A 60948-nucleotide genomic window follows, 5' to 3' on the forward strand; every position below is an offset into this window, starting at 1 on the left:
ACTTACTAGCTGTGTGACCCTGGGCAAGTCACTTAACCCTCATTGCACCCCCGTCCAGAAAAAAAAAGGGGGAAAAAAAAGAATAGGGATGAATTAAAGTATAGTAAATGACTATAATAATCTAGCACATGATAAACCTAAAGATCCAAGATTTTGGAACAAAAACTCATTATTTGACATACACTGCTAAGAAAACTGGAAGAGCATAGAAGAACCTAGGTATAGACCAACATCTCACATTGTACACTAAAATAAGTTCAAAATGGGTACATGATTTACACATAAAGAATGATACCATAAGCGAATTCAGAGTATGGGATCGTGTATCTGTCAAATTTATGGACAGATGAAGAATTTAGGACTAAAGAAGATAGAGCGTTACAAAATATAAAATGTACAATTTTGATTATATAAAATGAAAAGGCTTTTGCACAAACAAAACCAATGTAACCAAAATTATAAGGAAAGAAGAAAACTGGGAATAGAAGAAAAACTGGGAGAGAATTGTTGCAACAAGTATCTCAGATAAAGGCCTCATTTCTCAAATATATAGAAAACTGAGTCAAATTTATAAAAACATAAGTCATTCCCCAATTGATAAATGGTAACAGATATGAACAGATAGTTTTCAGACAAAGAAATCAAAGTGATCTATAATCATAAGAAAAAATGCTCTATATCACTGTTGATCAGGGAAATGCAAATTCAAACAACTCTGAGGTATCACCTCACACCTATCAGAGGGGCAAATATAACAAAAACAGAAAATATTGGATGTTGGAGGAGATGTGGGAAAATTGGGATGCTAATCCACTATTGGTGGGGTTTTGAACTGATTGTTCTGGAGAACAATTTGAAACTATGCCCAAAGGGCTACAGAACTATGCATACCCTTTGATCCAGCAATACCACTGCTAGGTTTATATCCCAAAGACATCCCCAAAAAGAGAAAAATATCTATTAGTACAAAAATATTGATAACAGCTCTTTTTGTGGTAACTAAAAATTGGAAATCAGAAGAATGCCCATCAGTTGGGGAATGGCTAAACAAGCTGTGGCATATGATGGTGATAGAATATTATTGTGCTCTAAGAAATGACAAGCAGGATGTGTTCAGAAAGGCCTGGAAAGACTTTTTTGAACTGTTGTATAGTGAAGTGAGCAGAACCAAGAGAACATTGTGCACAGAAACAGCCATATTGTTGGATGAAGAACTGGGAATGACTTAGTTATTCTCAACAATACAATGATCCAAGACAACTCCAATGGACTAATGATGAAGCAGACTATCTACCTCCAAAGAAAGAGCTGACATTGATGGGACACAGACTGAAGCAGGCTGTTTGTCACTTTCTTTCTTTCATGTTTTTCTTTTATTTGAGTCTTCTTATACAAGATGACTAATCTGGAGATGTTTTACATAACTGCACATGTATAACCTATGTCTGATTGCTTACTGCCTCAGGGAGCAGGGAGGGGAGGAGGAATAGAATTTGGAATTCAAAATTTGAAATAAAAATGTTTAGTATTAAAAAATGAATGGGAAAAGAAAAGCAGACAAGGCTGGTGTGAGTCTGAGGCTCGGGCCAGTGTGGGAACAGGGTTTGGACAAGATGCAGCAACTGCCCACTCTTCCAGCCAGCCTAGAGGAAGCCCAGGAGACTTCCTGTAAATAAGGCACTAGAGGTCCTTGGCTCCATTAGTGCCCCTTCCCCGACACCCCCCCCCCCCCGCCAAGTTCAGCTTCCTCTTCCTATGTTTGGTTATAAATCAAACAAGTTTCCACTGTCCTTCCAGACCCAGGGGCCTTTGTTGGCCTCAGAAAGAGGCTGACCTGACATCTGCGAGTGCACATGCACTTGGTGGGCTGGGGGGCCACTAGGACCTCCAGCTCCTGAGACCAGAGGAGCAGTGATGGTGGGACCTTTAGAGGTCCCATCTGAAGAGGCAAGGCACCGTCGCGTCTGTCTCCAGAAGACACAAAACCCCTCCTAGTAGAGAAGGCCGAGGGCTGCCCCACCCCCAGCCTGCCAGATCCACCCTTCATGGCAGGAAGAAGCCTCATTCCTAAATGAGGACAAGGAGAGGTCCTGGGGAGCCACAGCCTGGGAGGGAGAGGGTTCTGAAGCCTCTCCAGCCAAACGCCAGTTACCATCCACCAACAACCTGCCCCTCATGCTCATTCCATCTCCCCTTTCTATCTGCCGAGCAGCCTTGAAGGCCTCGGGCCACAGGGAGCATCGGCATGCAGACTCTCCCTGCTCAGGCCCTGCTCACACTTTCCCCAAGCATGCTCAAAACCTGTCTCTGCTGCTTAGTGTTCATGTGACCTCGGGCAAGTCACTTAACCTCTCTGGGCCTCAGGGTAGAGCCACCACTGCAGTGTGTTTCTGCCTGCCCTGGGCCACTCTCTTCCTATGTCTCAAAGGTGAAGAAAAGGTGGCCATGACCACAGTGGGAATGAGCTAGGAGCCCGAAGGACCCTCAAGAGCCAGTCCAAGCCCTTGGCTTACGGTGAGGGAGGCAGAGGGAGATGGAGCAAAGGTTGGGTTAGTGCCCCCCGCCCCCCAGGGAGTTCCCCATCAGTCACCCAGAGAGGCGGCCTCACAGGGGAAATGACAGTGCTGATCCAGGCAGACTAGGCTCTTGTGGAGAGCCAGGGGGTTGCTGAGCACACAGTAGGTGCCTCATAAATGCTTATGCCCTTCCCCACCTGGGAAATGTTCCCATTCTCACTCCACTAGTAAAGGTTAACTACTTTAGGCAAGGCAGCAGGAGCGGGGTGGGGGAGGAGGGAGAGACAGAGAGACAGACAGAGAGAGGAAGGGAGAGCAGGGAAGAGGGGGGAAGAGAGAGAGAGAGACAAAGATAGAGAGAGAGGGAGGGAGAGACAGAGAGATAGAGAGACAGAAACAGACAGACAGATGCAGGCTGAGGAGGACTGCATGCGTGAACCTGGGCCACTGCTCTAAGGGGTGGTGTCCTCCACTCCAAAGAGGGGCCTTTGGAGGCAGGAGAGGGAAGAGACCATGGGATCCATTTTGGCTGCTGTGGCTTCAAGACGCTTGGAGGGTACCAGAGGGAAATGCCCAGCAGGCAGCAGGATCTTCGAAGAGAGCCAGAGCTGCCAGGACTGAAGAGGCACTGATCTGGGAGGTGGTCAGCACAGACACGGTCACTGGACCCCCAGGAGCCCACGAGGTCACCGAGAGAGAATTGAGGAAGGACAGAAGGGGCCAAGGACAGGCCTTAGGGGATGCCCGAGATTTGTGGCCAGGATGTGGGCAAACATCCTGCAAAGGACACTGGGAGGAGAACTAGGGAAGAGCCACAGTCAAGGCAGCCCAAGTGTCCAGAAGAGGGGAGGGTTAGTGGTGTCAAAGGCTGCAGCCCTGCAGTGGAGACCTGAGAGGGAAGGGGACTTAACCCCCCCTTGCACTGGGCAACAAAGAGTCTTTTAGCATATATTCTGTCTGTCCGTCTGTCTCTCTGTCTCTCCCTCCCCTTCTCTCCATCTGCCCCCCCCACCATTTCCATGCAGGTCCCAGAGCAGCTCAAGACACCCCCAGGGACAGGTGGCTTATTTAGCCAAAGAGAAGACCTGGCAAAGGTTGGTTTGGTGCCCACCTCCCAGGTCACTCCCTATGTGGCAGGTGGCAGATGGCCCCAGTGTAGCTGCTTTCAGAGCCCTGTTGCCAGCAGTAGAACTCGGGGGGGGGGGGGGCCTCAGGGAACATCAGGACCAGAAATCCCACGTCTGGCATCTCCAACAAGTGGGAGGCCTCGGGCCCACGTGAAGACCTTCCTCCTCCAGCTATTGCAACATTAAGACACTATAGTCAGGGCAGCTAGGTAGCGCAGTGGATAGAGCACTGGCCCTGGAGTCAGGAGGACCTGAGTTCAAATCCGGCCTCAGACACTTAACACTTACTAGCTGTGTGACCCTGGGCAAGTCACTTAACCCCAATTACCTCACTAAAAAAAAAAACACAAAAAATTAAAAAAAAAAAAGACACTATAGTCAATCCTTCTAGTAACCCTCCCCTCCCCGCCTCCCCCTACCCCACCCCAACCCCCACTCCCTCTGTCCTGGGGCCGAGCAGAAGAGTCTGACGCCCTTCCCGCAGGACAGCAGCCTTCCTAAAGTTAGACTGGTGGGCAGATAGCGGCTGAACAAGATGGTGTCTGAGGTCCCTTGCAATGCTTAGAATCTTTGGTGCTGGGACACGCGGTGGCCTCCTGTAAGGTCCGCCAAGGGATTTCTAAATCTCCTTTGCATGGTACCTCATGTCTACCTTTCCACGCTTCTGCCCTGGACTTTGCTGCCTGGAAACAGATGAGGAAAAGAGACAACCAAGAGGGGCGGAGCCAATTGCACGGTGTTGCATCTGGAACTCATCACGCATCTCTTCCTTCTGCACAGGTGGCCTCTAGCCTAACCTAGCCCAGTTCCTGCCGCTTGATCCAGAGCCCTTATCCTAATCAATCAAACTTCTGTTTACAGAGTGTTGATGTCCAGCCTGACAAGAATGATCTCTGACCCTCACAACGACTCTGAAAGGTAGTTGCTATTATCATCGCTATGTTACCAATGAGGAAACTGAGGCAGACTTTGGTTACTTGGCTTGTTCGTCTCTCGGCCAATAAATGTCTGAGGCCAGATTTGAACTCGGGTCCTCCTGATCCAGTTGCCCCAAAGGCTTCCTATGAGACCTCCTGTATAGAGCTCCCCACCCCCATCCAAACGTCCTGTGTTGCTCCCCCCTTGCCAGTTCCCAAGCCTTCCTGCCTTCTTAATGGATAACGGCTTTAATCTAATCTGTCCCTTCTAGTCGGGAGTCATGCTGGGTGAGGCTCCGTGACGCCAGGAGCCAAATTATTTCCTCCCATGGAAAAGGCCGATTGCCGCTCTCTGCCCAGACGCTGAGGCTACAACTGCCTTCCCTCCTGCCCACCTTGAGCATCTTCTGACAGGAAGCCGGGCCACCCCACCCCCACCCCCAAGCAGATTTGGGGGTGGGAGACCTCAAGGGCCCTCTCCTTTATAGATGACAAGGGGAGGCCCCAGGGGCCAGGTCTCGGCCAAGGTCATGCCAGGGGGAAGTGATGGAGCTGGGATCCGGACCAGATGCCACCCTCCAGACCCATCACCTTCTCAGGTAGACATTTCTTCCTTTGCCGTGCATGCTGTTCTCGGCGGGATTCCCCCTCCTCTTACCTCACCAGGTTAAAGCCACCTTGGGCAGATTCACCAGCAAAGTATCCGCGGTAGCTTGTGAGGACACGTCCTCCACGTGGTCCAGAAACTGGACACTGGCCTCAGATGCCCTCTCCTTCAGCAGAGTGCCCCCATCAGAGCAGAGGGAGGGGGGCTGCTCCCCACTACGAGGGACAAGTCTCCCCTCTCTGGGCCCAGACACCCCTGAGGAGCCTTCCAGCTCTTTCTCTGAAGACCCCCCTGGGCCCCAGGGGCATGGGTCTCTTGCCAAGGGCCGAATAATTCCCAGAAGCAGCTTTGCCGGGGCCTTTGCTTGGGACCGTGTGTCCTCCTCACAAGGGGAGGGGGAAGTAGACCACAAAGCACCAAGGACAGCCCCACCCAGAGCCATGCTCAGACCCTAGCTGTCCTCTGGTCTTGATCTGCCCGACAAAGGCCCTGGGAGCTGAGGGTTTGGGCTGTTGTAGCTCATTTTAGTAAGACTTGGCACACAGCAGTCATGTGGGGGGAGAGGGAATATGCATTTATTAAGCACCAATATTATCTCATTTGTTTACAGTTCTTTCCTTTAACTTCCATTATTTTTACATCTTGGGAGTGGGGAAGCAGGGCTAAACTGAATGTCTTTGGCTCTGGACTAAGGGCACTTTTCAAAAGCAATCAGCCAGGTACAGTATGCAGGTGGCAGGGGGCAGGGGGCCTGGCCAGAGGGAGGCTGGGGGCCACAGGGTCAGCTCCAAAGAAATGGCCTGTCCTGTAATCAGGCAGAGACAGCCCCAGAGCAGCTGTTGCCCCAACATCCCAATACCCCAACCCTGCAGATCGCTGGGGATCAAAGGCAATGCGCTAGTGACTGCCAACAACTCCCCGAGTGTGGCCCCCCCCACCCCAGGATGGGCAGAGGCCCCAGAGAGACCATGTCTCCACATGTATGTGGGCCCCGGCATGTTACAGGCATGTGGTGTGTGCGTAGCCTCACTGCAGATTCAGGCCTGAGGCCCCACATTTTCTGACAAGCCCCTGGTTCTTCTCTCCTCAATCCTCCAGACCATTATCCAAGGCACCTCTCAGAGGCCCCCTGTGGAGGGGAGCCCCCTCTTCTCCCCATCTCCACATCCCTCAGACATGACTTCTTTCCCCATGCCCCATCTACATTGGGGTCAGCCCCAGCTCAAGGACCCCTCCTCCTCAAGTGAGAACTGGACCAAGGACCCAAAGGCTCCTCCCCCTTTGACAACATTCCCTCCAAACATGTCAGTGAGGACCAAAGCAAAGAAGGAAGAGACCCCACCCAGCAGCGCCCCCCTCCCGCCCCCCCCCCCCCCGCCAGGACTCCTGCAGCCCTCACCCTCTACAGCTGCCCCACAATTGGGTACAGGGTCCTTTTGGGCATGAACCGTTTTATTCTAGTCCTTGTACCCCCAGGATTTGGTGCAGGCAGGGCTTAGGACCTCCATGGGGTGCACGGTAAAGGACTGTGGGCAGACAGCAAATAGCTACTCATCTGTCCACATGGGTCCTTGAGGGCAGGGTCCCTGCCCCTGGCCAGAGGGCGTGTTCTCCGGGCTTGTTGGTGGACTTCCTGAACCATTTTCTGGAGCTAGGAGGGGAGCAGGCCTCGAGCAGGAGCCCCTGACAACCTTCACAGGGCCCTGGGGGGGACATGTCTTGGTGCCCGAGCAAAGCAAGAGCTCAGCATCACAGAGAAAAGCCAAAGAACAAAGCCCAGCCCAGGAGGGGGCTGAGTCACTCTGGGAAGAGGAGCCTGGGGAGGGGGATCCCGGAGCTGGATCAGAGGCTGGGAGGGGCTGATTCCCACCAGGAGACCCCTCCTTTCCCTGTTTCTCTCCTCTCCCTCTCCACCAGATTGGCGATCCTAACACGCAGTGCTGGCGGCTCCGCTCCTCTGTTCAGAAATCTTCAGTGATTCCTCGTTGTTTACCACATAAAGGCTGAGCTTCTTGTCCTGGCATTCGATGCCCTCATGTCTGGCTCCCACTTACCTCTCCTGCCTTATCTCTGCCTATTTCCCTCCCTAGGCCTCAGCCCCCCCTTTCCCCCCCTTCCTGCCCCTGGACCTCTCACATTGTTCTCTAGGCCCAGAATAGTTCTCTCCTCCACCCGTTTCCTCCCATTGAAACCCTCCCTATGCCCTGATTCTGTGAATGGGCCATAACACCTTCAAGGTCACCAGATCGCTAATTTGTCACATCCCCCTTCAGCTCCTTACTCCTGCCCGTTTCTCCCGACTTCAGCGATCTCTCTCGGGACTCTCCTCCATCCAGGTGGTCATGACCTCTTATATGCCAAGCAGGGGTCCCCCAAAGCTCTATCCTGGACCCCCCTCCCTTCCCAGTGGTCCCTCCTGGCATGGGACAGAAGCAGAGCTCAGCACACTGATCTCTGGGAGACTTCCCAGGCCTGTTTCCTCATCTGCAGAGTGGGAACAAGCCTTGACTAGCCCAGGGCCTCTCAGAGCGGGCCGGGAGCTCAGCAGGGCAGCCCCCCAGGATGCCCCTGGCCAGGGACCCCAGGTTTTGCCTGAATCCCTCCGGTGAAGGGGTGCCTGCTGCCTCCTGGGGCAGCTCCTTCCACTCTAGGATAACCCTGACTGCCGTCCCAGAAAGCCATTCTCAAATCTTACTTGAAACTTTAAGCCCAGTATGAGCTTGGAGAGCAGCATCCGCAGTCGGCCCAGCAGTGTCACACAAAGCGGGAAAGATGAGCATTATGGAATTCAATTAATAACCAAGGTTGGCCCCGATGAAACCATAGAAAACTCAACTCCTCTTCTTTGCAGAGGCGGAGACCTGTGGGTGTGGAGCACTGCATATGCTGTGTCAAGCTCTGTTAATGTGTTGGCTAGTTTTGCTGACCTGCTTTTCCCATCTTGCTTTTAATTCTTTGTTATGAGGAGGAGGAGATGGGGGGAAGGGCACTGCTGAGTGGAGAGGGAAGAAGGGAAGGATATGATTGGAAATGAAATATAGAGACAACACTGAATTGTAAAATTGACAACGAAACTGGGTCTCCTAGAGGCTGAGTGGCCTGGGTGTGTGTCTCTCCCCCTTGACCCTGGTCCAAGTCAACCTGCCCATTTGTACCTTCGAGGGACAGATGATAGAGGGAACCAGCCAATAGAGGCCTCACCCTGTCTCCTTGCTGCAGACCAGACCAGCCTAGCATGGAACGGGGCAGTACTAGGAGAACCCCAGGCCTCAGAACAAAACAAACTGATGTTTGATATAATTCTGGAAATGCTAGCAACAGGAATAATTAATAGTCAATAAACCTATTACGTGCCAGGCACTGTGCTAAGCAATAAGACAAGAGAAAGGAACGAAAGGTTAAAAAATAGGTAGAGAGGAGATTAAAACTGCCCCTGTTTGCTGATATAATAGTTTATTTAGAAAACCCCAGGGAGTCAGCAAAGATTCTACAAGGCCATTAAGAGCTTCGGCAAAGTTGCAGATTTACAGAATAAACCTCCAGGAAACAGGATCATTTCATCTTTAAAATAACAAGACACAAGACACAAGAAACAATAATGAAAAGAGAAAGCCCATTCCAAATCATTAAAAAATGGGTAACATGGGGGCAGCTGGATGGCACAGTGGATAGAGCACCAGCCCTGGATTCAGGAGGACCTGAGTTCAAATCTAGCCTCAGACACTTGACACTTACTAGCTGTGTGACCCTGGGCAAGTCACTTAACCCCCACTGCCCTGCAAAAAAAAAAAATGTGTAACACATCTGGAGACACAAAAGACTTGCACAGATTGTTACAAAGCATCCCCTAAAGCTGAAGGAGGATTCAGTACTCATGGGTAGGAGGTGCCAACACAATAACAGTGACAACACTACCAAAATTCATGTATCCTTGTAATGAAATGCCAAGCAAAATACCAAAGGGACACCTTACAGAACTTGACCAAAAAGCCACAAAATTCATTTGGAAAAACAAGAGTGCGAGACTATCATGGGAAAGGTAGGAAAACCAGGGATGAGCAGGACATAGCACTTCCAGAGCTCAGGCATCAAAACTATCTAGAATTGGTTAAAGAACAAGAGGCCAGATCTAGAACAGACTAGACATGGGAGACTCAGAAATGGAACTCAACAGCCAGTGTTTGTTTGGTACAGTTATATGAATTACTAAGAACCAAAAGAATACTCTACACAGAGACAGCCATATTGTCTGATGAAGAACTGTGAATGACTTGACTGTTCTCAGCAATGCAATGATCCAAGACAATCCCAAAGGACTATTGATGAAACACACTTTCCACCTCCAAAGAAAGAACTGATATTGATGGAACAGACTGGGGCATGCTATTTTTCACATTCTTTCATTAAGTAATAAATATGGTGGTGTTTTCCATATCATACATATATAACCCATATTGGATTATTTACTGTCTTGGGGAGGGGGAAAGGGAGGAATAAAGATTGGAACAGAAAAATATAAATACAAAAAACAATTTAGGGGGCAGCTAGGTGGCACAGTGGATAGAGCATCGACCCTGGAGTCAGGAGGACCCGAGTTCAAATCCAGCCTCAGACACTGGACACTTACTAGCTGTGTGACCTTGGGCAAGTCACTTAACCCTAATTGCCTCATGTTCCCCCCCAAATATATATATATATATATATATATATATATATATATATATATATGTTTAATCTGGAAAGGTTGGGGAGGGGTATGCTGGAAAGGGTACAGGAGGTATATACATATATATATATATATTTACATACACACACATATTTATGAATTATTTAGGTATTATTTATATAGTAATTATATTTAAACAAATTTGTCATAAATCATTTATATAAATTGATATGTGTTTGTTATTTATAAAAGTTATTTAAGGAATTAAAATACTAAGTTATATGTATTAGAATATTTCTAGGTATATCTAAATGAAATGATGTAGAAAATTTACATTATACATGTCATATGTATGTGTCTTTGTGTATATTATATCTGTTTGATATAGGGATAAAATATAATTATATATCACAAATAAAATATTTTTTAAAAAAGAAAACATGAATTACTGAAGAAAGAACTCCTTATATGCTGACAACTGGTGGGAAAACTGGAAAGGAGTCTGGCAGGAACTAGACTTCAGCCAAGGCCTTATACCATATCCCACAATGCCTTCTAAATGGAAACATGGCCTAAATATTAAAGATCATACTGGAAAAACAATTAGAAGAGAAACAGACCATGGGCCTTTCACTGCTATGGGTAGATGTATTATATGGGGGGGGGGGGACAATGAGGGTCAAGTGATTTGCCCAGGGTCACACAGCTAGTAAGTGTCAAGTGTCTGAGGCAGGATTTGAACTCAGGTACTCCTGAATCCAGGGCTGGTTCTTTATCCACTGCACCACCTAGCTGTATTCTTTTTTTGTTTGGTTTGGTTTTGGTTTTGGTGAGGCAATTGGGGTTAAGTGACTTGCCCAGGGTCACACAGCTAGTAAGTGTCAAGTGTCTGAGACCGGATTTGAACTCAGGTCCTCCTGATTCCAGAGCCGGTGCTCTTTCCACTGTGCCACCTAGCTGCATTCTTAACAAAACAAAGGATGGAGGAAGTTACAAAAGATAAAGTAGATAACTTTAATTACTTCAAAATGTGTCTACATAGACAACATTAATGCACCTAGGAAAAGAAGGGAAACAACTGAATAGAATTTTTTTCTTTGATAAGGGTTTGATAGCCAAGTTATATAAACAAACATAGATATTTCTCAAAAGAATTGGATTTTTTTTTTTTTTGGTAAGGCAGTTGGGGTTAGGTGACTTGCCCAGGGTCACATAGCTAGTGTCAAGTGTCTGAGGCCAGGTTTGAACTCAGGTCTGAGAGAAAAGTCTATGTTTGGACTCTTCTCAGAGCCCTAAAGGCAGAGAGTGAGTGCGGGTTCAGGCCCAACAGCTTTGTGGCCCCCAACCTCCCAGCAGGGGGCCACTGGGCACATGAGGCTTCAAGCCAAGGCTCCTGACCTTTAGGCCCAAGCAGGCCCTGAAGAAGGGCCTGGGTTTTGTGGGAGTCGGGCTGGGAGTTCACCTTGAGGCGCTCGAAGTGATCCCCACATGACTCGGAGCTCAAGCCCTCACTTGAGTTTTGTTTTGAACAGTTGTTTACACAAGCACTGTTTAGTGGGGAATGGGGACATTCTTACTCCAGCACAGGCTTGGGGCCTAAGGCCACAATCTGATTGGTGGATAAATGGAGCAATCTGATTGGTCAAACCCCAAGAGTTATGTATGTTAACACAGTCACTCTTGCCCAGAATAGGTTAAGGCCTGGTATCGTAGTTTGTAAAATCTGATTGGTTAACTGGTACCACCTGATGGGTTCTTAGGCTGTTACTGTTATTCTGTATAAATAGCAACTGTATTAACTAAAATGTAAATGAGGGGTATCAAAAGGCCTTAATGTGATTGGTTGGAGGGGACCCCTTGAGGAGTATAAATAGGGGTGAGGGACCTCACTTCAGTGCATTCTCCGGCACATTCAGAAGAGTGCCCATCTTCGTGAAGATGAATAAAGCCTTCACTCCCCAACTGCTGCTTGCTCGGGATTTTTGAACAGCGACCTGCTAGCAACCCTAGGGCTGCCAATACTTGAGCTGTGCGACAGGAAGAGTGGTTAGCTGTGTTTCTAACAGGTCCTCCTGACTCCAGGGCCGGTGCTCTATCTACTGCACCACCTAGCTGCCCCTAGAATTGGAAAATATTTACCCTGCAAATAGCAAAGAAACAAAAAGATGACAACAGTCAGCAGTGGAGGAAGGGGCTGTGGTAAGATAAGCACACTAGTACATTGTTAGTGGAGCTGTGAATAACCATTTTGAAATTATTCAAATAAAGTCACCAAAATTATTGTGCTCTTTGCCCCCAAAAGTTAGGGAATAGGGTTTGATTGTTGACAGCCACTGGGATGGGGAGGGGGTGGAGTCCTCTCTGGGCATCAGGGGCCCAGCTGATGGAAGAAGTCAAGGGAAGAGGGAGCAGAATCAGTGTTTCACAGGAGTGCTGGCCAGCGCTCTGGGTGAGTAGAGTAAGAGAGAGGCAAAGAGTGAGCAGGAGTGAGCTGCACATGCTTCCCTTGCTAAGTGAAAGAGCTAGTGTGAAGGATTGGGCGCAGGAAATGATGCATGGAAGAGGAAGTGAGTGAACAACAGAGACAGCAGCATCACACATGGTGTGATAGGACAACAGCTTCACAGTTCAGGTATTAGACCTTTATTCAAATAGATCAGAGGTTTACAAAGAGAGAACAAGTGTCTCTGAAAGAATAGGAAAACTCCTTCCAGGAGCGATCAGAGCTCACCAATTCAGGAAACCAACTGCCTCCCACACAGCTTCAAGCCTATTGGCTGAGTGTGGTCTCATGTTGATGTGAGGTCACTTCAGGACACTGAACCTTAGAAAGGTCAACCCAAGCTCTCACAGCTGGGGGCCCCTGCTAATAATATTCTCACAATGGCCAAACTTCAGACAAACTCCAGTGCTTGGCACGTAGTAGGCGCTTAATAAATGTTTACCGACCCTGACTAATGCATTTGATTGGAGGCAGCTGCGTGGTGCAAAAGATAGAGAGCTGGACCTTAAGTCACAAAAACAATTTCAAATTCAACCTGACAGGTCCTAACTGTGTGACCCTGGACAAGTCACTTAACCACTGCCTGCCACAGTTTCCTCATCTGTAAACTGGGGAATAATAGCACCCACCTCCCATGGTGGTTGTGAGGCTCAAAGTGTTAGCCATTGTCATATGGCTTTTTGCAAACCACAGAATGCTGGAAAGATGGTAGCCACCAGTCACTGTGGGTTCAAGGTCAGACACTGTGCTACAGAGCCACTGGGTGATGGCTAAGAAGCAGAGATCCTGTCAAAATCGAGCAAGCACAGGAGAGATCGAAGCTCCTAGGGCAACAAAAACTGTAGGGAAAAACTGGAGAGCAAATCTGGCAGAAACTAGGTCTAGACCAGCATCTCATGCTCCCTGCAGAGGTAAACTCCAAAGGTGCCCTTGACTTAGACAGAAGGGGGCTCATCATTAACAAATGTGTTTGTTTTGTTGTTTGACCTTTGTTCTTGACGAGGACCATGACATCAGGGTGATGTCAGGACTTGCACTGAATTGTTCAATCCGAGTGAGGCAGGGCTACGCAAGGTCACCAACCTCACTCTCTCCTCCAGAGCCATCGGGTCTAGTGGCAAGATGTAGATCAGGACAACTGGAGATGGCCCTGGATGTTTGAGGCAATTAGGGTTAAATGACTTGCCCAAGGTCACACAGCTACTAAGTGCCCGAGGTGAGAATTGAACTCGGGTCCTCTTGACTCCAGGGCCCGTGATCTATCCACCTTGCGATCAACAAATCAGAGCCACAAAGAAGGAATTCGTCATCTTTCGGCTCCATGGAGAGGGAAGGTTTCACTGCCGAACGACGGATCGAGAGGACCGTAGAATAGAAGCGGATGCTTTGGACTACGTGAGATCAAAAAGGTTCAAACAAAATACAACTAAAATCAGAAGAGAGGCAGCTAACTACAAACAAAAGCAATCTGCACAGTAAGTTTCTCTGATTAAGACCTCGACTCTCCCGTTGGTACGTGGCCACATAAACAGCTAGTTTTCTAAGGCAGAAATCCAAGCAACCAACAACCAAATGAAGAAATGCTCCAAATCACTAAGTACACTGGTACATTGCTGGTGGACTTGTGATCTAATCCAGTCATTCTGGAGAGCGGTTTGGATCTATTCCCCCAAAACTATTAGACATGCATGCCTTTTGACCCAGTGAGACCACCATTAGGAGTCATACTCCAAAAAACAGCTCTTTGTATGGTGGCAAAGAGCTGGAAATTGAGGGGATGCCCATCAGTGGAGAATGGCTGGTGGTGTATGATTGTGAGAGAATTCTATTGTGCTGTAAGAAATGACACAAGGGATGCAAAATGAACAGAACCAGAAGCATTCACACAATGACAACAGTGTGACTGAAAGACTTAAGAACTCCGATTGATGCGTGACACCCAGAGTCCCAGAGGACTCCCGCTGACATGTGCTGCTCACCTTCTGACAGAAGGGATGGACTTGGGGGCATATGGAGACCCCTGACCTTTGGGACATGGCCCATGTTTTTCTTTCTTTTTGAATTGGGGGCAGGGGAAGCTGGATTTTTTATTCATCAAAAATAATTAAACTTAAAAAATAAAAACCCAAAAGTTCACATACTTACATCATATGTCCCTCCCACCCCCAGCCCCGCTAAGTCCCACACCCAAGGCTGACCTACAAAGCTCCTTCCCTCTGGTAGAAGCACATTGGATGGGGCCATGCCCACAGGCAGTGCCCCTAAGTGCTCCCCCGACTCTTTTCTCTGAGTTTAGAAAGGGCAGTGAGGAAGCTGACCCATTTCTAGAGCTCGAGGTTTAAACCCTTCCCTCAGTCACACATCAACCTTCCCCGGGGGTTGGGGGGGCACCCTATGGGGTGTCACTGTGCAGAGGCTGGGCCTGGAGTCGGGAGGACTCAAGTCGAGCTCTGAGATCCTGGCCAAGTCACTTACCAGCCTGCCTGTTTCCTCATCTGTCAAATGGAGATGTGAGGATCAAACAAGGAAAGACTTAGACAATTCCCAGGACCTGGCCCTGCACACAGTGGTGCTTATCAGTGTTGGCTACATCATCGCCACACACCCTCCTAAGAGCCCCAAGTGGAGGACAGTGCACGACCTACCGGCCCCATTTCAGAGCCCAGCAGAGTGAGGTGCAGAGCAGTCCAGTGACGGGCCGCTCATCCCCTTCCTCTCACTGTCCCTAAGTCGGCAGCAAGAGAAGCCCATCCGTACACTCCGCCGTAGTACCTGGGTCTGACACCCGGCCCAGACATTGACTGTGTGTGACCACAAGCTCCCTGAGGGTGGGCTCTACTTTGGTCTTTGTCTTGGGTCTCCTAACATACAGCAGGCACTTAATAAGTGCCTGCCTATGGACTGGCCAGTGGCTTGGTCTCTCTGGAAAATGGGAGAGACGGCACAGATGACTCAGGCCAGCTCTCACAACCACCACACCCTCAGGAGCAGTGGCCGGCCTGCACTTCCCCAATGCTACCAGGCCCGGTGCAGGGTGGTGCTCCCTAGGAAGGTCTCATTGGCAATGGGGGGCAGCTGCACCTTGGCCTGGGGGATGGGGGGTGGGCAGAGCCCCACAGCTGGGAGCCAATTCCCGGGGACTGACGTCCCCAAGTTGAGCATGCGGCATTTCTGAAGGCCTCTGGGGTCGCTTTATTAGTCACCCCTCACAACATCCCTGTGAGGTAGGTGGAGACTAGGCTACCACTTCTGGCCTCCCAAAAATGGAGGATCACAGTCACAAGGACCCCAAGCCCTTCTGGAACTAGGTGCTGCCTCCTCCTGTGGACACAAAAGTCTGGTCTCCACTGCCATCTTCGGCCTCCGCCGCTGTCCTGGCCTCTGCCGCCGTCTCCAGCCTCTGCTCCTGTTCGGACCTAGAGCCCCCCACCTTCCTCCTGTCTCAGCCTCTTAGAGAGATGCTCGCCGATGGCACTCAGAGGATTGGCCTGATAAGAAGGGCTGGCGACCACCGCTTGAAACCGGGCCATCTCGTCATCTCTGAAAGAAGCAAACCGGACTGGTCAGTGTGTCTGCCAAGGGGCTGGAGGCCTCTCTGTGCCAGGCACTAGGCTAAGCACTGAATTTACAACGATCTCGCTGGAGCCTCTAAACAACAGCCCTGTGAGGGAGGAGCTGGTATGGTCCCCACTCCATAGAGGAGGAAACCAAGGCAGACAGAGCAGGAGTAACCTGATCAGAGCCATACAGTTAGGCAGATTTGAACTCAGGTCTTCCTGACTCCAGGCCTCAGTCTCTATGCCCTGCAGCACCTCCTCCCTCCCCACTGGGGAAGTGCAAGTAGTTGAACAGAACAGAAGCAAAGCTACCCCAGAGTAGGGGCCGAAAAGAGCTCCCAACACCGTCCAGAAGCAGACTGACAAGTGTCAGACGCGCACTTTGCACCAAGGTCCCCGGGGCACTTTCTACACCAAGATGAACTGTGGTGCAGCCCTGACCTGGGCTCCCCTGAGCCACAGGCCCTGCCATGTCCCCGGGGCTTCTGGGAGCAGAGGGGGCTGGGATGGACCTCCCTGAGGGCCTCCGCAGGCTCTGGTAGATGCTGACCCCAAGCCTCAGCATGCACGGAGAGATGCATCAGGGACCCAGGCAGGGCTTCTGGTCCCCTGATGCACACTGGAGTTGGGGAGGGGGCCTAGGGAATCAAACCTGACTCTGAAGCAAATAAGCAAACAGATCTGAGTGGGCTCCAGCAGGCTCTTGGTGGCTCCAAGGGCCGGTCCTGCTGCTAGGTTTGTGTCCAGAATTCCAGGGAGGAAATCCTCGAGCCCAGGCCAGCATGAGTGCACATGCGCATGCGCACGTACACACACACACACACACACACACACACACACACACACACACACACACACACACACACACACACACACACACACGGGGCATCATGCTCCTGGCCGCCGTCCCATGAGCAGGGAGCACTGGCACCAGGGCATCCCTGAGGAAGACTGTCTCCCACAGGATGAGGGCACAACAGGGCATGCTGGGAAGGCCCTGCCCTGAGACAGAGGGTCTGAGTTCACATCCCACCTGTAACGGGGACCACCAAGGTGACCTGGGGCACATTACAAGACTCTCCGGCCCCCATGGCCTCTGAGGCCCATGCACACCTGTCTGTGACCATGTGTTCCTTCCCTTCCTGGGCCTCTGGAAAATGCCAGGAACACAGCCCGCCCTGAGCCTGCTACCAGAACCTAAAGACTCCCTCGCCGCTCAGGAAGGGACAGGCCCGCCTCTGCATGGCGACAGGCTCCACAAAAGGTCACCCTGCAGGAAGCCCGCAGGCCTCGGCCCCAACCATACTTACAGGAGTTTGCGCTTCTGGGCCTGGGTCATCCGGCTGAAATCTGTGGGCTCGGCTTTCTGCCTCGGTGCACTGTGGGAGGAAAGAGGAGAGATTCCTTGAGTGGTGGCCCACAGTGCCACCTGCCCAGCAGGGCTCTGGGGCCAGGGTGGCCCCCCATTCCTTCCACTCCCTGAAAGCAGATGAGATAGAAAGGAGCAAGAAGAACTGCCCCATCCTGTTGTCCAGCAGGTGCTTCTGGTGCCCGCCTGCCCGCTGGCACTAACAAGTAAACAGAGCTGAGCAGGGGCAGAACCTACACAAAGACCAGCCTCGGGCCTGCCCTCAGGGCAGAATCAGAAGCTGCCTGAGGGCAGGGACCAGCTGATCTTTGTAGGCCCAGAGCTCTGCACTTTCTGATAAATGTTTGCAGCTTTAGACCAGACAGGCCCTGAGCCTCATGGTGAATCCCCAGGCCAGCCGCCTCCTCCAGGCTGCCCTCCTGGTCCTCTCTACCTTGCCGGCCACCTTCCTCCTCACACCGGAAGTGCCCCGGGTCCAGGCAGCTTCTTCCTCCCATGATGCCCAGGCCAGCTCTACTCTCCTTATCCTCGGGACCCTGCCCCAAATTCAGCTGCCTTTCAGGTGCTGCCAGTCCCCATTAGAATGGAAGTTCTGGGGGTAGAAACTGCTTCCTTCTGTCTGGGTGCCAAGCACACAGTAGGCTCTTCACAGCAGTCTTCCCTCCTGGCCTGTGCTTGTGGGGCTGTGTGAGCAGAGGCGCCCCGACAACTACTCACTCAGGAGAGATGGAAGGAGCATCCAGAGGCCACCACTCCATTCTCCTGCCTGCCTGCACTTGCACTCACTACTGAAGGACATCAGCTCAGATATGGGAGGGGCTGAGAAACCACAGTCAAAACCTCCTCCCAACAGCTTCATTTGAAAACTCTCAGGCACAGGGAGTTCACTACCTGAAGGCCATCTAATTCCATCCAACTTCCTTTTTCCAATTCAAGGGGAAAAACCCAACCCAACATTCCTTCACTGAAACCTTTCTGGATTCCCAAGAGTAAATGGATGTTCCTGAAGGCCTTGAGGCCTCCCCACAAAGAAGACCCCAGACATCCCCCGACCTACCCCTCTGTGGAGAGGGGACCCACACCCCAAAGAGGCTGCTGGCCTGGGGTCACAAAAGCCACCCTTCCTGCGATCCTACATGGCTGCTCCCTGGAGCCAGTCCGTCTGCTTAACACCACGATGGCCGCCAGCTACAGAACATCCCCAGCTACCCTTACGGCCACGGGTGAGGGGCCCGAGGGAGCCGGCCCACCAGGGCTCAGGTAGCCAGCCAGGCGGGCTGGGGGGCTCCCCAGAGTCAGGGTCCAAGCAGGGGCCGGCCTTCTGTTGTATAATGGTTCTAGCCTCAGAAAACCCCATTGATCTTACAGAAATAGAAGCAGGCCCATCAGTGCTCATCCTGTCACCCTCAGATGAATAAGCAAGAAGAGCCCCATGGGCCAAGGCAGCCGTCAGAGGGAGACACTACAGAACAGTGGGGGACACATCTGCCCCAGGAGCTTCCTGTCCCCTGGGGGGCGGGGACATGGACCTGAAACTGAATGCTGCCTCCCACGGCGTCCGTACACACATGTACACAGAGGCACCCCCCACACACAACGAACACATGCACATGCACAACACAACGTGCACATACTGCACATGCAATGTGCACACACACTATGCATACACACCACACACAACTACATATACATAACACTCATGTGTGTCTACACATGCAAACACCACACTAACATATGCTTGTGCACACAGAGGCACACAGATGCATGTGTGCCGCACACTCACGTGTATCTACACACACAACACGTATGCACCCCCCCCGCACACATATATATACAAACTAAATATGCAAGCATATACACACTCACACACACACAAATACATACCTAATACCCGGCCCCACACACTCACACACACAAACCCCGCTGCTCACAACATATTCAGAGAACAAGAGAAAGGCCTCTGGGGCACTGAGTCTCTTCTTTGTGGGGGTTAAGGAAAGGCAGGGCAAAAACCCAGCCCCACATGAGGATGGGTGGTGATCAGCTCCAGCAGAGAGCATTAAACACACTGGAAGATCAGGGCTTCTAGACAGCAAAGGTCAAGTGATCTTTCTTCTAGGAGCCAAGCCCACACTTGGCGGCAGCTCTGCTGGTCTTGCCACAGTCACTCAGGTCTCTTCTCCCTTTCCCCACCTGCACATAAGCTCACTCTTCTGCTCCCCAGGCATCAAGCACACTCTTGAGTATCCACCTAGGGTTTTGTTAATCCCTTCCTCCTTGCCAAGGGACACCCATAACCAGTGGCATTTGGTCCAGGCCACTGTCTGTTGAGTGCCAAGGTTTCCAAAAAAGCCCCTAAGGATGATTTCCCTGTGAAGACACTTAAATGAGGCTGTCATCAGAGCATGTCCCCAAGAGACTGGTGGGAGAAGCCGACGGATGGTCCCTGGGGTTGTGTGGACAGATCCTGGGGGGATCTGGGCCATGGCACCACGTATCTGCCACTCCTCCCTGGGAGGGGCAGCATCTCCCAGAAGCCCCAGGGAGATAGAAGTAGGGGTGGGGGGGTGAGCATTGCTGGCAGTAGAGAAACAGATAACAACAAGGCAGGAAGACTCCCATTTGCATGCAAATGACCTGCCTTCCTGCCTTAATAGGAGCCAACACTTGCAGAATGTGATTTCTCAGGGCCATTTTCCAGGTTCTCTGCAGGCTGACCTTGAGGGGTGGGGGTGGAGGGTGGGGTGCTACCACCAGCTCTTCCACCCAAGCCATCCTCACACCTGGCAGCCAATGAATGCTTGGTGAGTGAGAAAACATGCCAGATGGACGCAGAGGAGGAAGCCATTCCTCTCTGTCCACCAAAGTCCAGGCTCCTCGAGGTTAGAGCTGGGGCAGGGCCAGAGCCAGCACTTCGCTCGGAGGCTTCACCGTGTCCAAAACAGAACTCCTCCTCTTTCTCTTCGAACACTCCCCCTACCCCCTTCCCTACCACCACAGGGGGCACCCCCATCTTCCCAGGCCACAACCTAGGAGTCATCCTGGACTCCTCACTCTCCCTAATCTCCCAGATCCAATATGGTACCAAGGCCTATCAAGGTCATCTCTGCAGCATCTGTCACCTCTGCGGCATCTCTCATAGATGTCACCTCTGTGGCATCTCTCATCAGTGTCACCTCTGCAGCATCTCTCATCAGTGTCACCTCTGCGGCATCTCTCATAGATGTCACCTCTGCGGCATCTCTCATCAGTGTCACCTCTGCAGCATCTCTCATCAGTGTCACCTCTGCGGCATCTCTCATCAGTGTCACCTCTGCAGCATCTCTCATCAGTGTCACCTCTGCGGCATCTCTCGTAGATGTCACCTCTGCGGCATCTCTCATCAGTGTCACCTCTGCGGCATCTCTCATCAGTGTCACCTCTGCAGCATCTCTCATCAGTGTCACCTCTGCGGCATCTCTCGTAGATGTCACCTCTGCGGCATCTCTCATCAGTGTCACCTCTGCGGCATCTCTCATCAGTGTCACCTCTGCAGCATCTCTCATCAGTGTCACCTCTGCAGCATCTCTCATCAGTGTCACCTCTGCGGCATCTTTCGTAGATGTCACCTCTGCGGCATCTCTCATCAGTGTCACCTCTGCGGCGTCTCTCGTAGATGTCACCTCTGCAGCATCTCTCATCAGTGTCACCTCTGCGGCATCTCTCATCAGTGTCACCTCTGCGGGGCATCTCTCGTAGATGTCACCTCTGCGGCATCTCTCATCAGTGTCACCTCTGCGGGGCGTCTCTCATCAGTGTCACCTCTGCGGCATCTCTCGTAGATGTCACCTCTGCGGCATCTCTCATCAGTGTCACCTCTGCGGCATCTCTCGTCAGTGTCACCTCTGCGGCATCTCTCGTAGATGTCACCTCTGCGGCATCTCTCATCAGTGTCACCTCTGCGGCATCTCTCGTCAGTGTCACCTCTGCGGCATCTCTCATCAGTGTCACCTCTGCGGCATCTCTCATCAGTGTCACCTCTGCAGCATCTTTACAGTATCTCTCATGAATGTCTCCTCTGTGGCATCTTTATTTCACTTCCGCAGGATCTCTACAGCATTTCTTGTCCATGCCACCTCTATGGCATCTCTCCTTAATTTTACCTGTGCATCATTTCTCCTCTGACCCTGCTCCCACCCTGAGGCAGACTCTCATCACTTCACACCTAGACTATTGCCATAGCTACTGAGGGGATGGGAGTAGGGGTGGTCTGCCTGCTTCAAGTCTCTCCCCACTCCAGCCCGTCTTTCAGCTGTCAAACTGATCTTCCTAAAGTACAAATCCAACTCTGTCACTCCCTTCTCAATAAACTCCAGAGACTCCCCATTGGCTCCAGAAGTAAACACGAAGCCCTCTCTTTGGCTTTCCAAACCCTTCATAACCTGCCCCCTCCTCCCTTTCCAGTCTCCTTACACTTCACTCTCCAACCCTAGACCTCCTGACTGTTCTACAAAGACAACCCTCCATCTCTCAGCTGCAGGCATTGTCTCTGGCCACCATCCCCCAGGTCTTGAACACTCTTCCTCCTCAATTCTTTTGTCTTTCTTTGGTATGGCCAGCATTTAGCAGGAGTGGCACATGGAAGGCTTAATTACTAAATGCTTATTGACTAGCTGGGCTTCTGTTTCTGCAAACTGGGATGATAACAACAGCAGCTAGCATTTACATAGCACTTTGTTTGCAAAGCCATTTATACACATTATTTAATGTTTTTATTACCTCCATGACTGAAGGAACTGAGGCAGACTACAGTCAAGTGGCTTGCCCAAGGCCACACATCCATGAAGGGTCTATGGCGAAATTTGAATTCTATGTACTCTAGCACCTTCCAGCTGATACGACAACCTCTTCTAACAAGGAAAGCTGTTCTGCAGTGGAACACGTGGCCCCCTGACCACACCCTGAGGTGGGCAGGGCATGTGAAACATTCACCAAATGGGCATGATGGGAAACTGCTTGAGGGTATGGTCCTGGACAGCTCTAGGGGCAACTGACTCTCCAACTCTCCCCAGCTATAGATAAGCAAACTGAGGCTCAGAGAGGAAAGTAAACTGATCCCAGTGGCCAGGATGAGCTCCTCAGTCCAGTGCCCCTCCCATTGTGCCACACAGCCACGAAGACCAGGGGTGCAGCCAATGGCCTCAGGCTCCAGCACTGCCCAGGCAGTTACTGGGAGGGCGCGCACGCACGCACGCGCGCGCGTGCACACACACACACACACACACTCACATATACATTCTCTCTCACACACCCATCTACACACCTGTACACACACCTCTTGAGCTTCCTCCTAGGCCGGCTGGCTGTCACCAGCTCCGAAAGCTCAGGCAAGGCCTCCATGAGTGGGTGCAGGTCTCCCACAACAGCTGTGGCCTTCCGTCTTGCCTCCGCCTTACGAGCCTCTTCAGCCGCCTTGATGGTGTCTATTTCTGAAGGGGAGAGGAGCAGAAAGAGAACAGGAATGAACTGGGGCCTGTGTGGTGTCCACTCCACCACCACCAGAAATCTGAAGCCCATTCCTCAAATACTGACCAAGTCAGCGGGGGGCTGGATGCCAATCCCTCTCCCGCCTGGCTCTGCTGCTGCCAAGAGAAGCCCTGAGAAGCTCTGAGTGCCCTTCTGTTTCTACTTTCTGTCATGTTCCCTGAGCTCTGGGACCCTGAGAAAGAGGGAGGAGTGGGGAGGAGAAAGAGTGGAAAGGCGAGAAGAGAGAGAGGAGGGAGGAGGGAGGAGAAGATGGAAGAGGGGAGGGAGGAGGGAAGAGCAAAGGAAAGGAGGAGGGAAGAGAAAGGGGAGGGAGGAGGGAAGAGCAAGGGGAGGGAGGAGGGAAGAGCAAAAGGAGAGAGAAAAGAGAAAGGAGGAGGAAGAGCAAAGGGAGGGCAGATCTCTTTGGAGGTTCTTTTCTCCCCTTAATCACAGATGTGCACTTTTTAATTATAGGCCTGATCAGGAGACCGGAGTCGCTGGCAGAGAAAGCTCCTTTTTCTACATTCCCCTCTAGAAATGGTGCCGGCGCCACCCCCCCTCCCCCCGACCCGTGTCAAAGGATTCTGAAGCAGGGCCTGGAATGTTAAGGTGAGTCATGTGAGGAAGGAAGGCTCCACCTCCTCTTCCTCATCACCATGACACCTGGACCCCGGGGCAAAGACCAGGCCTAAGGGCTGAGTGGGGTCACTAGAGGGGAGACTGGAAGGACTGTACACTCCTGGCTGACAGGCGCCCCCCAAGGACTCAAGGCTCTGAACGAAGGTCCCCCAGAGCAGCCCAAAGGGAATAACAGATCCGAGCTCTGTCCAGTGCCACTCAGGACCTCCAGCCAGCCCCCACGTGGGCTCTAGACCCAAGGTTGGCCCTCTGGGAGACAGGGAACATTGCTGCTCAGCCTCATGGTCCCCCAAGGACCCTCACCTGCTGCTGGGCTTGGAGGGTTCCAGTGGTGCCCCTCCTCCTAGTGACCCCAGAGGTGCCCACCCCAGGCCAAGGGCTCGGGGACCATGCCACTCCTGGAGCCTAGTACAGGGGACAGACAGCTCGACATCCTTCCTCAGGGCAGGGAGGGGCTCCAAGGTGAACAACAGGCCTTACTGTGGGCAGAGAGGGCACAGCCACACCCCCAACAGAACAGGATCAGCATCCCCCAGGGCAGGGCCTACTACCCACCAGGCTCCTAAGGGGCTCCTGGCACACAGGTGGCACTTGACAGATAGTCATTTAATTAAGAAACAACCGGCCAGAGGGGGCAGCTAGGTGGCACAGTGGATAGAGCACTGGCCCTGGATTCAGGAATACCTGAGTTCAAATCCGGCCTCAGACACTTGCCACTTACTAGCTGTGTGACCCTGGGCAAGTCATTTAACCCCCATTGCCCCGCAAAAAAAAAAAAACAACCGGCCGGAGGAAAGGCAGTGAGCTCTCAAACTCATGACACAATCACTCCAAAAAACATCCAAATAAGGTCATAGGAAAATGCCCAGAGCAGCAAAACTCACAGAAGAAAGTGCTGAAATCATCTTCTAACCAAGAACGGCTTGGAAGGTCAGAAGGAGGGAGCTGCTGTGCTGATACAGGAGTGGAGCCCACAGTCACCCTGACACAGCTCCAGTCCCAGGAAGGCCTCACCAGAGAAGGAGACCCCCAGAGCCTCTGAATCAGCTGAAGCACCAGTGTCATCTGGAACTAAGCTCACAGTCTGGTGTGAGGGCTGAGCCCTGGGCAGGGGAGAGACTACAGGGGGCTATGCTGGTGCTGAGGCAGAACTTGGGTTTTTCACCCCTGCTGGGAACCAGGAGGTAGACTTGAGTATCAGTGGCCCAGGTGGGGGAGGGGCACAGGCTTGAACAACCATAACACACAAAGCTGGTTGATTAACAAGTTGGCCTGGGGTCATCTACTGGCCAGGGAACAGGCCAGGTGAGTGAAGAACCTGATCCTCCTTAAATCATACACCTGGGACTTCTGAAGCTTGGGACACTGCAGCCTGGAAATAGTGCCCCACTTTAAGGAGCTAAAAGCCAAGTAAAAGAAAGGCAAGATGAGCAGACAGAGAAAGGTGAGGACCATAGAAAGTTTCTTCAGTAACAAGGAAGACCAAGGGGCACCCTCAGAACAAGATGTCAACATCAGGGCCCCTATATCTAAAGCTTCCAAGAAAAATACGAATTGGCCTCAGGTCAGAGGTGCTCAAAAAGGACTTTGAAGATAAAGTTAGAGAGGTAGAGGGAAAAATGGAAAGAGCAATGAGGGTGATGCAGGAAAGACATGAGAAAAAAGTCAACAGCTTGAAAAGTCAAATGGAAAAGCTCTCTGATGAAAATAATTGGGCAGCTAGGTGGCGCAGTGGATAGAGCACCAGTCCTGGAGTCAGGAGTACCTGAGTTCAAATCCGGCCTCAGACACTTAACACTTACTAGCTGTGTGACCCTGGGCAAGTCACTTAACCCCAATTGCCTCACTTAGGCAATTATTTTAAGTGAGGCAATTGGGGTTAAGTACAAATGGAAGCCTTTATGAGAAACCAAGACACAAAGCAAATCCAAATGAATAAAAAATTAGAGGGCAATGTGAAATATCTTCTGGGAAAAACTGCTGACCTAGAAAATAGGTCCAGGAGAGACAATCTGAAAATTATTGGTCTACCTGAAAACCATGATCAAGGAAAGAGCTTAGACATCATCTTCCAAGATATTCTCAGGGAAAACTGCCCTGAAATTCTAGAAGCAGAAGCTAAAATAGAAATTGAAAGAATCCACCGATCACCTCCAGAAAGAGATCCCAAAAGGAAAACTCCTAGGAATATTATAGCCAAATTCCAGAGCTCTCAGGTCAAGGAGAAAATATTGCAAGCTGCCAAAAAGAAAGAATTCAAGTACTATGGAGCCCCAAGCAGGATAGCACAAGATCTAGCAGGACCAGAGGATATAGAATATGATATTCCAAAGGGCAAAGGAATTGGGATTACGAGCAAGAATCACCTACCCAGAAAAACTCAGCATAATCTTTCCGAGGAAAAAATAGGACTTTAATGAAAAAGAGGACTTTCAGATATTTGTGATGAAAAGACCTGAACTGAATGGCAAGTTTGACTTTCAAATACAAGACCCTAGAGAACTATTAAAAAAAAAATGGAGTTGGGTGACACACCTGGGGTCAGACAGTGGGCGACTGTCTTGTGTCTGAGGCCGGGTTTTGGCTGGGATCCCCCTGGGTCCAGGGGTGGTGCTTTGTCCACTGTGTCACCTAGCTGCCCCATGATGACATCTTTAGGATTAAATTCTGAGGGGTGAGGGGAATGTACTGGGGGAGGGGGAAGGGCAGAGGTGAAATCCTACATGAAAGAAACAGAATAAGGCTTATGGAGTGGGGGAAGAGATGGGAGAGGAGCAGGGCAGTAAATGAATTTTACACTCATCAGAAAAGGCTCAAAGACCTTAAACTTATCAGAGCTGCCTCAAGGAGGGACTAACACACACACACACCCAACTGGGTGGAGTAATCTATTTAATCTGGGCAGTAAATGAGCCTAACACTCATCAGAATTGGCTCAAAGACCTCAACCTTATTAAAATTGGCTCAAGGAGGGAATAATGTACACACTCAATTGGGTGGAGTAATCTCTCTAACCCTGCAGGAAACTAGGAGGGGAAGGGGATAAAGAGAGAGGGGCAAAAGAAGGAAGGGCAGAGTGGGGGAGGGGACAGACAGAAGCAAATCCCTTTTGAAGAGTGATAGGATGAAAGAAGATGGATAATAGAATAAATATCATGGGGAAGGGAATAGGATGGAAGGGAAACAGTTAACAATAGTAATCATGAAAAAGAGAAAAGGTTACTAGCTGTGTGACCCTGGGCAAGCCACTTAACCCTCATTGCCCTGCCCCCCAAAAGAAAAAGAGAAAAGGGGGAAAAATTGTACAAAAAATATTTATAGCAACTCTTTGTGGAGGCTAAGAATTGAGAATCAAGGGAATGTCCATCAATTGAGGAATGATGGAAGAAGCTGTGATATATGATTGTAGTGGAATGGACTTGCGGTACAGGAAATGACAAACAGTATGATCCCAGAAAAACCTGGAAAGACTAATGAACATCAATGCATAATGAAGTGAGCAGAGCTGGGAGGACACTGTGCATAGTGACAGCAGGATTGTTCAATGAGCAATTGTGAATGACTTAACCACTCTCAGCAATGCAATGATTCAAGACAATCCCAAGGAACTAATGAGGAAGCTCACTATGCACCCCCATAGAAAGAACTGATAAAAAGAACACTTGTGCATTGTACATATATAACCTGGTTGCTGTCTTGTGGAGGGGGGAGGAAAGGGAGGGAGAAAAATTTGGAACTCTAAATCTTATGAAAATGAATGTTGAAAATTACCCTTACATGTAACTGGAAAAAATAAAATAAATGTTTGTTGCTAAAACAAAAAACAAGAATTAAAATTAAAGAAACAACTGGGGGGGGGGCAGCTAGGTGGCACAGTGGATAAAGCACTGGCCCTGTATTCAGGAGTACCTGAGTTCAAATCCGGCCTCAGACACTTGATACTTAGTAGCTGTGTGACCCTGGGCAAGTCACTTAACCCCCATAGCCCCGCAAAAAAAAAGAAAAAAAAGAAAAAGAAACAACCAGCCCCCAAGCCTGTGGTAGAGGGCAGAAGCTGGGCACACCCAAGGAGGCCCCCCAGGCCCAGTTCTGACAGTCTATGGGCTGAGGAGAGGGCAGGAAGCAGGACTGGCAGCACTGATGTGCCCCTGAGGCCCCGGTCCTTTTTACTGAGAAGAGAAGGGAGGCCCAGAGAGGGCCCAAGGTGACACAGGTTCTACCTGAGTAGGTAATAAGAGAGGTATCTGGGTTGGGAAGACCCGAGTTCCAATCCAGCCTCAGACACTTACTAGCTGTGTGACCCTAGGCAAGTCACTTCACCTCTGCCTGCCTCAGTTTCCTCTTGAGTAGAATGATGATCACAACAGCCCCTCCCTTCTGGGTTGTTGGGAGCCTCAGATGAGACCCTGTTTGCTGGGCTCTTCCTCCAGGGCCTGGGGCTCTCTGGTCGTCATTATCATGCAAAGCCCTTGGACTTATCCAGGCTCTCTCTCTCCCCATCCAGGGACCCTCCAAGTCCAGACTGTTGTGGTGTCCTGTGGGCTCTCTCCAGTGGGCCCCTTCTCTCCTGGGTGCAGGCCCAGACTGTGGCTATAGATGCTGGGGACCTGGCACCCCCTGTGGCAGCTCTCCCTTCCTGCTTCCCTACCATCTATGCCTTCATGCAGGTCTCTGGTGAACAACACAGGGCCTAGGGCAGAGCCCTGAGGCACAGCCCTAGGACCTCCTGCCATGCCCATATGCAAACTCCCCAGGACCTGGCCCTCCAGCCAGCTGTGAACCAGACTGTATGACCACTGAGTCTTCTCTGTCCAGCTTCTCAAGAGCATGAGAAACTTGGCTACGCCCTCAGCCTGCCTCCCAAGGAAGGAAGCTAGTGTGGCATGACCTGTGCTTGCTGACACCTGGCCAGCTCTTGGTGATCGCTGCTTCCCTTTCTAGATGTTCACCAACCACCCCTTCCTTCGCCGTTCTCTCCAATCTTCCCAGGAATGAAGTCAAGCTCACCGGCCTAAACCTGGCAGACTCTGTTGTCTTCCCTTTCTTGGGAAAGGGGGAAATTTCCTTCTCCCCACTGGGGTAGGGGCTCCTGGGAGGGGCACAGCATCACATCTACCAGTTCCTCCGGGAACTCTCCTCATCCCCTTCTAATTCTGGCTATCAATCCCCACTAATCACTTCCATTCAGCCTCTTCCACTTTAAAGGTCATTCCTTCATTTCCAGGGACAATAAGAGGTCTGAGTAGCTCGACCTCAGGTCCGCTGACCCTTATCTTTGTCCCATCTGTCCCAAGCCAGCTAGAAACCCCCAAAGCCCAAGTCCCTCCTTCTCACAGCCTCGCCGGCTCATGGCTCTGCTTTCTGAGCGTCCCTCCCCCTCTTCAAAGCTCCCCAACCCCACCCTCTCTGCCTCCTTCACCAGCTCCTCTCCCTCCTGGCCCCCCAAGGGCATGCCCCCCAAGCTTGGCCTCTTTTCTATCCCTTTGGCCAGTCATTCCCACTGTAAGCTTCAACCCCCATGTCCCTGTGAATGTCTGTCTCCATCCCAAACCTCTCATGAGAACCCACAAACAAATGCCCCCAGACATCTCCCCCCGGGGGCCCCGCCAGCACCTCAAGCTCCACCCACCCAAGACTAGGCTCATTATTTGTCCCCCAGACCTGCGCCCTCTTCAGGCCTTCCTGTTGCTGCCTGTGTATGGACCATTCACCCACCACCACGTTGGCAACCCTAGCATGCCCTCGTTCTCTCCCTCACCTTCAGCTCCCAATCCAAAGACCTGCTGAGTACAACTCAGCCCCAGCCCTTCCATCTGTCCCCTCCTCTCTGTGGCCACCACTTCCTTAGGGTCTGGGCCTTCATCACATCCTCCCCCCAACCCAAACAATCAACAAACATCAAAGGGACAGTCTGGTAAGAGCCAAGACGTTTTCACTCCAATTCACAGTCTCTCCAGTCCCTTCCACATCACGGCCAGACTGTCATGCGGAGAGCAGCTCTTGTCATTCCTCAACGGTCACTGGCTCAGCCTGCCCGTGGAGCCCCATCGGGACGGCTCTGCCCAGGGGCGAAGGCCCTCCAAGGGTGGGCAGTAGCCTCCCTTACCCCTCACCTTGCACCTGCTTAATTCCAAGCCACCCTTTAAAGGCCGAGAACAGCACGCTCTGGTCCCAAGCTCACTCGCATTGTACAAAATGCTTGGTCAACAATAGGACTGCAAGACCCTTGAGGGCAGGCATCAGTGTCTCTTTATTCTCCCCCCCCCCTGCCAACCCCCCTCCACACCCACACGCATCCACACATATACACATACACACATACATACATACACATACACACACCTATACACACATGCACACACCCTCCCAGAAGGCACGGCCCTGTCTCAAGCCCTCAAGGGGCACCCAAATGACTGAACATTCGATGAGTTCAAAGCCAGTGTTGTCACGGCAGGAGGGGGGGTGGTCACTGACTGGTCCTGACCTCTGACCTCTTCAGGTACATGGTCAGGGCCATGGGGCCGCTAATCTCCCCTGATTCTGTGTATTTTCCTGGGCCTGATGTCTGAGAACATATTTCTCCAGGTCTGCCAGCCCAACTGAGGCCTGTCCTCCCTCCCAAAGGTCCCGGGTTCCCAGTGTCCCGATCTATGCCAACTGTTATTTTTAATGCCTTGATGATGGGAAGAAATGGCCTCACCAAGGAATCTTACAGGACGGCGGCAGAGGGGCTGCCAGGACTTCGGGGGATGCCCATAAATCTTGCAAGGTTAGGATCACAGAGATAATCCCGAGACATGTTTTGACTTGGAATGGAATGCAGAGCCGGGGCCCTGGGACATCTGGGCTGGTGAAAGTTCCCAGAGTGGTAGCACACTGTGCCAAAAACTGAGGGGAGGAGGGGGAGGCTCCCAGGGAAAACGGGGACATTTGAACACGTGCCCCTAAGAAGGCATGAAGCCGTCCGAGAGCCCAATGCCAATGGGGCAGAAACAATGAAACTGCTATGACAGATGCCAGTCCCCGGGCACAGGAAGGCCGGTTGCCTTGGGAACCAAGCACCTCCAACTCACCTTCCAACGGGGGACAACAAAAGACTGGGTGGGGATGCTGGGGCGCCTCCCAGGCTCTCCTCTCCTCCCTCCCTCTGTCCCCCCATCCTTTCACTTATTTCTGTCTCTCTCCTCCCCTCCTTCCTCCCTCCCTCCCTCCACCATCCTTTCACCTCCCCTCCCTCTTTTTTCTCACCTCCTCCCTCCCCCATCCTCTCTCTCTCCTCCCCTGCCATTCTGTCTCTCTCACCTCCTCCTTCCCTTCCCCCTGCTCTCACTGTCTGTCTCTCTCCTCCCTCCCCAACCCCAATCCTTTCCCTTCCTCTCTCCGTCCCTCTTGCTTGGTGGCTCTGCCTTGGTTGTCAGCCCCAGAGCCCTGGCCTGTACACCCTGGGACCTGCTCTGGCTTTAACTTTTGACCAGGCTCACGACTCAGCTCCTACTTTAGAGACCACGTGGCCTCAGCCCCTCCTGTACCCCAGCTCTGGTCCCCGACCCTGACCCGGGCACGACTCATCCTGGGTTCTCTTGGCCAGGAGGGCCTGAAGCTACTCATTTATAAGGTTGTAAAAGGAAGCGATCGAAAAGACGATCCAACTTTTCAGACACGACTTGGTGGAGGAGATTCAATCGTTGGTGCTATCTTGGGTGGGTCGCACCATGCTTCTTGCAGGGGCCACTGTGGAGGAAGGATGGGTGAGGGGGATGGGCCGAGAGCAGGATGTCAGGGAGTGGGGGAGGGTGGAGCAGGTCTTCTGGCCCTTCCTGCCACTCCAGGCCTCTTGGGAAGGGTTCCGGAAGCCACAAGGCTCCTACCAGGCGGCCCCGCCCTCTGCTGGCTCAGAAGCCCAGACTGAGCGGTCAGCCTCAGGCAGGGCCCATGGGTGGTCGTCCTCTCTCTTCTATGACTGGAAATGCTCCTTCCAAGTCCCCCTTGGGGCACCTTGGCAACATCCAATCAAAAGCTCTCCCAGATGAGGGCTCCCCACGCCAGCCCCTTCTCTTCTGGACCCCACCAGCCAGACATTCAACACAAGACCTGAGTTCAAATCCTGTCAGTTCTTGTTAGATGTGTAACCATGTCTGAAGGGGTAGAAGCCTGGGACAGAGAAGAGCAGGGTGCCTCCTTCCCACTCTGGGAATAAATGCCGCAAGCACACAGCCTGGTGAGGGATCAGGGCACATCCCACCCTCTGGCTACTGAGCAACATGACAAATGGGGGCGGGCTTGAGGCCGGGACTCCTGCAGGGAAGCCACCTGCCCATTCTCCCAGCATTGTCCCCAAGGGTTGGGGCAGCTAAGATTTCACCACCTCCTTTGGAGGGGTGGAAAACAAAGGCTTCAGGGCTTCCCTCTCTTTTCTTTCCTTCAGACTCGGGCCCCAAACCTGGGCTGGGCATAGGAGGGGAGAGAAACTGTCAGGAGCGGGAAGTGTGGACACGGTTAGAGCTCCTGCAGCCCTGCGGTCCCATACCTCGCAGGGCCTGCATGTGCCTTTGAGGAGGGAATCTGGCTGAACCCTAACCATGCAGGAGCCCACACCTGGGGCCCAAGGACCAGCTACATCTCAAGGCTGGCCCTGTCTCCCTGAGCCTCAGAGACCACCTGGGGCTCCTGCAGCCAGCCCCATCCTGGCTGACTCACCAAGAGCCCGGGCCTGGGGTCCGTCGGACGCCTCCCTCCCCTATCCCAAACAGCAGAAGCACCAGGCCTGTCCAGCTGGAGGAGTGGGGCTGGGAAAAGCTTCCCCTCTGTAGCCAGATGCAAGCCTCCCTTCCAGCATTACCCCCACCCCAAACCATGTGGCGTTGTCCGTGGTGCTGATGAAATCTGGAAAGAGGTCAGCACTGACTGGCTTCCCATCTTGACTTGAGCTCTGGGACCACTAGGCTTCAGGGCCCTCATCTACACCAGGAAGGCTGTGGATAGGAGGCTTGCTAAGGTCCTTTCCAGCTTGAATCACAGCCCAAAAGCCACTGGACACAGGAAACCACATCCTGTGGATGTGAGAGGATACAGGGAGGCCCAGAAGAAATGCAGCCTGAGCTGAAGAGCCAGAGCCCCTGGGGCAATTTTCATAGAGGGTCCCCATCCCACTGGGGCACCAAGAGCCAACCCACAGCTCACAGAAGGGTCCGCGAGGAGAAGGAGGGAGGGAGGCTCTGTGGGCCGTGCAGGCCAGGGACAAGGTCTCCTCTGCAAACCAAGCACCTCGGATGGCCTTTACGATCTGCGACCTGAGGCTGAGAACATACCAGGGCTAGGGAGGGGTGTGCTCACATGGAAGCCAACACACAGCCCCAGCGCACACCAACACACACATGCACGCACACCTGCTCCTTCTCCAGAAAGAGCTAGGGGGAGTCTGTCCCTGGCTCTCTGAGCCCCCAGGAGCCATTCTGAGGACTGAGTCGTAAAAGGACCCGCGCCTTCCAAGGGGACTGGGACGCGTGGGCGTTAAGTGACTCCCACTGTGCCCCGTGGGGTGAGGTGGCCAAGAGCAGCCGGGCTCAGGGCAGAGGCAGCGGGCACCTCAGCAGTCACCCAGCCGCGGATGTTGGAGGCAGAAAAGGACAGACTTACTCTGGAGCCACCTGGCCCGCCGTACCTTCAGCTTCTCTTTCTTGGACAAGACGACTTTTGCTTCAGCACCTGAAAGAAAATGAAAGACGTGAGCGGGGATGGAGCATTTTGGCTGTCCGTGGGTGTAGGTCCCCACTGGGCTCATCACACCGCACAGAACCCAACCAGGAACATGTGGACTGAACACCGTATGAACGTGATTCTGTTAAAAGGAGACCGGGAGGGGCAGCTAGGTGGCGCAGTGGATAGAGCACCGGCCCTGGAGTCAGGAGTACCTGAGTTCAAATCCGGCCTCAGACACATAACACTTACTAGCTGTGTGACCCTGGGCAAGTCACTTAACCCCAATTGCCTCAAAAAAAAAAAAAAAAAAAAAAAAAAAAAGGAGACCGGGACACATGCTAAGCTTCTTCGCTAGATGGGACTAGCTCAGGCCAGGGCCCGACCCATTAGTCACTGGTGGAAGAGTCCCTGCCCAGGCACACACCCCCCCCCCACCCCCTCCACAGGCTGCCCTTCGGAGGAGCTTGCTGTAAACTTGCCAGTCATCTCTGAGAAGAGCAATCCCCCACCCAAGCCAACCCCAAAGGCTGGCACATATAGGGGACATCCATCCAGCCTTCCCACGAGGCCGGCAGCTTCTCCACCCACCCCCTCCAAGATGTGGAAACACCAGCAACTATCGTGAGCAAACCTCCAAAGAATGTCCCAGGCCAGGCTCCTGAGCAAGCCCACCCGGCCTATCTTGATGCTCCTCGGGGATCTGTGAAGGATGCACCTTTCGTGTTTGGAGAGCCCACGGGGGCTGGACAAAAACAAACAGCTCAGGGCGGGAGGCGACCTCAGCAACCATCCCCAAGCAGGAATCCCTTCCTCACGTCCTTGGGAGGCAGGGCTCCAGACTCCGATGGAGGATTGTCACATATGGAGAGGATGGCAGCAGCGGCATCGGTGTCCTGATAATACTGGTAACCGTCCCCCTCGGAGTAGGATGACGCACCAGACCCCCCAGCACAGATCGGAGCTCTAGCCGAAAGGGGCTACAGCCACCACCTGGGTCCAACCCCTTCCTTCTATCAAATGAAACCCTGGAGTTTGGAGGTACCCTGGGCAGTCAGAGGGAGAGGGCTGCGAGCGGGCCTCCAGACAGTCCCCCCCTCCCCCCGAGCTACAGCCCTGCTGGCCACTCCTCCTTGTTCCTGCCCAAATCTCAAATACTTGAGAAGAGCCACTGTGACCCCCCACCCGTCTTCTCTCCAGGTGAAACATCCCTGGCAGCCGGAGTCACTTCCCCTCCTCCCCCTCTTCTGGACATGCCCTAATGCAGCCTCCAGAGAGAGGCCGGGGCTGGCCAGGCCAGCCTCGGATCACTCTGGGAGTCTGGCAACCCCTGCCTGGGGCCTAAGAACTAATCAGAGCCGACGGCGAGACCACAAATAACTGACGAAGCAGCCAGGCCCGGCGGGGAGGGGGGCGCTAGAGAAGAGGCATCGCCTGGCACTGAACCCAAACCCCAGATAGGCTTTGACCCCAGAGACCCAGCTCCCACACTCCACACAGCTGACTCAGCCCCGACCTGGCCACCACGGCCCCAGCTCAGGCTCATTCAAGGGTTTCTCTGAAGCCACAGCTTTATGAGATTTGGCCACGCGACCACGAGTCCTGATTTTAAAGCAGCCCTCACGGGGTTAGCAGACAACTCCAACTTCCGCCCATTGGGGTGCTTGTGTGGCTGCCCCTGTCCAGGGCAGAAAGGGCTAATGATCCTCCCACTATCTCAAGGAGATGCCAAGGTCTCAGCAACATTTTAGAAGGTCTGTTACTGGAAAGAGACGTCAGCAGAGAGAGAAAGGGGAGCAAAAGGAGCAGCTTGTAATGGCATGGGAGGGGGCTCGAGGCCGGGCCCAGGCCTTCCCGCAGGGGTCACTGCTCTCTGCATTTGGCTACTTCGCTCTGCCTTAGGGCCACAGTGATTCCGGCCACTCCCCAAGCAAAGGGCACCCATTTGGTCTCCAGCGGTTGGACATGCACCTCTTTCCTTAACCGCCAGCTGCCGGTGAGCCTAAGACTGGCTCCGATCCCAGAGCACTCAGCTCCCGTGGGGCTCTGCTCCTGACTCCACCACCCAGTGCTGGCAGCGGGGACCTCTAACGCCCCAGAGAAGCGAGTGTTGGCTAGCTGGGGGCCAGGCAGCTGCAGAGATGTGAGGATGCAGAAGGACCTGCGTTCGAAGGGAGGCTGTCCAGGGGGCAGCATGAAGGAAAGGGGCCGAGGAAAGTTTTCCCATTCAAACCCCACGGGCAACGCGCTGCAATGAGATGTGGTCTGTCCTTCCTAGCCAGAAGCGGCCTCCTCCTAGAGGAAGCAGCGCAGCCTGGGCTTCGAGCAGAAGGGAGGCCACAGAGAGCAAGCCCAGGCCTGGGCTCCTGGGGGAGGAAGGAGGAAGGCTGGAGAATGGTAGGCCGGCCTGGGGATGCCTCCTAGTGGAATTCCTACATCGAAAGGAGGTAAACAGACTCTGGGCAACGCCATCCAGCCGGCTGGCACCTCACTGGCAGCCAGCTCAAACGAAGGGGGCCTCCCCCGCCTGGCAGGCGTGGGGGGAGGGCGTGGGGGGAGGAGTCCTGGCACTTCTTTTTACTCCCAGACCACTCTCATCCCTTCTCTGGAGCTCAGTTTCCTCATCTGTAAAATGGAGGGGTGGGGGGGGAGGGGAACTAGATGGCTTTCCAGGCCTGCTTATGTGCTGACCTTCCATAACCCTGATCTCGCTCCCTGTCAGGTGCACGCACACACACACGTACACACACACACACACACACACACACATGCATACATTTACATGCACACATGGACACACATGCGAACATGGGCACACCACACATACATAAACACATGTATACAGTACACACAGACACACACGCATGCATACACATACGTGTACATGTGGGCACACGCGCACATGCATACACACATGCAAACATGGGTACACCACACATACACACATGTATGCACATACGCATGGGTACACAATGCACGCACACATATACATGTATGCACATGCAGGCATATGTGCAAACATGGGTACACATACACACATACACACTCGTATACACGTACACGCACACACATACTCTCCACCTCAGGAGACCAAGTCACTCCCTCTCACCCTCAAGGCTCCCAACAGGCTCTCTGCCAGAAGCCAGTGACTCATTGGCAGTGGGAAGGAGTGTGAGTCACCACCCCGGGCTATTGGACCAGGTTGGGTGGGATGACTTGCATTGGGGTGTGGGGGCAGGGTCTGCTCATGAGGCAGTAAGGGAGGGTGGGAGGCTTGGGAAGCCCTGGGTTCAAATCCTGCATCTGACCCACACTGGCTATGGGAGCCTGGACTGGTCAAGCCCAGTCTTGGTATCCGAGGCTACTCTACGTTTCAGAGCCGTTGATGGTTTGTTCAGGGAGAGACATTTTCTTCACCCATGAATTTGGGGTACAGCAGCTCTGATGGGTTAGCACCTAATCCCTCCTACCCTCAACACAGAAAGCCAGGGTCAGTCATGGGGGTGGGGGGGAGGCTGGGCCACTGATCTGTACCGAGGAATCCCCCCTTCCCCCCACTCCAGCACACCCTGCCTCAGCTGGAAAACACAGTACTGGCTGTTGGATTGTATGGTCACTTATTCTGTTTCAGCCCAATTTAAGCCAACACCCCCCCACCCTGTGCCCCCTCCCCGGCCCTGAATCCGCCACACCCCCCTTCCCAAATCTGCGCCTGGGGATGTGTGTATCCAGCTAGCACAGATACAATGCTTTATGTTGTGACAAGCACTTTACAAACTCCCTTGAGGTAGGTGCTGAGGCTGACTGAGGCTAAGCATTTGCCTAAGGTCACACTGCTAGTTAAGTGTCTGAGGCCAGACCAGAACAGGGTCTTCCAGTAGCCAGGCCCAGCACACTAACCACTGAGCCACCCAGGGTATGAGTATTCTACCTGGTTCCTCTTTCTTCTTCACCAGCTGTGAGCCTATTTCACAAACAAAATGGGATTTTTTAAAGCCACACCCTTAGCAACAACTTCTTGTGAACATCTCTTTTTCAGGCAGCAGCAGCAGTAGCAAAACACCTCAGGCCATGGGAAGCTGCTTCTTTGGCCAGAGAAGCTCAAGGTTCTTGGCCAGAAAAGCCTCTTCTAAGCCCTGGAGGCCAAACCCAGGAGCCCTCTCCCACCCGCCCCCCCAGGAGCCAGCCCAGGCCATGGGCCCCTTCCCTTCCCTCCTGAGAGTCCCTCTGGCCTCCCGCCTCCCACACCTCCCTTCCCTCGGCTCCTCACATCCTTCTGAGGCTGACCTGATGGCACAGCTATCCCAAGAGAAAATGTCCCTGGACCCCCAAAGGAGACAGCAAGAACCCCGCAACCAAGAAGATGGAAAGAGAAATCCCCCAAACTCAGGGCCATCCCAGTTGTTAGCACCTTATTCCTAACATGCACACACACACACACACACACACACACACACACACACACGTGAAGAACAGTGTCATGCGGCAGAGGTGCGCAAAGGGGTGGTAGCTAAACACAGGTCCAATGACAAAGATTGGGGAGCCCCTCACAGACTGGGGGCCCACCTGAGGGATTCAAGATGGCGGCCAATCGACTCACCCTGGCAGTCCCTACCCAAGAGCTAGGGGTGGGGAGCTGAGGTGCTCTGAGGAGCCTTTCCACATGCACAGATAAAGCACCTACTCTGTGCTAGGATAGGACCTGAAAAAGGAGACAGCCCCGGCCCTGGGGGGGAGGGGGGAGATGACACGGGACACTCAGAAAGTGATTGGGGGTGGGGGTAGGGACATACCCACTCTCCATATGCAAACATCAGCCCCAAGAGACCCAAGGAAGGGAAAAAAGACACATCCAGATGCCAAGGCTTCAGGTGAATGACCACCAAAGGGAGGCGACATGGAAGATGCAGAGACCAAAGACTGATCCCGGCTCAGGGTTTGAGGGTGTCCCGCAAAGGTCTCTGGGGTCTCCTAGCTGGCCCAGCCTTGGCCCGAGGCTCCTCCCGTCTCAGACTCTGAGGCTGCTGGATGGTGCATCCCAGAGGCAGGCCAGCTCTCCTCTGGGACCCTGCACGGGCCACCACATGACAGAGATGGACGCAGGAGCCTTTGTACTGACCGCGTTTTGTGAGCGGCCCGTACAGTCCCTTCACTTGGCCCTCCCCAGTTCAGGATCAGGATCGCTCCCGTCCGAGGCATGAGGACAACCAGGAGGCCCAGCAGCTGCCTGCCTTCCCTCTACGTGGACCAAGAAGGCAGCGGGAGCAAACTCAGAGCTCCATGGGGACAAGGCTCCCCTGGCTACTCACGTGCCCATACATGACAGTCTTCTTTCAAACCCCCCCCATTGGTCTTCCCCACTTTTTTTTTTTTTTGGTGAGGCAATTGGGTTATGTGACTTGCCCAGGGTCACACAGTTAGTAAGTGTCAAGTGTCTGAGGCCGGATTTGAACTCAGGTACTCCTGACTCCAGGGCCAGTGCTCTATCCACTGCGCCACCTAGCGGCCCCCCTTTTTTTAAAAGACAAATTTTCTGAGGCTTAATGAGGTCACAGGGCACTAATCTAAGAGCTAGAAGGGGCCTTAGGTCACCCAGTCCCACCCCCTTCATTTGACAGCAGGGGAAACTGAGGTCCAGTTTTGGGGGAACTGCTTGTGGTCACCCATCATGCCACTCGACAACTCCAGACAGCCGGGTCAGACCTTCCCCTCCAACAAAGAGGAAATAAAGAACCCGGGGGGCACTTCGGTGGTCCTCTGTGCCCTCTGCTTCCCTAACCCTGGCCATCTCCCAAGCTCCCTGAGGGCAGAGCTCTTGGTCTCCCTAGAGTCAGCACCAAGCAAGGAACCAGACCCGGCTGGCATTTCTACGGGTTTGTTGACTGAATGACCTCCAACCAAACAAGGGTCAGCCATTCTACAAGAAAGCCAGGCATAACCAAGCCAAATTGGGGGGCCCAGGGCTAGCCCAGTGCAGGGAGGAGAGGGCAACTAATCCAGGAGGAGATCAAACTTGGGGCAACACGGCAAGAGCCTTCAAGGAGGCAGGGGGCCGGCGTGGGAAAGACGGAAGGGCCTGCTCTCCTTGGCCCCGGAAGGAAGAACAGGAGCAATGGGAAGTGACTGGATGCAGGGGCAGCAGAGAATCAAAGGAAAAATCTCCCAGGAGCTGAAGGAATGGGCCGGGCAGCCGAGGGAGGCAGAGGCTGAGCCCTGGGGATTGCACTCAGGCCCAGGCCCGGGGTGGGAGCTCTCCAGTCCCCCCATCCCTGCAGCCTCTTCCACTTAGGGCTTCACCCAACAGGTGGGACACCAACACCCCATGGCCAGACACTAGGCGTGCCTTCTAATACCGGGCCCTAGGGCTTACATCAGCCACATTCCTCCAGATTGCAGCTAAATCATTCCTGGAGCTGACCCTTGGGCTGAAGCCTCGGATCATGTCCTTCCATCGCTCCGACTCTGGTTCTTCCTCTGTGTCCCCTGAAGGCCCTGCCAGTTCAAGCAGTAGAGAGGCCCAGGACTCTGCCCACCTCCTGTTTGCCTTCTCACAGCCACTGCCCACAGGTCCCTCCCCATGGCTGTCCAACAACCCCCTCCCAGCCGTGGCATTGGCTCCTCCCTCAAGGACACCAGACGCAGCAGCCAGCAGCACCAGGGAGCATGCCAGCAGGCAAGGTCACCACATCCTCCTCCTCCTGTGCCCCACTCCGGTGGGCTTCTCTGGCACTGGACCAGTGCAGGAGCAGGAGCAGGAGCAGAACGCCTCATCTCAAAGACAAACACCTGAAAAGATGCCACTCTTCTCTTCCCTGGGAACGAAAATGGTTCAGAAAACAGTCCTGGAGCCCTCCTTTCTGCCCACGTCTCAAAGCCACTGACTGAAAGCTCAGGAGACAGTCGGGTCTGGAGTCATGAGAGGTCACGGAAGGGGCCTGTGCCAGCAACAGGCAAAGCGTCTCACAGCCACTCACAGCTAGGAAGAAACCCAAGAAAACACCAGAGCCCTTGTCTTGTGTTCCAGACAAAAGTAAGAGGCAAAACACACTGAAGCAAGGGCAACTGTGGACTCTGAGGATCTTCTCAAGAGGCAAAAGAGATAAGGAAAGACACAGAACGGGGCGGGCCCAGGCTCTCAGAGCGCCAAGCCCCTGCTCTTTCCTGACCTCTCTCTTCCAGCCCCCCCAGGCCCACTGGCCCCCTCCAACTCCACACCCGAGAGGTCTCCATCAATGTGTCCGAAGCACAACACATCCCCTTCTCCTAACTTCCCCATCGCCTGGGGCATCATCCTTGTCTCCTCCCTTGTCCTCGCCACACATCTAATTGGCTGCCAATTCTCATCGACTTGACTTGGCCGGACAAACGTGAGCCGCGCGCATTTTCCACACAGCTCCGAGGGGGAGGGGACCAAAGCTGGGCTCCCAGCAGGCCAAACCCCTCCATCGCCTCCAGCTACCTTCAGGGACCAGCTCAAGCACAGAGATCCCAACTGGATCCCTTCCACCCTTCATGGCTAACAGCCTCCCATTCCCTCTTGTTGCTTCTTGGGTCTTCTACATTTCCTCCCGGACCCCCACCCTCCCACAAGGCTGTTCTCTCTTGAGAACAAGGACACCTAGCAGCAAGTGTTCAATAAATGTCCCTCGAATGAAGGAAGGACGCTAGTCAACGTCCAGAAATACCTCAGGAAAACACCGGCAGCAGCTTCTCCGTGAAGCAGAAATGTTTGCCCGGGCCGCTGAATCTGAAGTAACAAAAAGCAAACTGGGGCGTCTCTCCACTGGAAAATTACCTGGGACAAACCCGGACAAGAGGGAGGCTGGGGAGCGATGATGCTAGAGGAGAAATAGCCTGATCGCCTCGTTTCAGAAAATGGTTTGAGACAACTCCCCGCAACCCTGAAGCGTTTATTGGAGATGAGCCTGTCAGATGCCAAGAGCCAGACTGTTCTGAGTCACAGTGAGGCTGTACAACCCCCACTCAGCTTCCCACAGAAAGAGATGTTCTTGTCAAGATCAAAAGCCCCCATGGACGGGAGAGGGGGGAGCGTGGCCAGCACTCAGAACACATTTTCAGGCGGGCACAGCACTTACATACATTTTCTCTTATTGACCTCATGACAATTCTGCAAGATAGTCACACCTACTGCGTGCTAGGCAAAAGCAAGTCCCTGCCCTTAAGGAGCTCCCAGTCTAGTGGGGAGACACGGGGAACCTCCAAGGGAAGGGCAGGCACGAGCGCTAACATCTGGATTTTACAAAGGAGGAAACTGAGGGTCAGAGGGGTCTAGGGACCTGTGTGATGCCAGAGGGTTAGAGACAAAGGACTTCAGACTGTCTGGTCCCACCCCCTCACTGTGGCAGGGACTCAGGACAGGACAGGGGGTCTGAACCATCCTGGAGGAAGAAGACTCGCCACAGGGACAGGACGCTGCTCCGAGAGGGCGGGACAGCTGCTCAGGCAGGCTCCCATCTGGGTTCTCTGATGGGAAACAGCTGATGGGGAGCTGGTGACGAAGATTAAGTCCCTGCCCTGGATGGATTCAAGTCACCTGGCCTGCGTGAGCTTTGTGACCGACTGTGGAGAATGAGAGACGCCCTCCAGGGCTTGGAAGGGTGAGAACCAGCTCAAAGAGCAGAGCCTGCAGACATGTACAGACCAGAAGCGCCCCATTCCTACATCCAGCTTATAGGGCAACGGGGAAAGTGCCATGGAAAAATGCACACCCACAGAGACCAAAAACTGACTTCTCGCTCCTGAAAGTGGTTTTTTAACCCCGGTGTTACTAGACAGCAGATGATATGGAAGCGATCCCGGGATCCAGCCAGAGCTGCTCAGAGGCAAATGTTGGTCCCTGAGTGCTTAGAGGAACAAAAAGGAGAAAACGAAGGAGTTGAATTTCCATTTAGAGCAATTAGAAAAGGAACAAAACCAAGGAGGAAGAAAAAGTTTACAATAAAAGGAGAAATCGATGAAATAAAAAATGAAAAAACAACTGATAAGAGCTGAAATGAATAAACCGTTAACAAGAAGACCAAGTTCTGCAAGTCAGAAACGCGAATGGAAATCAAGACGAGGTGAGGAGAGAGCGACCTGACGCTCACCCTCGTCTACGCCAACAAAAGGGCAGATGAGTTGGCTGGCGTCTTCCTGCTCCGCGAGGCCCCAAATGCCGTGATGTGATTCGGGTGAAGTCTCCTTCACGCACGCACAAAGTCATCTGCCCCACTCTCCCTTCCAGAGTCCGTGGAGCCCAGTGGCAGGATGATGTGCTAGCTTCCACATCTGACCACAGTGCCTGCCTCAGTCACCTTCTCACCTGCCCATTCCACCAGAGGGAGTCTTCGCCTACTTGGGGTGGGCATCTCCCTAACTTGCCCACACCTGTCCTGTCCATTACCCTCAGCCTGCCCAGACGGTTCACCCGGCATGTGGCCGTTGCCCGTGTTGCGGCTGTTTGGAGCTGCGGGTGAGAGCTGGGTGGCAGGGTGGGCACCAAAGGGGGATGAGCAGCCCCCACCCCAAAAGTGTTGTCATCTGCACCAACAAAAGTGAAACCAGACATGTGCGAAAACATCAGACGCCCCATTAGGCCAGCACAGGCCTGCCATGCCCCAAGGCACCAGGACCAGGAACGTGCGTGGCCTCCATCGAAGATGCAGAGAGAGAATCACAGACTCTCAGCCGCTGCTGCCACTCAGACCTCCCCCTCTGCATTCTTCCTCCTCACACCCCCAGCCTGCCTGTAGGGCTCCTCTCTTGTGCTTGGGCCATGGTACCAGCAGACGCTTCTTCAAGGACAGATGACCAGACAACTCCCTGCCTCCCTCAGGTCAGCTCAAGGGTCAAAGGACCTTCAGTTTTCTTGGGGGGGGGGGAGAAACTCCTCCCCCACAGGTCAGAGCGGGCAAGGTGAGTGGCAAGTCCTATGAAGGTTCCCAAAGGATGCAGATGAGGGTAAATTGCAGAGTCCATTCTAAACCCCGACCTTCCTATAAGCACAAGGTCCTGCCCAACCCTGAACCTAAGCCCATGACCCTGAGGGTCAGCACCAACACAAGCCACCATGCACCCTCTCATGCCTGACATGGGCACCGGCCATGTGATCATGGCCTATCCGCTCTGCCTGGTGCCAACGAGCCTCGACCCACTCAAGGGCCGTGTGCCCATACACCCACGCCACCACCTGGTCCAGACGAGGCCAGAGGCCCTTCCCTCTCCACCCAGGGCACTCTGCCCTGCTTTCGGGGCAATGTGTAGGGGCGATGGGCAGGAGGAGGCAGCTGCAGCCTTGACCCAGCCCAGCCACGTCTTGCAGCCATTGATGCCATGTGGGCAGGGAGAATGCTTCAGGGACCAAGGCTGAGAAGGGAGAGTGTCCCCGTCTGAGCGGGCAGAAAAGTTGACATGAACTGGATGTATACTGGGGAGGACACTAGAGTGGGGGGCCTGGAACAAGAGCACCAGAGAGGGACCCCAGCCCTTGGGGGGCCCATATTGCCTGGGGGGGGGATACGTCCAAGTGAACTGAGGACTCCACCTTTGGGAGAGGGGGGAAGGGTTGGGAGAGTCAGTGACAGCAACTTAACAAGGGGCAGGATGGAGCAGTGGGCAGCGAGCCACCTGGAGCTGGGTGACCCACTAAGCTTTCCCTCTGACATGCACCCGCTGTGAGACCTTCCAGACAACGTGACCCTCTCAGGACTGTAAGTGATGGAGCCGGAGCCCTTGGTTCTGTTGTGAAGGGAGTTTTCTGATAATTGCAGACAATCACAACCTGAAAACAGGAGTAATCACCGACACTGACAGCACCCAAGAGTCCTAGTCATGATCTCTTGTGGACTGCACAAGCACCTTGTAAAGGGGGCCTATGAGCACCATGATCCCCCCTTCCAGATGAGTAAACCGAGATTCAGCCTTTAGAAGCCTTATGATCATGCCCTGATCACACCAGCCGGGCCAGGTGTTGGAGGTAGGATCTGAACCCAGGCCATGCCCCCTCCAAATCAGAGGAGGGCGCATAAAAGCAGCCTCATCTTCACAAAACTGGCAACAAGGAAATAAAGGAATTCTGAGAAGGGAGCGCACACCACTCTGCCAACTCAGCTGGAAACCGAAAAGCACCTATTTCCTAGTGCATGCGCACGCGTGTGCACATGCACATACAGACATGCACAGACACCCCACACACACCATGCACACACCGCATATACTCTCTCTCTCACACACACACCCAGCATGTTCCTGCCTCATGGCTGGAGACCTCGAATTCCAGGCAGGGGTCTGGGTGATGGAGGGCCACCTGAGTGCAGTCTCTCCTAGGCTTGGCTTTTTCTCTTATGGGACTCTTTCTTGGCACTGGCCTAGGGCACACATCAGGCTGTGTGAAGATGTTTTCACGAGGGTCTGCCCTGACCCTCTCACCAGATGGCCCAGACCACAAAAAGGGAGACTGCAGAAAACCTCCCAGTCCATGAAGGAGGAAAGGGGCACTGATGGTCCATCTCCACCTCCTTGGCCCCTATCCCTGTGCTGGACTCTGGGACCTCTGGCGCTGGGAATGGCATAGACCAGGGGAGGGGCACAGTGCCACCCCCAGAGAACCCCAGCCTGTGTCTGGTGCTTAGAAAGGGGAAGGAAGAGCTAATACTCACCCACTCAACAAGCACTTAAAGGTGTGAGGGAAGTACAGCAGAGAACACTGACTCCAAGGACCTGGGTTCAAATCCTGCTGCTGCCCCTTATCCCATCTCTGTGACCTTGGCCTGTTTCCTCATCACAAAGTACAGGGCTTAGATTAAGGAGCCCAGAGATCTCTTCTGGCTCCAAGCAGATCCCGCCATGAGGAGGAGTGGAGAGTCAGCCACGGTGCCTGCCCCTGCGTCCACAAGGGAGTGTTTCTCAGGTGGGCCCCCCCTTCTAGTTTCGAGGACAAGGGTCATCCCTAAGCGGGGCACAGACCAGGCCCCCCGCTGACAGCCATGGCAGCGTGAGGCGTGGCAGATGAAGATCATCTCTCACACCGGGTGCCTTCTATGAAGAGGTTCCCGGACAAGCAGGAGCCTGCCAGAAATCGTGTCTGCTCCCCATCCATAAAACCCCATTATCTGAGCTCGAAAAAAGATAAACTGGGGACGATTTATTGGCATTTTCTAAAGGCTTCACTATGTGAAGCTCCCCAGGAATTCAACTGTTCTACGACAGATCTGCCTTCTGGGTAGGGAGAGGAAAGGGGAGGAAGAAGGGAGCAGAAAAGGAAGAAGAGAGGAAGGAGGGAGGGAGGGAAGGAAGCAGAGAAGAGAAAGAAGGAAAGAAAGAGGGAGGAAAGGAAGGAGGGGAGAACCTGGGGAGCATCAGCACATCGGACAGGCTGGGCAGCGGCTCCTGCAGAGGATTGTGCCGATGAGGCCCCCTGGGGAGTGCCCTCATCCAGCCTGCATCCCAAGCCCAGGCAGTGTCAGCAGCTGGGGTGAGAGCACAGGCAGGGCCAGGGCTGCTGACCCCCCCCACCAGGAGGATGAAGCCGCCCAGTCAGTTACCTCCTGGGGCCTGGCCTGCCTCCCCTTCCACAACACACAGAAAACAGAGGCTTCCTGGAAGGCCCTTCCCCCTGATTCCGAGGGGAGGACGTGGCATGGGTGCGGCCAGACTGGGAAGGAGACCCTGAACAGAGCCGTGGCTCTGAAGCCAACTGCAATGAGGAGCGGCGTGTCCCTGAGCACTGGACGTCACCTCATACAGAGCCTCCATCTCCTCCAGGGGGCTGACCACGCTCCAGAGGCCCCAGTGAGGCCCCAGGGTCTGTGGGGTGCTCTTGGCCGTTCTGATGGAGAACACCAGTCCTCTGCTCACTTGAGAAGGAGAAGATGCTGGGATGAAGGCCCTCCCACCCCGGAGCAGAGGCCTAGCTACCCTGAGCACCCGTCCTCAAGAATGGACAGAGCTGGGGCTCGTCTGGGCGATTCCCCCGTCCAGCTGGGATGTGCCAAGGACCCAGAACATTCTGCAACTCATCACGTCTCGGAGAAGAGGGTTCTGTCAACATCCGACTTGGAACAGGCCTCGGCCAAGGAGCCAAGACAAATGTTTAAATTCAGAAGCAGAGACAGGGGAAGCGGCCAAGCCATGGGCAGCTCCCTCCCAAATGGGGATAACTGCAGAGCTCTCTGCCCGCTCTCAGAGATGGGACCAAAGCCCTCTCCCCCAGAGGCAGCAGGGGCAGCACCAGGCCTTGCCCATCAGGAGGAAGGCAGGGGCCAGGTGGTGGTCAGCCAGGCTATCTGCCTGGGAGAAGGGACCAGGAGCCTGGAGGGTTACTTAGGGCTACTGACCAGGCAGAGCGTGGCTCCAGGCTCAGCAGAGAGCCCAAGGCACCTTTGGACACTGGGGGTCCTGGCCCTTCCCGGGCACCCCCAACCTCCCTGTAAATCAAGGCCAGTTCCAACCCTCCTTCCACCCACAAAGCGTGTCTCTAGGGTGTGGTAAAAATTATTGGAGTGACGCCACCTGCTGGGGACTTACTGTAGGAAAGCTCCGCCATGAGGAGAAGGCGCAAGCCATGTGGTTTTCCTCAGCGTCAGGAAGTGACGTTTGCTCGTGGGTGCTGTCTATAAAAGGGGCGGGGCTGGCCTGGGGGAGGGGGGGAGGAGCTGGAGACATTGGCTCCCGGAGATAGCTGAATCTAGGCCTCTCTCTCTCTCTCTCTCTCTCTTCACCAAATTCTTATTCCCCTTAATAAATGCTTAGAAGTCTAACTCTTGCTAAAGCTTCTAATTTATTGGTGACCACGCATTAGATATTTTAGACAGACTAGCTAGAATTTTAGCCCTTACAAAGGCCCAACACAGTCTGGGGGCTTGGCCGTGACGGCTGCCAGCCCCTCGGTGGGACCCCACGGCCCAGCCACAAAGAGGCTACCACCCTTGGCGGCCAATCCCACCAAGCCACAGCTGGGTTAATGAGGGGAAGGCTGCATTGGCACCGAACAAATAACAAAGGACTGACAGGCGTTGGGGAAGACGTCAGGAACACGCTTCCGTCCGAGAAGAGGGAAGCCAGTCTGCCCACCCCAGCCACCCAGCCTCTCGTTGGCCCCACCTCTGCCCCGGCCCATCCCACACTCAGGAGAAGGGACCGGGGCCCCAAGAAGACAAGAGCCAGCTTCCTTCACTTACCCCCTCTCTTGGCCTGCTGGTGAACCCCGGGCACTGAACCTGCCATCAGGAAGACTCTACCTGAACGACCCTGGTCAATTACTTAACTTTGCCTCAGTTTCACCCTCTGTAACTGACTCAAAGGTCTCTGAGTGAGAGACAAAGACAGAGACAGAGATGGAGAGAGGGAGAGAACGAGGAGAGGGGCAGGCAGAAAGTGCGAGCATCCATTTATTAAGCATTTCCTATGTGGTGCCAGGCTCCAAGCTAGGTCCTGGGAATACAAACAGAATCTAGATTTATGATATGCCCAGGACGTGCTGGGCACCGTGAGGGGGAGAAGTAGCGCATGCCCGAGCTCGGCGACTCTGCAGCCAACTCTCACTTTGGAAGCAAGCATGACAGGACCCCTGCTTCGGGAGAAGACAAGGCTCGGGGACGAGGGGCTCGGAGCTGGCGTGCGCCCATGACGCCATGGACTTCCTCACTGCCCACAGACGTGGCCCAGGGGGACAAAGGGGACCATTCAGACTCTGTAGATCTTAGGCGCCAAAACAAAACCTATTCATTTGAGGTTACTTGTCATTGACCCCGGGATGCAAAGAAAATGGACACCGGTGACAAGGCGCTTCTGGCCTTGGCGCCCCATGGAAGAAGCGCCTCCCCCACCGACACATCCTCCAGACCCGCTGACTGGACTGACGGGAAATGAAGTCAGACGAACAGGTCCGCAACCCCTCTCACTCAGTCAATGGGCATTTATTAAATACCCATTGTATGCCAGGCACTAGAGGCTGCAGATGCAAACACAGGCAAAAACAGTCCCTGCCCACAAGGAGCTCCCATCCTTTTGGAAACAGCCTGGAGCAAAGAGGATATATAAAAAGTAAAGACAAGGGGCAACTAGGTGGTGCAGTGGATAGAGCACCAGCCCTGGAATCAGGAGGACCTGAGTTCAAATCCGGCCTCAGACACTTAACACTTACTAGCTGTGTGATCCTAGGCAAGTCACTTAACCCCAACTGTCTCACTAAAAAAAAAAGTAAAGACAAGGTAATGGGGGAAGGGGGGTCAGCAAAGGAAGGGGAGAGGGGAAGAGGGGGAAAGGGGAGTAAGGAGGAGGGAGGGGAAAATGGGGAGAGTAAGGAGGAGGGAGGGGGGAAAGGAAGAAGAGGGAGGGGGAAGGGGAGATCACATTTCCCATCATGGCACAGAATCGCTGCCAGCTCCTTCGGGAGTCCCTGGCTTGCCCGGGAGTGCCCTGCATATCCCACTTCTCCTCCTGGGAGGAAAGATGAACCCTGCAAACTTGCTTCATTTGCTTTCCACGGATCCGAAGCCCTGCAAGAAAGCTGGCAGGCGAGGCCACCTCGGCCCCCCTGGCCCATAACCCAAGCGCAGCACTGGGCTCTCAGGCACACAGGCCGGAGTTCTTTGGGACCCTTCTCCCGCGTCAGAGGCCTGCAGGCTCGGCAGCCCAGGCCAGGTCCCTGCCAATGACCAGCCTTCTCTTGTCCCCTCCCACTATCCTCTGACTCTTCCCCCTCTCTGGCACCTCAGGGTTCCAGATGGGCCCTGACCACAAAGAGGACCCAAACTTGAACCCCCTTCTCTGAGCCTCTGATGCAAATAGATAGAATGGGGAAGTCCAAAGTGCTCACCTAGCTAACCTAAGCACAGAGACGGCCCCTCCGGGTCTTCATCCTCCTGGTGGGCCTGGTTAGCCGGCCCCCACACCCAGCATCACACCCTGGGAGGCCAGGGCACTCAGACCTACTTCCCAGAGAGGTGGGATGTCAGCACCAGCTCCGTCTGGCGGCGGGGGTGCCCACACAGGCCCCACCTCGTGGTCAGAAATGGTGGCCTTGGTGGCCACAGGCAAAGGAGAGAAGAGCCGATGGGACCGCTAATCTAGAAATAACAGCCAAGCAATCCATAAGTACTTATTAATCACCTACTATGTGCCCAAAGGAGCAGCAACGGGCAAACGGGAGAACACCAAGCCAGCCCCTCCTAAGCTGGACCATCTCGGCCCGAGTAATGGAACAGGGCCTTCCGTTGTGAGACTGAGCCTGGAGCTACCCAAGTCAGAGCTGCAGCGAAATCCTCTGTCATCAGCTTCCCCCCTCTCACATCTGCCACCATGGCCACCTGAGTCAGAAGGCGCCAGAGAGCAAGCACAAAAGGCGGGATGGGCCCGGCAGCTGGTGCCCTGACCTCTGACCAGCTCGGCACCCCAGCTCTCTGACCTCAGGGATGAAGATGAGACTAGAGAACGAGGTGTGATGTTTGGGGGCACTGCAGCCGGGACGGAGACCATTCAGCTCCAACATTCTTCTCGTGATCCCCGAGTTCCCAGGCACGATAAGGGAACACAACAGGACCACGGGCAGCTGGTGCCGAGACACTTCAGCTAATGTGCCAGCTCACTGAGATCCGAGAGTGCTCTTTGGGCCCCACGGCCAGGGGCAAAGGACTGCTGCCCACATTAGGAAGAGCCGACCATGCCAGCCATGTTGGCTGGGCAATGAGGACGCAGCAGCAGCGGGAAGGCCCCATGGGAAAGAACGTTCCCTGGTCCGTGTGTTGGCGTGCATGGGTTCGGGGTGGACACGCTCTCTCCACCGACTCAGACCAAGGCCCTCTAGTACTGGGCCAGTGAGCCCCAAGAGCCTCTGCGGCCAAACAACAGAAAACAATGATGACGATGATGATGTTAACACCAAATGTGGAGACATCCGAAAAACCCAGGAAGATTTGCTGGAACCGATGCCGAATCTTAGAGCCAGAAGGGGCCTCGGCAGCCTCTGGTCCAGCTCAGCCAAGAAAGGGATCCCGATGGGCCAAAGGGCCATCCCGCCTCTCCTGAAGCCGGTCCCCCAGTTATAAAAAGCCTCAAACGGGGTCCTCACAGAAAGAAGAGCGTGCACCGCAGCAACACCATAAACGAAGAGATCTCAGGAGGAGCGCAGTGTCAGCAAAGGTCCCCGCAAGCAGACAAAACTTCCTCAAGGAAGAAGGGAGGGGTCACCAGGACAGAATGGTACCTACAATGCCAGGCATCGGCATCAGCATCGGCTGTTTGTCACAGTGGCAGGAAGGTTCACTGGGAAGAGGGATGCCCCCAGAAATGACTGGCATCCAAGCAAAAGGCCGAGACACTGCACACTCCCTCAGCTATGCCCACGGCACCGTGCACCATCAGCCCGGGTACGCACACTGTGTGCGGAACTCGAGATGGAGCACCCAGTGCCATCCTGGTGAGGCTGCCATTCAAGTGTGGGCACCACAAAGAGTATGGGTGGGAGGGGGAGCCAGAGCTGGCCCCAAACCTCAGCTCTCCTCACATCTCAGGGGTGACTCCCCACCCTCATTCTTCTATTGCGTCATCATTTACAAACACATTCCTTTTTCAATACAGAGAAGAAAGAACTCCGGAGAGGAGCCCACGCCCAAAGGGCCACTTTGTTGGGATTCATTAAACATACCGTCCCCCGGCTTGCTCCCAACACGATCTGGTGACTCTGTCTGGGCCCGTGAGGCCCTGCAGAAATCACCATGGATCCTTCTCACGAGCTCGGGCTCCAAACCCCAGGGGCACCCTCCTAAGCAACAAATCGTTAGCGAGAAACCCACTGGGGACAATCAAAGCCCTTGCTGTCTGCACCCTGCGAGTTCTCACAGCGGGCGGCTCAAGACTGTGTTACTCTTCCTATTCCACAGATTAAAAGCCCAAGCTCACACTTTCATGCCCAAGACAGTCACTTGGAGTACACTGAACAAGACAGTCCACGCCTTCTCCCTCGGCTCTAATACAGCAGAACCCTGTTCCCCCACCCCAAAGAACCCCACATTCCCCTCAACAGCCAGGCACTGGGGCCTCCTCCCCCATCCACGCTCTGGCCTTCCACACGGCCCCCTCCAAGTTCCCCAGAGACTCAGAAAATACCTTGTCCCAGACATCCCGGCCGACACAAATTATCAGTAGTCAGATGTGTCAGGGCGCTGTCCGCCAGGCCTTCATAAACAAGCCAAAGGCATCCTGGGAACTTTAAACAACTTCCCAGCAAGGGGGTCATGAGGCCCAGGTTGAGAAAGAAGCACACACGTGCTCAGGCGGGATTTCCCATGTCTGATCCTCCTGCATCCCAGCAGTGAAGCAGCCAGAAGGTCAGGACAGGCCCTCTGGAGACCCAGCAGCCCAGAAAAGAATGAGAGGTGCTGTTCACACCCAAGAAAGCCCATTTGTCTCCTGATTAAAAAGCAAAAGTCGGGGCAGCTAGGTTGGCGCAGTGGATAGAGCAACGGCCCTGGATTCAGGAGGACCTGAGTTAAAATCCAGCCTCAGACACTTAACACTTACTAGCTGTGTGACCTTGGGCAAGTCACTTAACCCCAACTGCCTCACCAAAAAAAAAAAAAAAAAAAGTCTAACTCAGCCACAAGACCCCAGTGGGCAGTGGGCAGGGGCTGGAAGCTCCTCCTGCTTTGATTCTTTCTTCCCCTTTGGAGGGAAGTCTGAACATCAAGGACGAAATCTCCTGGGAAGACTCCCACACAAGCCTCGCTGGAACCCACTTGGGTGGAGAGGACTTGGAGCACACAGAAAGTCAATCAAACCAACTCATCAAGGGCCCTGCTGGATCCAGCTGCAGGGAATTGTTACGAGAAAAGTTGTCAGCAGAGCTGGGGCCTGGAAAGATTTTCCACCAGATTTCTGGCAGCCACAATAGCACGAGCCCCTCCCAAGCCCGATTCCTGGAGGAGTCTGGCCCACTAAATATTCAGGGGCTCCCAGCAGACACTGGAAAGAAAATGGAAAGGTGATCCCGGGCCAAGGTTTGTCCTTGTTTTCAGATCCAGGCAACCGCTGTGCTGGGGGCTGGGGGAGCGAGGGGCACAAGTGAAGGGAAAGGCACCGCCCCTCCCCTGCCCCGCCTGGCCATCTCCAGCTGTCCTGATCTAGGTCTTGGCTCTGGCGACTCGGCACAAGCCGGCCTCCCCGAAATCCAAGTCACTGCAAGTCAAGACATCCCCCTCCTGATGTCCTCGGGGCTCTCTCTGTGAAGACCAAGAACAAACCACCACCGGCATCCGCTCGACCTCAGAAGCTCACGCAGCCAAGTGCAGCCGGGGCGGAGGAGGCCCAGGGTCATCTACACCACAGCCCCTGCTCCCCTGGGTGATGCCGGTCACCCAGAGGAACTTACAAGCCTGCACCACGTGTTCTTGGCCACAAGAGGGCAGGCATCTGAAACCTGCTCCCCTCAGGTCTTCCCAACTCCAGGGTCAGTGCCCCATGGAAGGTAACAGACACTGTCAAATGTACTCGATATAATAACCGTAAGAGCCAGCATTTATCTACAAAGTGCTTTAAGGTTTGCAAGATTCTTTCTAAGCATCATCTCATTTTACACTCCAAAGAGCCCTGGAAGGTGGATGGGAAAACCGAAGCAGAGGCTGAGGACTTGCCCAGGGTCACCAGGCCAGTGAGGCTTTGACACCAGATCAGAACCGAGCCCCCCTTACTCCCAGGCCAGTACAGCCTCTGCTGACTTCTCCCTTCTTCCTCTTCCTCACTGTCCCCCTTACTGCTCTTCTCTTCTGGGAATATTCCTACAAAAAGAAGCCCATTCAAAGCATCGGGTAAAGCTGGAACCGTAGCTGGACTAATGATATTACTGTAGGATAAGGTTGGTGTGATCCAGGAAGATAGGAACGGAGATTTGGAAAGGAGCCTGAGAGCTGCCTCTGGAGAGAGCACGCCCCGCACTCAGTGCCTGGGCCTCCCCCAGAGAACGCTAAGACTCCCCGACAAATCGCCAACATCAGCCTCATATCCCACGCTGACCCACTCTCGTTTTTTGCCAGGCCAGGCTGCTGGCCCCCAGACAAAGTGAAAGAAATGTCCCTGCTCCTCCTGAAAGGGGGCAGAGAGTCCCTGGGATAAACAGCTGAGCTGGGAGGCTGCGAAGGAGCAAGAATTGATGCCGCCACCTTCCTTTATCTGGCCAATGACCAGAGGGCTGCCGGGAAAACAGCACAGGAAGGCAGGCGGCCCGTGCTCCAAGTCCCCACATCTCTGTCAGGAGGGGCCCCCAAAGGCTTGTCGTGAAGCCCCTGAATGGGCCAGGGTGGACCATCACCCTGTTAAACGGGTTCACTGGTCACAGGAGCCTAATGAAAGCCCCCCCACCCCCATGGGTCAGGCAGCAACAACAGAGAACGTGCCTGGGGGCAGAGTGAACCCCCTACACCCCAGACATACATGTACGTACGTACACACACACACACACACACACACACACACACACACACACACACCCCTTTCCAGAGCTATCCCCCAGGGAGACTACCATGGAGAGAACTGCCTGGTTGGGCCCGTCAGCCATGCTGGTCTCTTCTGGGTATTTACCTCCCCAGCCCCTCCCCCCCAGCCCTGCCCCCCCAATCCTGAGGGCTGGTAGGGAGGGGGAAGAGGAGGAGAGCAGGTGCTACAGGTAAAGGCTTTGTGGTTAACAACATCTCTAAGGAACACACTCCTCAGGGGCCCCTCTCTGGGCCTCCAGGCGCCTTCTCTTTAAGGTCGAGGACTTGGCCCAAGTGGCCTTGGAGCTCCTCTCCAGTGTAGACCCTGGATCCTACACCCTTCTGTCTGCCCTCCCTCCACCCCCAGCAGCAAGAGTAAAAGCTGGGGGCAGCTAGGTGATGCACTGGATAAAGCACTGGCCCTGGATTCAGGAGGACCTGAGTTCAAATCCAGCCTCAGACACTTGACACTTACTGGCTGTGTGACCCTGGGCAAGTCACTTAACCCCCATTGCCCAGCAAAAAAAAAAAAAAAGAATAAAGGCTGAAGCGGGCCTGGGGGCTTCTAGAGCACGGCCATCCTCTAAGCCTGAGCCCCAGAACCTCATGGCTGCCCAGGTGCCTCCTCGCACCCATCCCTAAAGATCCCCCCTCCAAAGGGAGCCGGCACTTTAAAAGCTTAAACTACTGACACTGACCCCCCAAGCAAGAGGCCTGTGGACACCCTCAGATGTGCAGCTTGGCCCAGAACCTCCCCCGGGCCTTCTGTGGGCAGCTGGGACCCCCACACCATCCACAGCTTCCAAGCACTGTCCCCGAGAGCCCACCAAGAGAGCAGCCCAACAGGAGTACAACGGCAGGGTGGGGGGAGGGCACCATCCCGGCCAGTGGCCCCACTGACCTTTCCCAGAAGTGTCCCTGTGTGAAAAGCACAGTTTACGTGACTGCCGATTGGTGCAGAGCACTTCAAACACGCGGCGCTGCCAAGGCAGGGATGTCATATTTGGAGACAAACGAAGATGGGGAACAGTATGTTAGCTGTCAGTGCCCAGAAAGCCCAGGGGTCTTTTTATAGCCATCTGGCCCTCCCTTTCACTCTTGCCAGAACTCTGGACTTAGCTCAAAGTAAAAAATGTCTATCTGAGAGGATAGCAGGAAAGGGGGATCAGGCATCCCACAGCTCATCCCCATGCAGGCAGAATGATGGGCATGCTGGTGCATTGTTGGTGGAGCAGTGAAGTAGTACCAAGCCATTGGGAGTTCTGCAAATAAAATGACCCTTTGGCCCAGAGACTCCATTAGTGGGATCATGCCCCAAGGAAGAAAGCGCCCAGAGACACCAAAATACTTAGAGCAGCACTCTTTGTGATGGCTGAGAAGAGGAAACAGAGTCAACTCCCATCAATCGGGGTGGTTCAGGGATGTCATGGAATAGATGAAGTGGCGAATGCAGAGAAGTCTGGGAGCAACTGTGTGAACTGATGCAGACACAGCGACGCTAATGGCAAGAACGGACCCAGAGGGAGTGTCCGGCAGGACCCCAGCAGGGAGGTCCCAGGCAGGACGCCCACACACGCCAGCCCTGCAAGGCAGGGACTGTCATCACCCCCATTTTACCAACGAGAAAACTAAGGCAGCAGGCCCAGCAGATGAACACAACCTCTGCCACTCCCACCATCCCCACAGAACAAGGCAGGCCGAAGGGCAAACCTCCACCCCTGCCCGTCTGACCGGCACCTGGACTCCACCAAGGCTGGCACGACAGAGACCAGCCAGGCACCTTCCCAGGGCCCACAAAAGAGACCTGGTCCTCAATGACAAACACGCGGGCACGGCACGGGCCCCTCCCCATTCAAGGGGAGAGAGCCCATGAAGCGCTCTGACGGGAGATTCCCCGGGGACGTCAGATGCCAGTCTACAAGGACAGGGTGGAAGGGCCCCAGGGCTGACACGGAGGCTGGCGCTCCCTCCATCCCTCTCACCTGCACCGGCGGAGACGACGCTTCTCGTGTCCGAGTCTAGTTTCTGAACCAACGCCTTGGGGTCAATCTTGGTCCCAGCAAAGATGTCCGACGTCACCAAACCCCAGTCCTGATGACAGAAACGACAAGCTGACTTTCAAGGCTACCTGGCAGCAGAACTCAGACTAACCATGGCAAGAGGCCATGCGCCCCTGGGGACAGTTGGGGGGAGCAGAAATGGGCCCCTCGGTTCTGCCCCCAACTGGGGCTTGTCTCCCCCCCCCACGCCCGGCATCCTCCAGGCTCAGGGCCTTCTCACCTACCCACCCACAGCCTGGAGGCCCCCCCAGCCAGAAGCCAGGCACGGCAGCCCTGCTCTTAATGGGGGAGGGGCGGCAGGTGTGCTGGCCCCGGCCCATCCCCTTGCACCCTCCCTCTGTAGCTGGAAGAGCCCGTCTCCACCCGTCACCCCCAAGCTCCTCAGGCTTCAGCCTCTCAGGCAGCCACGAGCCTCCTCCAAGGCCAGGTCACGGGGCGCTTCTGCCTTCCTCCACAGCATGGATTCCACTCCCCTCTTGTGGTCCAGCTACAAATGTGGGATTTCCCAGAATCCCAGATGATCAGGGCTAGAAAGTGACACCACCCCAGGACGAGGATCCCCTCTGAAATACACCAGATGAGGTCACACATCCTCTGCTTCGAGCCTCCAGGGATGGGGAGCTCACTCCCTGTCAAGGCAGCCCATTCCTCCCCCCTCCCTTCAAGTGGAGGGATGACTGCTGGGAGGCAGGGGCAGGCCACGGGTGCAGGCAGCCCTGACTTCTGCGCCAGGAGCTGCTTGCTGCAAAGCACCGATGCTTGGTACACAGCAGGCATTTCATAGATGCTCACCGACTTCTCTGGGGCAAAGGGCACCCTGAACAGAACTGGGGGGCGGACACCACTAGGGAGGGGCTCCATGACTCCAATCCAGCCCTCTCGACAAACCACAGCCACGGCTCAACCCACACTGACCTCTGTGGGCATGTGGGGCAGCTCCCACGCACAGAGCGGAGGCTGGAGTTGGGAGGACACAAGTTCAAATCTCACCTCAGACACAAGGTAAGATTAGCTGCGTGACCCTGGGCAAGTCACTTAACCTCTGCCTCAGTTTCTTCTGCAAAATGGGGATGATACCAGCCCCACAGAATGCCTTCAAAACCTTGAGACGCCCTAGAAATGCCAGCCAACATTCCAGTTATTATCCTCATCATCAGGCTCTGCCCAGAGACCTTTGGGGCAGCACCCCTGCTTCTCTGGGAATCTGGGGGCACACTGCCCCCTAGTGGCCGAGATCACCAGCCTGGGACTGTCTCATTCCAGGCCTGTGATTCCATCCCTCCCTGGGAAGAAGCATCAGCCCTACTCAGCAACCTCCAGGAGCTCCCGGGGCCTCTGGGATCAAAGAACAAACCCTGGGCTCAGCATTAGGAGCTTTCGGTACCCTGGCCCTCCTCCCTTCCCAGCCCCTACAGCTCTCTGGCTGCCCCTCCTTGGGTCCCCATCCCCACTTCCTTTAGGCCTCAGCTAAAACCTCAATCTCTGTCCCAATCCCTTCCCTCTGAGAGGAGCCGCCCCAGGGAGCCCTTCTCCAAGGAAGGGAGATCAAAAGAAACCAGTTCTATTGAAATCTAGCCTTTCTTCTCCCCCAAACTTCCCAGCCCCGCCCCCTCTGCCCGTGGGGATCTGCAGGTCCCGGGCTAAGAACCCCAGTCTGACACCTTCCACTTCTGGTACTTGCACACGTCTGCATCTCTTCTATACCTGGACGGAGCCGGCTTGAGTTCACTTCTCTCTACAGTGACTTGCACGTTGTCTCCCACTAACATGGTCACTCACCAAGGGCAGGATCCATCCCAGGACCTGGCCCACGGTAACTCTGCTAAGTGCGGCATCCCCGCCACAAGCCCCTGGCCTCGATGACCAAGAACCCGGCCAGAGCCCACCCAACCCTGTGCCCCCTTCCCCACCACTACTTACTCCGGAGTCCCCCATCCCATGTCCTGTTGGCTGCCCCTCCCTGCGTCCCAGACCACCTGCCCCCTGCCAGAGCCCTGACCTGATTCCTCCCTGGGTCTCCAACAAGCCTGGGTCCTCATCTCGGGCAATCCCTCCCTCCCTCCCCGACTTGCTCTTCCAATCTGCAGAGAATGGGTTGCAAACACCATCTACGGAGCTCCCCATAGCTCCTAGAAAACACTGCCCCCACCCCACCTGAGGGCCCCCAACCTTCTGACTTCTCAGCTCTCCCCTCCCTCGGAATGGGGGGCGTTGGTCTCCCCAGGCATCTCTGAAGCCAAGGCGAAGCCTGGACTCCCATTCCTGCTCAGGTCTATCTCCCGGGAGGCTGCCTGCAGCCAGCATCTCCAGGCTTCAATTAGACTTATTTTAATTAAGCCAATAAGGAGTCCCATCAGCTACTGGGGGAGGGGAAGAAGGCAGTGGCTGAAAGAAGACTGACTGGGAATGAGCAGGGAACATGCAGACATACGGACTCACGGGGGGGGGGGGGGGGGGGGGGGGGTGTCATCCCTGGAGAGAACCTGGCATGCCTGCTAAGGCTGCGGTCTGCAGGAACCCGGTCGGCCAAGCAAGCACCTACTATGTGCCAGGTGCAAACGACAGTTCCTGCTTTCCAGGAGCTTACAATCCGCCAACCAGGCCTATAGACAGGCTAAACGGGAAACCATCAACAGAAGGGATTAGGAGGGGTTGGGGAAGGCTCCCTGGAGGCGGTGGGATTTTAGTTGGGGCCAACAGAGGAGGGGGAGTGTCCAGGCCTGGGGGATATTCAGAGAGACGGGGGGAGGGAGGAGGCCTAGAGCCAGATCCCAGAGGAGGTGTAAGAATCCTGGAAAGGGAGGAGGGGCCAAACAAAGGAGGCCACAGGGAGCCACTAGAGATTACAGAGTAGGGGGTGAGGGGTCAGACCTGTGCTCCAGGGAGATCACTTTGGTGCCTACATAGAGGACAGGAGTGGGGAGAGACTGGAGGCAGGCAGGACCCAGGCCCCCCAGCTATTGCTGTGATGCAGGTGTGAGGGGACCAGAACCTGCTCCAGGGCCTGGTGAAGGCCCGGAGAAGGGAGTGATTTTGGGGGATGGTGCAGAGATGTATTCCACAAGACAAGTAGACAAGAGTGAAATCCACAAGAGCTGTGCAAAAGGGTGAAATCCACAAGGGTGAAATAGACAGCCCTGGGCATGGCTTTGAGAGAGGGACGGGGGTGAGGATGACTCCCAGTCAGAGGGATTGAGAAGATGGGACAGAAAAGGTAGGAGGAGAGGAGGGCGAGGATTCACAGGAGGTCTCCCGGAGAAAGGCAGCCCCGCAGCGCTGCTTAAGAGCCTGAGTGCCAAATGCCAGGGGCACCGGCGCAGTAAGGAAAGCGATGGAACCATCTGAAAGGCAGCCGGGGGCGGAGGCGGGGAAAGGCCCCGCTCCCAGACTCTCCCTTAGAGCACAGGAGTTGGTACAGCCCACTCCCTCCCACCCCCGCCCGGCTCTGGCTCTCGCGCGCCCTCTGCCGCTCTCTCGGGAGCATGTCAGCGACCCGAGAAGGACCGTACTCCCTTCCCCCTGCCCAGCCTGTGAGTTGGTACCGCCCGCTCCCTCGCGCTCTCTCCCCTCTTCCGGGTCCGGCGCGCCCCCTGCCGCTCTCGCGAGAGCACCCCCAACAGGGCCCACGACCGGACCGTACCAAGTGCCACTCCCCCCGCTCACACCCCTCTCCGCGCCCCGGTGGTACCGCCCCCGGTGCTCCGGATTTACCTGTCCCCCGGCTCCGCTCCACGCCGTCACCCCCGCGGGGCGCAAGGCGGTCGTCGTCGTGATGGACGCCGCCGTCACAGACGCCTCCGCCTCCTTGGCGCTCGGGGCCGGACGCGCGGCCTTCACCGCGGCGGCGTGTAGCCGGGCCCGGGGCCGCCGCACTTTGCCCACCATGCTGACCCTCCGGAACGGCCGGGCGTGTCACGTGCTCGCACCCCCGGAAACAAGGGCCTGCGCACGTGGGTTCCGAGGCGCCGCCCGGCGCCCAAAGGGGCAAGGAGGGAGGAGGTTCCGCGTGTTTGGGAGGGTTCGCCCCGCCCACCTCACCCCACCCCCGGGAGCCACAGAGGACCTTAGAGCCTTCCCAGAGGAAGAGGCTGCGCAGGGCCTGGGAGAAGGAAGGAAGAGCCAGCAAGCCCCACTCCTCACCCGTAGTCCACCACCTCTGCCTGAACCTAGGAAGAACCTTCACCTCACTCCCTGGGGGAGGGCGGAAAGGCGGAGCCAGCTACCTGCCCGAGCCCTCGCCTCCTGTCCCGCCCCTCAGCTAGCTCAAAAGTCCTAGAAAGGGCCTGGGGATTAACCTCCCCCAACAAGCAACCCCCAGCACCGGCCTCCGGGAACAAGCCCTTCCCCTGGCCTTCCCCCGATTACTAAAGTGCCGCCTCCTGCCGGGAGCCTTCCCCAGCCCTCCTACTTCTAGGCTAAGGGTCTCTTGTGTGTGCCCCTTGTGCTCCCCTCACCCGCCAGATCGAAAGCTCCTTGAGGGCAGGGACTGGCTTTTGCCTCTTTGTATCCCCAGCATTTGGCACAATGCCTGGTGGGTGGGATTCAGGTGTGTTTGACTCCGGGACCCCATGGGGAGTTTTCTTGGCAGAGACACTGGAGTGGTTTACCATGGTCTTCTCCAGCTCATTTGCCAGGCAGACAGGGTGAAGGGACGTGCTCAGGGTCACACAGCTAGTGTGTAAGGCTGCATTTGAACTCGGGTCTTCATGGGGACTCCAGGATGCTCAAGCCACTGCAGCCCCACCCAGCTCTCCCTGGCACATAGTAGATGCTTCACAAATGCTTGTTGACTTCCCCTCGAGGCCCTGGATGAGATGCTTCAGCCCCACAGAATCCCTGATTTCCGTCCAGAGGAGAGCAGGTCTCCATAGAAAATGGCTGGGGGGGGGGGGGTTCCTGAGGTGTTAGTCTGTAAAGACTGACACCCCGGGGCAGCTAGGTGGTGCAGTGGATAAAGCACCAGCCCTGGATTCAGGAGGACCCGAGTTCAAATCCGGCTCAGACACTTGATACTTACTAGCTGTGTGACCTCGGGCAAGTCACTTAACCCCCATTGCCCCGCAAAAAAAAAAAAGAATGACACCCCCTCACACCCCTTCTCTGGGCGCTAGAGAAAGGAACCAGGAGAGATGAGTCAAGGACTTCTCTGTAGGGAGACAGGACAGTTCAGAGACCTGGTTCTCCTGCTCAAAAGAAAGGCCAAAGCTTTCAGAGCTGGTAGATAGCATGACCACCTGACCTTGGAAAGCCCCCTATGGGGGTGGGGGAGGGCCTGACTCCTGGACTCTGTCCCCCACAGGCCTGATGGCTTAGCCCCTCAA

At 54.4% G+C, this 60948-nt stretch overlaps 1 protein-coding gene across 2 annotated transcripts; it reads right to left on the reverse strand.

Moving 5' to 3' along the window:
- Positions 1-10929: 10929 nt before the first annotated feature.
- Positions 10930-59592, reverse strand: SLX9 (SLX9 ribosome biogenesis factor). 2 transcript variants are annotated; one of them, XM_044002950.1, is made up of 6 exons: positions 59339-59592; positions 55550-55658; positions 33043-33111; positions 22577-22730; positions 17204-17272; positions 10930-15876 (listed from the first exon to the last, which is right to left on the reverse strand). In XM_044002950.1, exons 1-6 carry the CDS (start codon positions 59510-59512, stop codon positions 15753-15755), a joined length of 699 nt encoding a protein of 232 aa, XP_043858885.1. In that variant the 5' UTR covers positions 59513-59592; the 3' UTR covers positions 10930-15752. The 2 variants fall into 2 exon arrangements, with proteins under 2 accessions (XP_043858885.1, XP_043858884.1); XM_044002949.1 differs by having other exon boundaries at positions 22565-22730.
- Positions 59593-60948: the final 1356 nt, after the last annotated feature.

The sequence above is a fragment of the Dromiciops gliroides genome, chromosome 4 (genome assembly GCF_019393635.1).
Source record: "Dromiciops gliroides isolate mDroGli1 chromosome 4, mDroGli1.pri, whole genome shotgun sequence".
NCBI classification, from domain to species: Eukaryota; Metazoa; Chordata; class Mammalia; order Microbiotheria; family Microbiotheriidae; genus Dromiciops; species Dromiciops gliroides.

Coding starts and splice junctions, on each gene's coding strand:
- SLX9 (XM_044002949.1), bottom strand. CDS start 59,512: ATGGTGGGCAAAGTGCGGCGGCCCCGGGCCCGGCTACACGCCGCCGCG. Junction 33,112..55,549: donor CGTCGTCTCCGCCGGTGCAG/GTGAGAGGGATG, acceptor ATTTTCTTTCAG/GTGCTGAAGCAAAAGTCGTC. Junction 15,877..17,203: donor GCCCAGAAGCGCAAACTCCT/GTAAGTATGGTT, acceptor TGCTTCTTTCAG/AGATGACGAGATGGCCCGGT.